The following is a 72,089-nucleotide window of genomic DNA, read 5'->3' on the forward strand; positions in this document are numbered from 1 at the left end:
GCAGATGACAAAACCATGAAAGGCTTTTTGCTCTCTGCCTATTTAAAAACTGCTGTAACCTTTTACTTCAGTAGATACATTACTCAGGCAGAGACTCTCTAACATAAGGGTATAGTTTCCAAAAGAGTGAAATGCTGACGAGCCAAAGGATACAGATACACAATGACCTCACTTAGGGACAAAGTGAGGGAGATGAGGGTAACCTAGATCCAACCATGGCCATCAAGCCAAACAGGGACAGTTCTGTCCACTCCTTCCCAACAGATGCTGGCTGAAGACAAATGATAAAAGCCTTTGAACTTCTGGACCACAGCACACACTGAGAGAATTGCTGGGAGGGAGCAATCAGCTCCGTATCTCAAATCCTAGATAAGACCTGTGACTCCTAAGATCAGTAACTTACAAGCTACTAAAAGGGAATTTAAGGGAACAGGTTTAAAACATGTAGAATACACAAAAACCCTAGGATTTGGACAACAGGCCTGGTAGCAGTCAACATTTTATTTCTACCTTTTCAGAATAAGCTGAGGCAGGTGTGCTGGGGTGTGCTATAACCCCACCCCCCACCAACCAGCAGACAGAGCTGGGATAAGGCCAAGGGCATCCCTGACTACACAGCAGGCTTGAAATCAGCCTGGACTAAATGAGACCTTGTCTCAAAACTAAGCAAGTAAAAAATGATAGCAACACTGAAGATGGACTTGTATGAGTCTCAGACTAAGCTGCTTAGTTAAAGGCTTGGCAGCCAGTTTCAGCAGGGGCAGTCCTCAATAGGCGTGTGCAGTTTTCTTCCTACGAGTGAAAGAACGCACTCTGCTCTCCAGACTACTCACACATTTGTCAAGTATGATGCACTGTAACACCACAGCTTAAAACAATTATTTAAAGGTAGTAAAATATTAACTATAAAATACATTCCCACTTCCCAGTCTTGGTACATGCTAGTTAAGTACACTGAGCTACGCCTCCAGCCTTGGGGTTTACACTCAGCAAAGACACACAGCGAAGTAGCTTTAAAACAAACAAACAAACAAACAAAAAAAAAACCACTTGATGTAGCAATGATTTATGTTTGCCATCCACACCTAAGATGAGGTGATTAAAAGAAAGCAAAACTTTAATTTCACAATGGAATTCTAAATGTCACTTTATGGTATATAGTCTACATTTATATTTAATTGGAAACAAAACAAAACAAAACCCTGAACTAACATTAAAAGCAAACAGCTGCTTAGGGACAGAAGAGGGAGCTCAGTAGGAGGTGCAGTGTTTGTCATGGCTGTGGTGGCTGAGTGTGATCCCGGTGCCTGGAGGCAGAGATAGGACCCAGACAAGGCAGCTAGACCAGCACAACCTGTAAGCTTTGGTTTCAGTTGAGAGATCTTGGCCTGATACATGAGGTGATTTTGGAAGACACCTGACACAAATCTCTGGCCTCCACACACACTGGAACATAGTGTATACAGTGTATCCACACATGCAAACGTGCATTACATACAACTCACACACATGCAAACAAGCAAAACCCACAAGTTTTCAACATTCTTAAAAAAAAAAAAAAAAGAAAAAGAAAAAAAAGTAGCCGGGTGTGGTGGCCAGCACTGGGTGAGGCAGAGGCTGGTAGATCTCTGTGAGTTTGAGGCCACCCTGGTCTACAAAGCAACTCCAGGACAGCTAGGGCTACACAGAGAAACCCTGTCTCAAAGAAAAACAAAAAACATCAAACCAAAAATATGTAAAGCAGTGTTGTGTCACATGCCCTCCCCCATCCCCGGCCAGTTTCTCTAGCTATTCTTTTTTTTTTTTTTTTTTAAAGCAGTCTCATTTATTTATTTTTTTTAAATGCTGGTTTGTGTTCTTTCTGCATGTACACCTGCTTGCCAGAAGAGGGCATCAGACCCCAGGATAGATGGTTGTGAGCCACCATGTGGTTGCTGGGAATTGAACTCAGGACCTGTGGAAGAGCAGACAATACTCTTAACCACTGAGCCATCTCTGCAGCCCGCCTCCAGCTATTTTTTTTTGTTTTTTAAAGGTTTATTTATTATTATGCATATAGTGTTCTGCCTGCATGTACACCTGCAGGCCAGAAGAGGGTATCAGATCACATTATAGAGGGTTGTGAGCCACCATGTGGTTGCTGGGAATTGAACTCATGACCTCTGGAAGAGCAGTCAGTGCTCTTAACCACAGAGCCGTCTCTGCAGCCCCCCTCCAGCTATTCTTAAGAACATTTAGAGGGACTCCTATGACTCCATTCAACCACCAGGGAAACCCACGTACAGGTTTTCACACCTTTGATGCAGCTTCTGCTGCTGTACTGGAGAATTGGTGCTTTAAAGACGGCGGAAGCAGCTCAGATGGCGGGGTGCTTGCCTAGAGCATGAGGTCTCGGGTTGCCTGGTAATGGGAGGGGGTGAGAGGAGGCCAGAAGCCCAGAAACCAGCTCCGGTTCTGATTCCATATTCTTTCTTACTATATTAGGGTGACCACACTGCACTCCAGATACTTGTCTGCAACTCAAGTGTTTTCTCTGTCAGATTTGCTCTTAACTAGGGTGATTTCTAGGCCAGCACAACCTAAGCACAGCTGATGTCTGGAGTCATTTTTATTCACCGTATCTTGAGAGTGGGAGGTTTTTATCAAATCTAGTTGGCAGATACCCAAGGGTGTTAGTTTAAAATTTTATGACGCATAGGAAAAGCCCCACAACACACTACCTAGCACAAAATGTCAATAGTATCAGGGCTAAGAACTCTTTCAGACATGGGTTCTAACAGGGAAGCATTTTAGTTGATCTTGGGTGCTGCACTTACTGCTGATCAGTGAATGGACAACGGTGTCATCAATGATGAACAGAACACAGAAAACTGAAATGATCTTAGTGTCCCAGTTCTGAGGGGGCCCCACATAATTATAAAGAAAACAAGCTTTGCCAAAACATGTCTCTCAAGGACAAAAAAAAAAATGAGAGCGTCTAGAAGAACTTTTACTTTAGCCCTTTCAGTGTCTGGAACTTTGTCATTCAAATACATAACAAGTAACACTGTCTTAAAATGAAAGCCTTTAATGTCCCATTTCAAACAGCATGTGTTGAGGATTGGCACACACCTGCAGATTAGACGGTACCACTAAGTAACTGCTCCAGCAACTGGTAAATACTATGAAAAAGTCTAAGAGCTTCTTTACAAATTTCAGAATTCAATCATAGCACACATAAGACAAAGATAAATCTATCTAAAAAGAAAAATAGCATGAGTCCACATCAAAAGGTTTATAACCATATTAATATTTTAAGCCTAGTGGTCAAAATTTCTGTGTATTAACTCCCCAAAGATTTGCATTCTGCAGGAAAAAAAATCGACAGTGGGGTACCCAAAGTATTTGAATCCCTCCTCCTTTTTCCAATCTCAAAGAGCTATTGAACTCTAGCCAAAGGTATTTGTTCATAAGTAATACTGCTTGATTTATAACATTCTTTCTCAAGGAAAAGTTCAAAGGGTGGTTTTATGTGGACAGTCAAACAATTATAGAAAAGAAAAAGAAAACAAAAACAAAACCCAAACCGAACCCAACATCTTTCACTCATCATCCTTGGAATAGAGCCTGGTTTACCATTATCTGTTATAAATTATGAAATCACACTGTGTAAAATAACACCTATTACATTTAAAAAGGTAAACCATATTTATTTACTAGCACTGTTAAAACATTACACAAAACACATTCAAGTGGCAAGTAATTATAATGCAAGCCCTTGCACGGCAATCCAAATTTATTGAACTACGGATGCTAAGTTATACAAAATTGCACCACTTTAATTAAGGCTTTAGTTTACATTTGGCCTCCTCAAAGTCGTTGTAGCATTAGGTTGGTCAACTTAAATACTGTGGCTCCCTGTTGGATGGACACACAATCTTTACACCCAAACGTTAATGCACACAAAACAAGGCATTGTTAAATAAAACAGCAATAGTTACTGCAAATTCGGCCTTGTGACCAATTACACATGATTAAAATTACTTCCCACATTCACATCCACAGTACTCGTCCACCATTTAACATCTCAGTCAAAACGTTACACATGTGAAAGAATCACTAACAGGCAGAGATACTAAACCTGTGTATTTGGTATTGCAGACACACGTATGCATGAGCAAGCAAGGGAGTCACAGTGAGAATCTACAGCTGCAGAAGCCTGAAAATGATTTACAAAAATTGTTAAATCATTAAAAAACTGTTTGAAAATATACACTTCTTGTTGTAGACCCCCACTGTACACAACTATAAACACTGTTCCCTATGTAAACAAAAAGGAAACATATAATAAGGAGATTTGAAAAGTCTGGACATTTCCTTCCCAACAGATATTAAAGGCAACGTCTTTAATCTAAGACATTATACTGAAAGGACTATCATATTTTAAAGACAAGATCACTGTCTCCACAGGTTTTTGAAAAATTAAAAAAAAACTATATAGCTGTGTTAATCAAAGCGCTTATTTTGTATAATACAATGATAATGACCTTGAATTTAAAAAAAATTACAATAAGCTACAAGTATCAAAGAAGCAAAGTTATCTGGAGTAGTCTATATAGGAGCTCTTTGGACTTTCTTTTATTTTGCTAAAATAGTGGTGCTTTTAGGATTTACATTATTGTACTCTGCAATACAAAGTACGGGGTGTGTTAAAGTACACAGCACACCATTCTCATACATGTACAACGTTGGTGGATGAAGAATGTCTCTTAGCAGTAATACTGGACGTAGCCTCTGGCTTTACCAGCTGCATACTCTAGAACTATTATATAAGTAAAAATCTCTCGTGATACTGGAAAGTGATTAGAATGTGCAAACTGATATAGTAGCTTTCATCCGCCTCTTAAAGGTACCACCACAGGAAAGTCCATTTAAGATGTTGGTAGGTTTAACAAAGTTGGAATGCTGGCACTGTTGAATTGGGCAACAGTTCTTCAGACCTGTAGAAGGGGGAAAAATAAATACATTAACTGAAACAGTATAATAAAGAATTAAAGGCATCAGTAAGATAAAGGTTCTTTTCCTAGTCATTGCATTAATGACAGCTATTTTTATCTTTATTCCAAAAAAGATGGTAGCCTGTATCACTGCCCTCCTGGAAGCCAGAACGATGAAAACTCTAGGGCAAAAGAAGGAAAACGACCTCTGCACAAGCCAGGCCAGTGGAGCATACCTTTAATCCCAGCGCTCAGGAGGCAGAGGCAGGCGGATGTGAGTTTGAGGCCAACCTGGTCTACAGAGTGAGTTCCAGGACAGTCAGGGCTATACAGTAAAACCAACCTAACTAAAGGCTCTGTGTAATTTCTGTATATTTCCAAATATTAAAGAGCAAAAGACATTGGAAGCTAGAGAGACAGCTTCACGGTAAAGAGCTCTGGCTGTTTTTCCAGAGAACCCTGGTTCCATTCCCAGCACCCACATGGCTGCTTATAGCTGCCTGTCAGTCCAACTCCAGGGGTTCCACACCCTCTTCTGGCCTCTTTGGACACCAGTCACACATGTGATACTCATGCATACATGCAGGCAAAGTATTTATATACAAAAAGGAAAGGAAATTTACATTAAAATTTATGGTTGATGCTGAGCATGGGCGTGCATGCCTTTAATACCAGCACTAGGGAGGCAGAGGCAGATGAATCTCTGAGTTTGAGGCCAACCTGGTCTACAAAGGGAGTCCAGGGATATATAGAGAAACCCTGTCTTGAAAAGCCAAAAATTTAAATAAAAAAATAAAAATTATGGCTGTCAATCTTACTACAATTAGGGTTAAGAGACAAATAAATATCAGTATTAACAAAACGACTTTTTTTCTTTTTGAGACAGGGTTTCTCCGTATAGCCTGGCCATCCTGGAATTCACTCTGTAGACCAAGGTGGCCTCAAACTCAGAGATCTATCTGCCTCTGCCTCTCTGAGTGCTGGGATGAAAAGTGTGTGCCACTGTGCCACCCAGCTTCAGTGCCTGTTTTCACAGTCTATGGAATTGGTAGTCCTTCTGTGCTGTGTGGGTCGTCTCTCTGCTGAGGACCGCTCCTCCAGCACTGCTGACTTGTTCTTGCTCTCCTTGTACCTCACACACCTCAACACGCCAGATTCTGACAGACTTTGCCTAAGGTCTTAATAACTGTACAGCACTGCGGTAAGCACGGACTCAGAGGCTCGGCAACCCACTGAGATTCTGGATTGGAACTGCTCAGAGTCCTAGCATTACATATAGACAGGGCACCTGCTCTTTGCCTGAGTCTCCTATTTCTAATGGGGGGACACTAAGAGTTCTTGCCTCAAAGGCTTCTTTTAAGTGTCCTCCCTCCTCCTGACTGAGAACCGGGATTACAAGCCTAAGTCCCTACACCATGCACATTTTAAAACTGTTTGTTTCTCTCTTCAATTGTCTCAATTATCTAAATATAACTAAGAGGGGATAAGAAAACTGAGTCTGTTCAGCAGCTTCAGGGTCCCCCCACGATAGAAGCACACACTGAACAAACACTTACAACACTCACTATGTGAAGTACCTGACTTCTGATGGGCAGTTACTAGGATTATCACACTAAGGCATCGTATCTGTTTTTAAGGATTACATCATTACTTGCTTTGGCGATGGTACTCAGAATGAAGTTAGCAGGAAGATAAATAGAACACACCTGGCTCAGAGCTACAATGCATTCAGTACATTAAAGCAGTTGACACGATGACTTTTTGCGGGCCTTCCCAGGCACTGGAGTTTTCCTGTTAATTTGCCGCACTAGGTCATAAAAGATCTGCAAACACATTATCATCATCATAATCATAATCATCACTATTATTGAGGAAAAACAAAACTCAATCCCCACCCCCCCAAATGAAGCAAAAACAACACAAAAGCTTCTGGAAATTCCCAAAGCCATAAAGGAATCCCCAGAACACAAACATTCTTTTGCAGAACGAGTGTGAAGTCAGTGTTCTTACAAGTACCACAGTCTTTTCCAGAAAATTAAAACTCTCTTTAAATAAGTACTTAGTTAGTTGAAATAGAGGCAGAATTCTACTTAATTGGGTTCGATCTCCTACAGAAAAAGAAAAGGCTCTTTACTGTCACAGAGCTTTCTTTCTGTATGCTTTTGCTCCACACAGCTTCACCCCTTCCAGAACCATGTGTGTGTCTTTTTGAGTTTTAGACTTTTATATAAACTCCCTCAAATACTCAGTGAAATTAGTGGTTTCCACTCTGGCCCTCTGCTGGCTTTCCCTCTGTCATTTCACTGTGTAAGCATTTCAACAGAAACAGTAGTACTTATTTTTACATGCATATACTAGACAAGATTTTTTTTAAACCTATAAAAGCACATATTAACAGAGTTCTAGTCCATTAATTATTCTTTAAAAATTTATAATTTTAAATGTGTGTTTGAGTTTTATGCATGATGTACACTCAGGAGCCCACAGATGTCAGAAGAGGGCACTGCATTCCCTGGAACAAGAGGTCCAGACAGCATGAGTCACCACGTGGGTGCTGGGAACTAAAGTTAGGGTTCTCGTAATAGTAAGCTCTTCAGTGCTGAGCCCTCTCCATTAATTTAAAATGCTCTACTTAGTATATATTCTAAGTATATATGAACGTACCTCATTAACATTTATTTTTGATTTTGCAGAGGACTCTAAGAATGCACAGTTGTTCCACTGTCTCGCTAGGTTCTGACCTTGTTCCTTTCCTACAACTCTCTCGTCTTCCAAGTCACACTTATTACCAACCAGAATCATTGGAACCTGCAAAGACATTCATGAGAGTAAAACAAGTAGATACAATGAAAAGCAACTATAAACTGCTTACACATGGGCAAACTATACCATAATGGACCTAATCACAGAAATCAAAACAACCTTTTTAAAAGGAAGTACAAAGGGTGTTGCCGTGAAAAGTCAGCATATTTCAACATTTCAAAATGGTCAAGGGTGTGGGCAAGCTTCACTTTTTTTTTTGTTTCTGACATTTAATGAATTGCACAATACAAAAAAGAGAAATTAAGAAGGCCCCTAAAGCAGAAACTTCAATTTTTCACGGCCTTGCCTGTAACTTCTCACTTTCCATATGTTAGGATGAAATACATCCAACTAATAAAGTCAATATATTTATTAATGGCATCTCATGTTTGATATATCCAATGTTTGTGATTTTGAAAGAACAGTATAGCAGCCAGGTGTGGTGGTGTGCGCCTTTAATCCCAGCATTCGGGAGGCAGAGGCAGGCAGATTGCTGTGAGTTCGAGGGCAACCTGGTCTACAAAGTGAGTCCAGGACAGCCAAGGCTACACAGAGAGACCCTGTCTTGGCGGGGTGGGGGGTGGGGGGAAGGAGAAGAGCAGTAAAAAGTAATGCTTATTTTACCAAACCACTAACAGCCATTTGAAAATCAGTTTTCTTTCTTTCCTTCTTTTTTGTTTTGTTTTGTTTGTTTTTTTTTTTTTTGTTTTTTTTTTTTTTTTTTGGAGACAGGGTTTCTCTTGCAGCCCTGGCTCTCTTGGACTCACTTTGTAGACCAGACTGGACTCCAACTCACAGAGATCTGACTGACTCTGCATCTCTGAGTTCTGGGATTAAAGGCATGCGCCACTACACTCAGAGAGGGGTGGGAAAGGGGGGGGGGGAATCAGTTTTCTAAAGCAGTTTTTGAAGAAAAAAAATTCAAATACGGAAAACAAGAATTTAAGCGTTTAAAAGATATTTAAAATTTTTATAAATACTTCTTAATGCGATTGATTGGAAAACAGCTCCTCCTCGACTCTTAGTTCCAGAAGTGTCGACAATGATGGCATCTAGCCTTCAGCTCTCTCAATATAAGCTTCAGTTAAACTAAATGACTGCTTCCTTCCTTTCTTTTTTGAGACTCTTGTCTCATTATTCAGCTCTGGCTGGCCTGGGACTTGCTCCTTAGATGGCCCTGGCTTTGACCTCAAAGAGATCTCTATGTCTTGCCTCTGCCTCTCAAGTGCTAGGATTAAGAGCACACCCACTTGGCCAGCACTCCAATGGTTATTGAAGTGTAGTGCTTGCTCTATTAACATTTCTCTCCCACATCCCATAAAAATGCATGGTCTGAAAATAGAAAAGGCAGGGCTAGAGAGATGGCTCAGAGGTTAAGAGTACTGGCTGCTCTTCTAAAGGTCCTGAGTTCAGTTCCCAGCAACACGTGATGGCTCATAACCACCTGTAATGAGATCTGGTGCCCTCTTCTGTCGTGCAAGAGCATATGAAGCAAAGCACTGTATACATAATAAGTAAATCTTAAAGGGAATCTCTCACTTTTCATAACGCCTAAGAAAAAAAGAAAAAGGCAAGCTGGAGCAGTGGTAGCAGACACCTTTAATCCCAACACTAGGGAGGCAGAGGCAGGAGGATTTCTGAGTTCGAGGCCAGCCTGGTCTATAAAGCAAGTTCCAGGACAGCCAGAGCTGCACAGAGAAACGCTGTCAGGAAAAACTAATGAAGTTGAGTGAATATTTAAAAATTAAAACTGAATATTAATTAAGGGGTTGGAATAAACGTAGGTGTTTATTACGAAGTCCACTTACATCATCAGTGTCTTTAACCCGAAGAATCTGTTCTCTCAGATCTTGTAAATCATTAAATGTGGACTGTGCTGTGATGGAGTAAACCAAAGCAAAGCCCTGTCCATTCTTCATGTACAAGTCTCTCATTGCTGTAAATTGTTCCTAAGTGAGAAGAGGAAAAGACAAGGATGTGTGCTGATACCACATTACACAATTTCAAAACCTATACTTAGCAGCTTAATGAAGAATATTGTAGTATTATATAATACTTCTTAAAACTAGAGATTACAGCAAGATACTGTTTGAAACACTGCATTAAAAGGAAGTTATTTTAAAAATTACATCACAGATGTACGTACAACAAATGTTCAACTGGAATAGAAATACCGTGTCTCAAAAACAACTTTTAATCTGTCATAGAGTGTTGAGCACCCTAGCTCTATCCCAGAGATAGGACAGGTCATAAAGCCATCCTTGTGTGGGGCTGTCTGCATGCAAACTTGCATCTTACCATTTTTGTACACTTCTTCACTAGAGTGTAAGTGTCTGTGAGGAAGAACCGTGTTTGGCATCTTTGTTCAAGCACTGGCTGGTGTCAACTGCACACCCAGAACCCTTCCCTTACATCTGGATGCCTACAAACCCAATTGGCTATTGTAGACTTGATGACTGAGTAGTCCCAAAGGCTTTATGTGCCAAAACTTAAGCCTCATTCTGAGGTATCCAGAGGCAGAAACTTAATTCCATGAACATAAGAGGTGAGGCCTTTGGAAAGCAATTAGGGATTAAAGTTGTTAGGTGCAACCAGCTTCTTACTGGAGGGGGAAAAGACACAGGCATTCGTGTCTCAGTGTCTTGCTACTTGTTGAGCACTGCCTTGGGGTTCTTTCAGGAACAAAGCCATCACCAGATTCAGTTCCTTGACTTTGTACCCCCTGAACAAACCAAACAAACCTTTATCTCTACAGTTATTTGGCCTAGGCATTTCATTACAGTACTAGAGTTAATAGTTACTTAAAACATTTCTTCATAACTGATATACTGTATTTAGGAAGTGAAACACTTAAAATCTGATACTATACACTGCATATCCTTTGATAATTGTACTGTACATACCGTTCCTGCAGTATCCAAGATTTCAAGCATACACTGCTGCGCATCTACTTCAACTTGCTGAAGAAAAAATTAAAATAATCTTTATTTTTATATACATATAAAACTACTTTAAAATATCCACAACAGTTAAAAGCAGAACAAAGACAAGTTATGGCAACCTTATAGGGTAACACCAAGCAATACTTAAAAACCAGTTAAGTCGATGTGTTGGTTTTAATAAGAATGGCCCCACGGGTTACAGTGTATGAGCTCATCGGTCCCACTTTGTGTTGCAGTTTTGGGCAGGTGTAGGAGTGGTGGAGGCACAATACTGAGGCCCTTGAAGTTTCAAGGACACATGCCTGCTCTCTGTTCCTGCTGTTTCTGCTGCCATGACTGACTCTGGAACTGTGAGCCCAATTAAACTTTCCCTTCTGTAAGCTGCCTGGGTCATGCTGTTCTTTCACAGCCACAGAGGAGTAAGTAATGCAGCCATCAGCCTTCAGAGCCCCCACACTCTAGTCAGGTGCAAACTCTATGTCCCGACAAGTCACTAAGATTCAGGCACAATGTGCTCACTCAATGCTCACTTTTGAAACAGAAATGCCTTCAAAATAGAAAAGTAGAAAAGCAATGCTTCTAACAGTGTTGGCATGATTTTGCCTGCCAGCCTTCCTATAATATTTTGGGTACTCCTTGACTTCCCTAGACACTATTTTCTCATCACACTGGAACACAACTTCTGATGGCAAGGAAACAGCGTCTTAATTATGAAATTAAGTGCATATCCCCGTTACTCCTTTCAATATTTTCTAGGAGTGAAATTTACTTAAACGCAGAAGGAAAAGAGTACTTCCACTTCACAACTGGGCTGTAGGGATGAGTTTTGTGGTAGGCAGATGGAAAAGTGGAAACACAGATCTTCCCATTTGGAGAGAGAAAGGTAGAGGCACAAGCCTCGAACTCTTAACACTGGCTGCACACTGCTTCCTATTTTTCACCTGTGGCCTCTCAGGGTGTTAAGCAGCCAGAGTGGACCTTGCTGTGGACTGTGTCTAGAATGGAGGCAGGCGCTGGGCCACGGTCTTCCCAGTGAAGGTGCGGCTGCCACTTGGAGTGACAGTGGAGCTACAGTTCTGGGCCAAAGTGTGTACAGGCGCCTATGAATCTCTGAAAGCAGTAGACAACCAACCCTAGAAATGTGCATGACCTTTCCAACTAGCCAGACCTTACTTTACATAAAACATTCAACAACTGCAAACTAGAAACAGTCTTTACACTTGTATTAAAACCAGGCTTTTAACAAATAACGTACCTTTCTATAAGAATCTTCTATTGTAGGATCATATTTTTCAACAAAAATTCCTTGAACAAACTGTACAGTCTGGAAAAAATTAACATAATTTACATTTCTAAAGAATAAGGCCAAATCTGAGACTGTAGATTTTATTTATTTTTATTTGTTTGAGACAAGGTCTCAGGACATACCACTGGACAGTCTGGAACTCAGTACATAGACCAGGCTGGCCTTAAACTCACAGTGACTCTCTGGCCTCTCCCACCCAAGTGTTGGATTACAGGCTGCACTACCATGCTCTGCTAAGTGTGCAGTTTTAAACTGCAGTTAACTATTTGCATCTGTGGGTCCCCTAACTCAGATTTAAGCAGCTATGGACCAGAAGTATTTAGGAATAAGGACAATGCAAATGTATACACTGAGCTTATCCAGACTCTGTCGCTGTTAACCACACAGCACAGCAATTGTTACTCCAGCATACAGTACAACAGCCACTCACTCGGCATTTATACAGTGTCGGTATTGTAAGTTTAATCCATCAATATTCAGCACACCTCTCCATACTGTACATACAAAGGAAAAGCAAGCGTCCTATTGTATATATACACACACTTTTCAGTTTCATCTACGTGTGGTTAAGTTCTGTGCTAGGTAGTCTTTTGCCTTTTTTTTTTTTTTGGTTTTTTCAAGACAGGGTTTCTCTGTGTAGCCTTGGCTATCCTGGACTCACTTTGTAGACCAGGCTGGTTGTTTTTGTTTTTTGAGACAGGGTTTCTCTATGTAGTCCTGGCTGTTCTGTAACCTGCTTTGTAGCCCAGGCTGGCCTTGAACTAATGAAGTTCCACCTGCCTCTGCCTTTGAATTGGCTGGAACTAAAGGCATGTGACACCACACAGTGGTGACCATTTTAGATGGCCAAGTAAGATGGTTTATCTTATTAGGGGTGAAGACAAAGTCAATCTGTGTTTGTTTTGAAACCCAGTCAGAAGTAGCCCAGGGTGGCCTTTAACTCTGGGTCTTACTTCAGCCTCAAGTGCTGGGAGCGCAGGCCTATGTCACCATTCTCATCTTGATCTGTGTTTTTTTTGATTCTTTGCTAAATTCTGAACTGTTTAAGAAGATTCTGTCTTCTCCATTCACTAAACCTCATCATATCAATTTTTTCTCACTTCTAAAACTAAATCCTTGGTAGTGAAAATATGCCCATTAAAATAATAATAGACAAAGATTTGATGGGGGGCTAGAGAGATGGCTCAGTGGTTAAGAGCACTGCCTGCTCTTCCAAAGGACCCGGGTTCAATTCCCAGCACCCCACATGGCAGCTCACAACTGTCTGTAACTCCAAGACCTGACACTTCCACACCAATGCACATAGATTAAAAAACTAAATAAAATATTAAAAAAAAAAAGATTTGAAAAAAGACTAATTGAAAATATATAACACACTCCTATTTATAAATTAAAAAACCCCTTAATTGAAATATATAGGCTGTTACTCTCTGGAAGGCCTAAGCTCCACTCTTACACACATTAAACACTACCCATCCGGATACAACTAACAACTGTTTAAAATAACAAGAGAGAGGCAGAGGCAGGAGGATCTCTGTGAGTTCCAGGCCAGCCTGGTCTACAGAGAGAGTTGCAGGACAGCTAGAGCTGTTACACAGAGAAACCCTGTCTTGAAAAACCAAAACACCAACCAACCCACCAAACAAAAAAACCCCAAGTACAATAACAAGAACAATCTCATATTGCTTGTAAACTTACAGGATTCCATTTTAATCAGATCAAGATAGAAAGTCAAAGGCTTATTTAAGAGAGCCAGCACAGTGAGCACTGTCACAGGTCAGGGCCAGCCTAGCCTACCCTGCAACAACTGTCTCAGGAAACAAAACCGTAAGAGCTGTAGTTCAGCAGCTGGAGTGCTCTGCCCCCTGGATGAAGCCATCACTACATGAAAAGGGCGTGGCTGTGTAAAGATGCAACCTCAGCATTCAAAGTCAAGATTTCCCCTGGCTACTAAATATGAGAACAAAATAAAAACTACCTCAATAAGAGAAAAAAACAAAACAAAACCAAACAAAACCTTGGGAGTAAAAAGCTTATATTGAGCAAGAGTGACTTACCAGAGCTGACTTCCCAACACCTCCTGAGCCAAGAACGACCAGCTTATATTCACGCATGATGCAAGCTTGTTACAGTTAGTACCTTGTTAAAGGAGAGGAAAAAAAAAAAGCCTTAGTCTTGGTATTCACAGGCTTTTTATAAGACAGCCCAACCAGCAGCTTACATAAAGTGATTACTAGCCTAGACAACCACGGGAGCACTGTACAAGTTTACAACAGAACTGAAGTTATGAGGAAGTGTGATGGCTCGGTATGGTACCTGCTGTGCACACCTGGCAACCTGAATCTGTCTCAGAATCCATGAAAAGGGAAGGTAACAGCCAACTCCGCAAAGCTGTCCTCTGACGTTCACACGTATCACACATGGTACGTGTACTCATCCATGCAGGTGTCACACACACACACACACACACACACACACACACACGTAAAACACAAAGAATCACAGACAATATTTTTAGCTCCATCTTAATAGCATATCAACTTGTTACAGCACTGTGTTTGGGCAATGCACACACCCTTTTTGACCCTCACCAGCAGGCAGCAGGTATACAAAACCCTCTTCTAATAATCCCAAACATCCCAAACTCCCACTGGCATCCAACTACTCCACCACAAACAATGGAGTAATTTCTAAATCCCCTCTAGCAACTCAAGAAACTTGTGGACAGTTTTTATTCTATTAGGATATATTAGGAATGGGAATGAGAGCAGATTTGGCCTGAATGCATGGGAAGGCAAACTGTGCTCAGTGAATTTTTAGAGAATTCCTATGTCTACCCATAACCAGGCACTGAATATGACTAAAATCAGCTATATCATGGGGAAGAACATGGGCAGTGAGCAAAACCTGTCAAGCAAAACAGGCACCACTCACAGCATTCCCCTTTGCAACCAAACTCCTCCTCTGCCAAACTGCATAGAGCAAGGCCAGAGACAACTGCCTGGAGCCCCGAGAGCTCCTAACTCAGAGCCCACTCATATCTTTGTAGCGCATCTGACCTCGTCTATTGCTTTGGTTTTGAAGCAATCCCTTGCTACTTCGCCAACTGTGTTTACTTCTTCAATTCATTGATTAGGACCCCCAAACCTGGAAACACTAATTAGCACCAATTTCAATTATAATATCCAAAGAAAAATGAAGGAAAAAAGGGGGGTGCACAGAGAAATATCCACTATCTACCATTTATAAGATAACATGACATATCTACCCATCTTTTCTCAGACCATCTTAAGAATAGGAAGCAAGGGGTCTGGAGAGATGGCTCAGGGGTTAAGAGCACTAGCTGCTTTACCAAAGGACTCCGGTTCAATTCCAGCACCCGCATGACAGCTCATAACTGTAACACCTATTCTAGGGGATCTGACACCCTCACACAGACATACATACAGTTAAAACACCAATGTACATTAAAAAAAAAAAAAAAAAAAAAAAAAGAATAGGAAGCAAACATCCCAAGCCACCCAGAACCACAAACTATAAACTGTAAGTATTTGAGAACAGGGATATACCCGGTGAACAAAATAGAGAAAAACCCATGTTCTCACCCAGACAGTGTTCTAGTAGTGAGTGGGAAAAATGAGGACTGAAAGCACAGCAGCCAGCTATGACAGTGCACCCCGACCACCTCAGCACTCAGAAAACACACAAACAAACAAAAAAAGCAAAAAGCTATGATCACAGCTTCATTTGTTACTGTCCTGGTTTCTTCCAGGCCACAGCAGCAGAGGCAAGTATGTATCACAGAGACAGGTGAATGCTAACTGTAACTAAGCCTGCAGAGGGGAGGGGACACTTTGTGGCAAACATCTGAAAGGCAATACATCAACAACTGCTTTACTTAGTCACAGGTTCTTCAGTACACTCTAGCGCCTGCCTCTGGAAGTCTGCCAAACTCTAAGTTTCATAATTCCCCTTAAATCATAAAATCAGCAGTTTGCTCTGCCCAGGGGAGGCAGTTTTCTAATATGGTCAGCTTTTTGCTTAAGTAACCAATAAGTGCATGTTTATATTTCCTGCCGTCTCATGCAGAAGACCTTTATATGGCATCATTTCAAAAGCCCCTCAGGTCATGTCATCTTCTGTCAGTCTGCAGCAGTGCTGCTGGAGGCTTCCATCTGACTCCGTGCTCACCTGTGAATTGCTACCTTAGGATTTGTAACCTGGTAGGCCTCCGCAGAAGGCAACTGGCTTTTTGATGTTCACTGTGAGTTGTACCCTTTGGTAAACACCGCCCTTAGCTTGATTCTTTAGCTACTGACTTGAACTTCTGTTGATTCATCTACTTGTTGTTTTGGCCTGGATCGTCTTGCTACCAGAGAATGGAGGGAGCCAGAGGCCCCATACAGCAGTATTAGTCATTCAAGCTGGCCCACAGCAGAGTGAAGCTGAGTAAAACCAACCATCACCTCAGGCAAATGTCAGGGGCTAGGCTCAAACTTCACCTCGGTCACCTACAAGACCCTGATGATGTAGTCAGTTTGTCTTCTAACATCTGCTTTGTTGGTGAACCTCACAATCTATTAGGAAACATTTTTCCTGTTTGCCTTTTAGTGGTAGGGTCTCATTCCAGGCCAGGATGGTCACGAACTCATGGTGACTCTCAGCTTCCTCAGTGCTGGGCAGGATTAGAGGTGTGCGTTACCAAACCTGGCTAAAGGAACTTTATTATTTACATTTAAGCGTTCAAAACATTTCAATTTATAGGAATATATTATATCCAGAGAAACATCTACTTAAGTATTAGCTATGTTTTGCTATATGACAAGATCCATGTAACCCATTAACCCATTAAGATTTAAAGCATTTATGTATTACAAGGCACTTCTTGACTGTAGTAATATTTTCATTTGTCATGAGTTCACCACCAAAGCTATAGTTCCCTGCCTCAGAAATGGGCTGCAGACTTTAGGGAATCTATCGAGACATGTTTTAGACCTCCAATAGCCATACCAACTTAACCACCCCTCAGATAAGAAAGCACTTAAAAGCACCAACATAGGGGATGTAAACCCAACACAATCTAAAAACTGAAACCTATTAAGAAATCTTCCTTAAGGGTACATTGGTCACAATTCAAAACTGCAAACAAAATGACCTTGCTATGTAGGCCAGGCTAGCCGTGAACTCATGATTCTACTGCCACAGTTGAGTGATAGGCATGAGCCACAACACTTCAATGATTCATCAATGTTTCTTGGGATAAATTAAGTTTTCCATATTATTGTGTCTATCAATAATCTGTTCATTATCTTTTTAAGAGTCCATAGGCTCAATGTTGTGGTACACATCACTTATCACTGCACTCAGGAGAGAGGCAGGAGAATCTCTTTGAGTTTGAGGCCAGAGAGCTCCAGGACAACTATGACTATATAAACCCACCCTGTTACCAAGAAAAAAAATGTGGCGGCGGGGGGGGGGTGGGGGGGAGGAAGAAGAGCCGGCCTCTGTGGGTATCTGCACTCAGACATACACATCACACACCAACAGACATAAGATTAAAATAAATGTCTTAAAAAAAAAAGAGGTTAGTTAGAAAGATGGCTCAGTGGTTGAGAACACCTGCTGCTTTGGCAGATAGCTTACATCTGCCTGTAATTCCATTTCCAGGGAATCTGACACCCTCTTTCGGCCTTTCAAAGCACGCAGGCAGGCAGGCTGGCTGGCGTGCAAGCTCTCTCTCTCTCTCTCTTTGCCCATGCATACACTAGGAAACCTACTAACACTATTATTGGGTACTCAACCAGAGGAAGATAGAAAGATCTACTTCTTTGTTTTCTTCCTTGTGGCTTGGTGGCCTACTAATCTCCAAGATGCTTCAAACAGTGAAGCCCTTTTCCAATTTCAAGTGCCTGGTATGTGCCTCCCGACACTGCACACCCCCAAATCCCGTGTATTACAGTACTCCTCTAGCTCTCCTCTAGAGTCTGGGGCAGGAGCATAGTGAATTTGAAGTCTGTCTGAGTTACAGAGCTAGATCCTGCTTCCGAACACCAATCTCAGTTGGGCCACCACTTGGGCTACATAGCAGTTTCAGTCCAGCTACGCAGTGAGCATGTCTCAAAATAAAGAATCAACCAACCAAAAAACCCAACCCAACCCAACCAAATGCAACTACACCAAAAATTCCTAAGAATGCATTTCCACAAAGAGAAGTATTTAGGTTCTGAGACACCCACCAGTTATTTACCTTTATAGTAGATAAACTCCCACTTAAGTTCACACCAACTATTAACAGAATCATGAATCCCAAATGAAGATGAACCACACAAATCTTGATGCTAAACACAAAGGTTTTTCACTTGTCCTCTAGGAATTAGTCTACAACAGGACAGTGTTAAAATCAACACTATGCCTTCTGCAGGTATGGGCACCCTTAGATTCAAATTTACTCTTTAGATTTTAATGGTAAATGCAAAATGGGCCAGGGTAAGAATTGAATCTGAAAAACCACAAAGCAGTAATTAAAAATATTTATTATTGATGATTGTTTATTTATTTATGTAAACATGTACATGTCTACATATAAGAAGGTCAGAGGATGTCAGCTCCTCTGGAACTTCTACCTCTAGTTTAGGAAGTTGTGAGCTTGTTGGGAACTAAATTCAGGTCCTCTGCAAGAACAGGATGTGTTTCTCTCTAGCTCCCTAAAACGGCATTTTAAAGGCCTGACATTTTTCCAGTAAATGCTATGCCAAAGAGTCTACACTAGCTATAGGCAAACTCCAGCCCCCCCGCCCCCCCATGTTGGTAACAAGCAGTTTTCTTATCCTCAAGTTGTTTAGTTTTAACTCTCCTCCCTCAATTGGAATTCTATGCTCTTAAATTACAAATGCTATGTAAAACCCCTTAACTACTAGTTCCCCAAGTCAAGTGACACCACTTCTCCCACTAGAGCTCTGAAAGTGAGATGCCTGACATCTCTTTTCCGCCTCCAACTCCCAAAGTAGTAGCATCTCAACAGTTTACAGATGATTACCAAGTTCTCGTCACGTCCAAACAACTTTGACTAATCCAACTCAGTCAGCACAGAGTCCTAATCCCACCCTGTTGGGCACAGTAACAGAATTCAGAACTGAGCAGATTTTTAAATTGTCTTTCAAGGAAAAAAAAGAGGGCCAAATTCCTGTCAAAAATAAAAATCTTAGCCAGGTGTAGTGGCTTACACATGGCACCTCAGCCCTGGGGAGGCTGAGGCAGGAGGACTGCTGAGTTTGAGGCTGGGCTGCAGTGTGAGACCAGCTCACAAAACACATCAAAGAGAAGAAACCTGTATGAAGCTGTTGGCAGCATTCTGTCTATTCTGACCATACAGGAAGAGTCTCCCTGCTGTTTTCCAGGGTTAGGAGTAACAGTTCCAGTAAATAAAGCTTATTCTAGTCAACCCTGCCAAATCTCTCACCGAAATGCTTAGTAACAAAGCCTGACCTGCAGCCTAAGGTCATGCTGTCCAGCTGTATTGGAACTGCCACCTTCCTGTTCAGTACTTGGTCCTAAGAGAACACATTGACTAGAGTACAGCAATTAGCAGCAGCCTGATAAATAAAAAAAGACCAGCTTCTTAATAGATTTCTCAGATGAGTGACTAGACAAACAAGTTAGTGAACCAACCAACCAACCAATCACCACAACAAAACACGACCCCCCCTTTCTTATTAGACTCAGCTGTAAATTTTACAGGCAAGCACACTCACTCAAAGGCATGCAATCTGCAGAGTAAAACTTAGATAACCAGAACATGGACATTAATTTACTATCTGGCATAGACATTAGAATATGACAAGAAAGGGGTTCGTTAATTGTATGATAAACAAAAAAGATGCTGCAGCAGTTAGGATTCGATTGTCTGAACTAGGCATGACCTTTGGCATGTTATTTGACCTTTCTTTGTGTGTCATTCCTTATCTAAAAATGGCAATAACAGAATCTCCTCAGAGTTTTTAAGACTCAAATGAAATAACTTGCACTGCACAAAATGTTAAGTGAATGAGCAATGCAGTAAGTAGTTGGTAAATATTATTCTGTTCTTTTTAGAGATTCTATCTATCCAGCTGTGCTAAGGCAGTGCTGGGGAGGCGGCTCATGGGTAAAGCACATGCCAGTTAGGTGTGACACCTGAGTCTGATTCCCAGCACTCATGCTGAGGCTGACACTGCAGCTACAACCTGTAACTCAGTGCAAGATGGAAGGCACACAGTGTCTCCAAAGGCTGGCAGGCCAGTTAGGCCGGCACAGGCAAACAACAAAGGCCCTCGTCTCAAACAAGATGGAAGGTGAGGACTGATAACATTGTTCTCTAACCTCCACGTGCCATGTGCGCTACGCTCATGCCTGCACTCACACACACATGGATTTTACAAATATACTATTTTAGCTATGACAGATGTGGTGGCATGCTGGTAATTCCAATACCCAGGAGGCATAGACAGGAGGATCTTGGGTTTAAGGCCAGTATGAACTAGACTATGTATCTCAGAAAACAAAACAGAAAACATACAATTGTAAAGGGAACAGTCTATCAGGAGGTAAACATCACTGACTTTTTTTTCCTGTTGCTCCATTATTCTACCTCAATATCTTCCATTTCTCCACTGCCTTATTTGATGTATGAAAAGGAAGATGAAATAAATACACAAGTCTGTTATACACTTGAATTTCCACGATCGCAGGAAGGTATTAAAGGTTTTGTGTGAGACAAAGCCTCACATAACTAACCTGCCCTGGAACAGTCTGTGCTCTCTACCCTCCTGCCTCAGCCTCTCAAGTTCTGGGATGACAAGCATGCATATCTGACTCTTTTTCCTTTCCTCTTCCTTTCTTTTGGGCCTCATGCCTAGCCTGGCTTTAAATCCTGATCCTCACTCACACTGGAGTTCTGAGACTATAGGTGCAATCAGTATACTTAACTACCAAATCCGCATCTAGGAATGCCACCAGGTGTAAGAACAGTTATGTTGTCCATAGTCTTTTTCTTTGTTACGATTCATTATTTTGTTTTATGTGTATGAGTGTTTGCTTGCATGAGGATATGTATGTCCCACAGGTTTCTGCTGCCCCTGGAACAGGGGTTCAGACAGTTGTGAGATTCCATGTGGGTGCTGGGAGCCGAACCCAGGTCCTTTGCAAGATGAGCAAGTGCTTTTAACTAGTGAGCTCTGTCTAGCCCCAACTTTGCCTTATCTGCTGATACACTCTGCAAACGTTTTAGTAGCTAATTTACTTATCTGCTATTACAGAGAGAAATTAACTTTGGCATTTTATGATTTATAAAACAAAAACACATGCAAAAACCCAATCTAAGGAATGAGTAGGAGCAGATTCTCCTATGCTCTCACTTACAGTCTCTATGTGCCTGTGGCCAATGGTTAAACCACTGGGAAAAGACAGAAGTGCAACTTTCAGGCTGTGTCATAATTAATGTTACCCCGTGACAGACTTCATAGTTTCCTACTAAAAGGTGTATAGCAACATCTTCTAGTAATAAAGGCACCAGAACATGCCATATGCAAACCAATCACTAAGTGGGGCAGTAATCAAAGAACCCAAAATACTACATTAGACTTTTACAAGCCAGAGTGCCCCAGTGCCCCTACAATCAACAACTACTTACTAGGTATTATATTTCCTTGGAAAGTGCACTAACAAATGTCATGTGGAAAAAAATGGCTACAGAATAAGATGAAGTAAATCTTGATAAGCACTTGCTTCGTCTTACACTCCTTACTTATAAAGGGAAACAGCGCACTTGCTCTCAAGCTTTGTAGGAAAAGATGAGGAACATAGAGAACAGATTAGGGATATGGCTCAGTGCTTGATTTTAAGCCAGCATTAGGGTGTGGGTTCAAACTGTAGTGCCAAAGTGGGAGAGGCATAGGTTATGAGACACAGTGATTAGAGTTCACACAGAAATAAGGTGTCAATGGAAGTGTAGCCTGGAGTCAGAACTCTTCAGAGCACAGCCCACTATTCCCAGAGCACACAGGAAGAGGAAACAAACAGCAGCATGTAATTCCAGGAAGACAGGAAAGCTCTGATCTGAAAACCACTCAGGGTTCTTGACTCAGTAAGCAACATACTAGACAACCTGAGAGTATGTTATATTGAGAAAACCAACAAAAGAAGTTCTAACAGTAGTAGCTAGTAGTAGGCAATATAAGGACACAGCTAGATTACTGTTCATTTTTTATTAAGATTAATATATGGCCCACTTTTAAAACACTTGAGTCCTGGTTTGCAACAAAAACCCATTTTATAATGATGAAAACCAAAATAAGAGTGTCAGAAATAATATACCACATAGAAGAAACTAAGAAACTGACCTAAGGACTGTTAAGAAAACTGGGGTTTCCACTTTACTCAACAGCACTCTTTGGATATTAAGTTCCTATAGTGGGCAGTGAGCATTCATACCAGACATACACATTTGGGCTATTTTCCTAACAGGACGCTAATGGCTAACTGGTAACACAGTATCTTACAGCCAAAGCACACTGACGCTGCGGTTAGTTATGCAGCTACAGAACACCTTCAACTGTCACACGCAGAACCTGCTTACTCACTTGTATAATCACTGGGTTAACAATGCAGGATGGATGGAGAACTAGCTCAGTGGAAGAGCTCTTGCTGAACGTGAGTAGACCGGGTTCATTTCCCAGCACCTAACATGACGGCTTACTAACTCCCTTTCCAGACCGAGGCTCTGATCCCCTCCTGGCCTCTGAGGGCACTAGGCACATACACTATACACATACATGCAGGTAGGCAAACACACATACAGTAAACATAGATGACCTTTTTAAATCTATTCACTCCCAAATCACATGGATGCATGTCACCTCTTGTTTGTTGTTTGTTTCGTTTTTTGAGACAGGGTCTCTCTGTGTTAGCCGTGGCTGTCCAGGACTCACTTTGTAGATCAGGCTGGCCTCAAACGCACAGCTATCCACCTGCCTCTGCCTCCCAAGTGCTGGGATTAAAGACGAGCACCACCACACCAGGCCTGCATGTCACCATTTTTAAACATTAGCACACACTGAGTTTAAGGCTGGATGTTAGTTAGTCTGTTATAATCAGAGAGCACACTGAGACAACAGAAGCAGGCAGACACTTCCTGCTAACAAGGCTGAATCTCAAACTCAGCTATTCACTTCTTGTCACTATACAAGGTGGGTTCATCAGGGATTTTAAAAATCCCTGAGCCGGGTGCGGTGGCACATGCCTTTAATCCCAGCACTCAGGAGGCAGAGGCATGAGTCCAGGACAGCCAAAGCTAACACAAAGAGAGACCCTATCTTGAAAAACCAAAAAACCGAAACCTTTTTTATATTTACTTATTTTATGGTCACGAGTGTTTACCTCTATAATGTACTGTACCACCTGCATGCCTGGTGCCCAAGGATATCGGAAAAGGGTGTCCGATGCTTAACGGTTCTGAGGGACCATGTGGGTGCTGGGAGTTGAACTGAGTCCTCTATAAGAGCATCAAGTGCTCTTAACTCCCAAGTTATTTCTCCAGCCCTACATTAGGGATTTAAGAAAAACTCTTTTACTACATTTACTTTGTGTGAGAGCACACGTATGTGCACACTGAAGCGCATATATAGCAAAGGTGCATGTGGAGGCCAGAGGACAACGTTAGGGAACAAGTTCTCTCCTTCCAGCACACGGGCCCTCCTGGGGACTGACTGTCCTGACAGCCCTCCACTGTAGATTCTTAAACAGAAATTATGTTCGTCTATTATCTTACAATATTCTTATTCTAAATGCATTTTATAATCCTTGACATGACTTGTAAGGGAAACAAAGGACATAATATGGTAGTTTCTAAGACTCAACTGTTAAGATATTAGCTTTCAATTTTAAACTTTAAAATGCAATTGACAGGCACCAACACACACAGGTTAGCCTTAATTATTTCCAGAAAGTTAAATGGACTCTTATAACTATGGCATCGGGAGGTTCTTCTGTATTCAGAACCCTGGAGACTCACTGACACCAGCAGTGCCTTCCATCCTATGACAGCTTCAAATATTCCTTGGGAGTACTGGGGAAACGGTTAGCCAACAAACTGGGGTGAGCACAGGGACCCGAGTTTGCTCTCCAGCATTCGTGAAAAAGCATGTGTGCGCCTGTAATGTCAGCATGGAGCAGGCGGGGGAAGACAGGGGCATCCCTGTGGCTCTCTGGCCAGTCAGGTTAACAGAGTGGGCAAGCTCGAGCTTCAGTGAACCCTCTCCCTGAAAACTTACGGTGGAGAGGACCTGAGGAGCATAGCCAATGCTGACTTCTGGCCAGCCTGTGGGCTTCTAGAAGACTGTTTTCCTAAACAACCTCAATAATACTGAGCTTTATATCTGATTCAGCAGCAAAACCTGCTCTGCTATAAATTGCTCACACTTTGCTTGAACACTGATGTGAGTCTATTTCTGCGCTTTACTCATCCTATTTAGTGTGACTACTCATGTTTCCTATGGACAGTGCTTTATCATCCTCACTACCAACAAGGGTTGCAGGTAAAGGACTGCTCTGCTTCCGCAATCCACTTCACACACATCTATTAGCATAGAGCAGTACTCTGCTCACTTTATCTTGTTCTGGTGTCGGTGTGTAAAGGTCAGAGTTAGATGGTCTTGTTGGATCCTACAGTCCATTTCACAAACACCTCCTGTACGAAGTCCGTTCTTGGGCGTATTCTGCATTGTTGCTTGCTATGGCTCACTATTCTATTAACCTAAAACTTACTGCCTTCTCATACTGTGCACAAATTCCATTTCATTTTTACCATCTTCTCTAATTGTAACAGCTAAGAGCTGTCAATTCTGGCTTCAAAAACACTTGTATTACTAACTGGGCATTTATTACCGTTCATGATAAAATCCTATCTTTGCTAAAAAAACCTTTTGTATAGAATTATTTAATTCAACCCTAACTTGCAAAAACCAAGGAGCTCTGAGTAACAGTAGTCAGATGTTTGGGCATGGTAGTGCACACTCCAACGAATCTGGGGAGGTGGGTGCTCTGAGTTTAAGGCCAGCCTAGTCTACATAGTGAGCTCCGGGCCAACCAAGGTTACAAAGTGAGAAACCCCATTTCAGGGAAAAAAAAAAAAAAAAAAAAAAAAAAAAAAACCATAAAAGCACAGTTGCACACAGTCAGACATAGTATTGTCAAAAGGGAGTACAAGTAGCTGCTTATGATGGTCCTCAGTAAAGACAACTATTCAATACTTTATATACATTTAAATTAAACTTTAATTTTCAATTAAAAATTAAAAAATGGAGGGCTGGAAAGATGGCTTAGCAGTTAAAAGGTTGTATGAGTCTAGCAAAGGGCTCATCTGTTAGCACCCACGCCTGTAGCGCACAATTTCTTGTAATTCCAGCTCCAGGGCTCTGCCCCTTTCAGACATCCTCAGACACCTGCAGGCACATGGTTCATACACATGCAACCAGGCACATACATACACAGTAAAACAAAATCAGGTATGACTGACATAAAAAGTGCATCATAAAAACCTTTGAGAGGGGCCGGTGAGATGGCTCAGTGGTTAAGAACACTGCTTGGGGCTGGAGAGATGGCTCAGAGGCTAAGAGCACTGGCTGTTCTTCCAGAGGTTCAGAGTTCAATTCCCAGCAACCACATGGTGGCTCACAACCATCTATAATGTGATCTGATGGCCTTTTCTGGTGTGCAAGTGTATATGCAGGAAGGGTACTGTATACATAATAATAAATAAATAAATCTTAAAAAAACAAAACACAAAAATTGCTGCTCTTCCAGAGGTCATGAGTTCAATTCTCAGCAACCACATGGTGGCTCACGGCCATCTATAAAGGGATCTTCTGACATGTAGGTATACATGCAGGCAGAGAACTCCTACATTAAAACAAAAACAAAAAATCAAAATACAACCCCATTGAGACCCTCCCAAAAGGCCTCAGCCATTCAAGCCAAACTTTTTCCATAGGAAGATAAGCTCCTAAAGAAGAGTCAACAAAGTTCAAAGACATTGCCAGAGAGAGAACTGAAACTAAAGACAGTATCACTAAACCACAGTTAATCAAGACCTCAGGATTGTACAAGGCAGGAAAGGTGCCTCAGGCTGATGGGCAGCCTGGGCTACACAGTATGTTCTAGAGCATGCTGAGCTATAAAACAGAGCTTTATCTCAAGCCAAAACATGAGATCATCTAAACCTCCAAAACTGTAACAATGAAAACAAACAAAAGTGTCTAAAACAGAAACCAAAGGTTAACTATATTTAAAACACCTAGCATTTTTGTAATGTCAGCTCAGGGGGCTCAGAGGTAGGAGGATGACAAGTTGGAGATCAGCCCGGGCTTTGGCTACTCTTCGAGACATAGTCTTAAAAATCAAAACCAGTTGGGCGTGGTGGCACACGCCTTTAATACCAGCACTCAGGAGGCAGAGGCAGGTGGATTGCTGTGAGTTCTAGGCCAGCCTGGTCTACGAATCGAGTCCAGGACTGCCAGGGCTACACAGAGAAACCTTGTCTCAAAAAACAAAGCAAAGCAAAGCAAAACAAAACACAAAAACAAAAGCAAAACAAACAAAAACAAAACAAAAAAAACACACAAAACACACACACACAAAAACCCCCAAACCAGTAAGTATTTGATTCTCGGATTTACCCTTATACTCCATGGATGTCTAATGTGAACACCAGGTGTTTATTGTACAGTAGGCTCTGTTGGGGAACAAAAGCATTGTCAATTCCACAGTGAGTGACAAAGCTTCAATACCAGACTTTAAGGTGGCAGAGAGTGCCGAGTTATTCTTTGCATAGGATCCTCGATGGAAAAATCAATCACTTTCTTCTAAGCAACAGAAATAGGCGCTGGTGACACAGCCTGTAACCTCAGCACTCAGGATACCGAGGCAGGGCTGCCACAGACTCAAGGTCAGGAAAGGCTCTAACTCACCATCTCAAAACAAAAACCCACCAGCAAACAGAGACATTTCACACCCCTCAGAAATGTTATCAATTCTTTTTTGTTACTAAAAGCTTGCAAAAGGCCTGCCATGGTGTACACACCTGGAATCCCATCAGGAAGCTGAGGCCGAAGGATTCTCAGTTTGGTGCTAGCCTCTGCTACACAAGGAAGCTCCAAAACCTCAAAAACAAAGCCAACACCACAGACACACACACACACACACACACACACACACACACAAAACCAGGCTCTCTCTCTCTCTATGACCCATACAAAAACATAAACCAATACAGAACCCAACCCCAAAACAAACAAAAACAAACCAGTAAAACCTATGTTTCAAGAGACAGGGCTCACTGGAAGAAAGAAAGAAAGAAAGCACAATGTATAAAAGCTAGCTAATATGGAAGAAATTTTAGTAACTAGGACTGCATAAACAGTATCAGCGGCAGCCTATGACAAATTTGGATGTCCTGGACATAAAATATGATTTCAGTATGTTCCTTAATTCAGAACCATTAGAACAACTGAGCAATCAATTACCTAATACAAGAAGCATCAGAGTGTCTCTTTAACTTTCTTCCCTGGCTGGGATCAGCTCATGTAGGCAGAAGTTCTTCAGCACTTAATCCCCGAAGTGGGCACTGCACATCCACTCCTTTTCTCAATCAACCCCCATCTGGCTCTCCAGGGTTAACACCTTTAAAGAGTGCTGTTCAATGGCCTCTTCAGATCACAGGAATCTCTCTCTGCCTTTTACTAATGGCTTTAGAGGAATGGAGTAAGTCTGGGCTTTTAACCCATTTTTTAAAAGTTTTAATTACGTGTCCGTGTGTACATAGGTATGTGCATGTGAGTGGCAAGGTAAGAGGCCAAATCATCAGATCCCTAAAGCTGGAGCCACATACAGCTGCTATGAACTGAACCCAGATCCTTTGCAAGAGGATCCTAACAGCTGAGCACCTTCAGCTAAGTTTTAAAGTGCATGTGTGTGTGTGTGTACACAATGGTGTGCATGGGAAAGTCAGAGACAGTTTGTAGGACTCAGCTCTCCCTTTCACCACATGGGTTCTAAGCATCTTACTGAGGCTAGGTGAAAGGTGCCTTTAACCTACTGAAACATCTTGCTGGCCCTTTTTAACCATTTCCCCTCAGGTCTTGCTTTGGCAAGGCTAGTGATGTGGAAAAAAAAAAAAGATACCATTTTCTATAGAAGTATTGTAGAACAGGCCAACCTCTTCCTTTGAAAATAGAGTGCAGCTGGAAGTGGTGGCGCATGCCTTTAATCCCAGCAGTTGGAAGGCAGAGGCAGGTGGATCACTGCAAGTTCGAGGCCAGTCTGGTCTACAAAGTGAGTCCAGGACAGCCAAGACTACACAAAGAAACCCTGTCTCGAAAAACCAAACCAAACCAAACCCACAGAAAACAAAAAACAAAACAAAAACAAAAAACAAATTAAAAAAAAAAAAAAAGAGAGAGAGAGAGAGAAAATAGATTGCAAGAGGTATATATGTCAGGATCTTTTTCTATCAGTAACTTTCCCAGGTAGCCTGCTTTGCGAGTTAGTAGTGGGCTGGCTACAATTCAGGGACATTCTCTCTCCTTCCATGCTAAAATGAGAGCTAAAGACCCAGGAAGTCTTAGAATCCTCTTACCTCAGACCCTTGGTTTGACCCCAGAACTAAAAGGTGAACATTGCGCCCAGTATTTACTCATCCACCTTTCACAATCTGAAACTAGTTAAAACTAGTTAATAGACCTAGTCTAGGATATTCTAAAAATCTTTTAAAACTTTTCACTGTTTAACGAGATGGATACAATTGTTCCTAAGTAAACACTGAAAAGAAACAGCAAGTTTTTTTGAGACGTAAAATATGACAATTCTGGAAGCCTCTTTGAAAAACATCTGCTTAATGTAGACATACCAAATTTTCTTATGCCAAAGAAGCAAGATGAAAACCAAATACAAAGTTGGTACAGTGGACACTTGTCAGCAACCATGGCTACTTGGGGGGGGGGTGGGGTGGGGTAGGGTAAAGGAGTGGGGTTAACAACCCTGACAACAGAGAGCCCAGGATTTTGAGGCCAGAGGCAAAAGAAAAATGACAAGCCAAACCAAAACTAAACGTAAAGAAGTAATTATCTAAATTTATGTGACCAAGGATGTGATGGGCTGCCCAGAGAAGACTGCAAAGGAACTCCATCTAACCCAATGATATGTTAGTAAGGATCCCAAAACAAAGCAACAGCATGCAAGATTCCTGATACGATCTTGTGCTGGTCATTTCACACAAATCTTCATGAAACGGCTTATCTCATTGTGAACTTTTTTCAAATGTTCCTTAGTTTCACAGAAAAATTTCCCCTCAACACCAAGGCTCAAGTATCGAGGGCCCAGTGCTCAGAAAAGCTTTCCAAAAAACCCCAATTCTTGCTTAAGAGCTATTTACAATCATCCATAGATACTGTTATTTTTTTGCCTTAAGACAACACTCAGGCTTGCTGTTTTCAATATGTCAGGGGGTTGGAGTAACAGCTCAGTGGCCAAGAGCACTGGCTGCCCTTCCAGAGGCCCAGGGTTCCATTCCCAGCTAACAACAGGTTCTGACACAGTCCGAGGGAATCTGCCCTCTTCTGGCATCCATGGGCACTGCACACATGTGGTACACAGACATTCCAACACTCATACATACACGGGTGGTTCAGGGAACAGGAGAGAAGGCTCAGTAGTTCAAAATACTTGCTGCTCTTGCAGAGGACCCAGTTTGATTCATAGCATGCAGGTGGTGGCTCACAACCACCCACTACAAGTCCAGTTACAAAGATTCAACACCCTCTTCTGACCTCTGAGGATGTTGCACACACAAACACGCAGGTAAAACACCCACAGGCATAAAATAAAAGTTAACCCAAAAGCAAGTGGCCGGCTCAGCTGAGACTTGATCCTTTTTCTTGGAGACAATCGCCACTTGTATTAAAAAGACCTGTAAACAGGGAGAGACCTCATTCTTTTTATTTTATTTTATTTATTGTTTTTTGGTTTTTTTTTTTTTTTTTGAGACAGGGTTTCTCTGTGTAGCCTTGACTATCCTGAACTTGCTTTGTAGACCAGGCTGGCCTCGAACTCACAGCGACCTGCCTCCCAGGTGCTGGGATTAAAGGTGTGCACCACCACCGCCCGGCGTGACCTCATTCATTTTTAAAACATCCAAGAGCATTTAGCTGGGACTGTTTTCCCTCTTAAACAGTCAGGGCAGTGAAGGATGTACCAGAGCTCTAATTCAACTCACTCCAAGGGGCCATGAGTTGTGCTTGCCACTGGCCTTGCCCATAGGAACAAATGTAAATATGGTAAAAAGGGCAAAATATATCTTAGCATTAAAAAAATATTAATATTATAAACAGCTCCCTACTTGCAAATTCCTCAAAAATGTCTATGTGATGTAAAGGCTTCCTTGGGCCATACTTTGAAAATCAATGAACAAAATGATTCATAGTTAAACCTCCTTAAGTGTGGGGGTGCACATGTTATGTCAGTCCAGTCAAAGCTGAAGCAGGAGGATGGCAGGTTTGAAGTTAGCTTGGGCAATACAGCAAGACCTTTTTTCACAAGCAAATCAACTGCTCCAAAATAACAACTCACAAGCCACTGTTTATTCATGCTTCTGGGGAATCCTAAGTAGCGCTGGGGAATAGATGCTCAGGGTGGGTATTAGAGGACTATGTCTGACTATTTGTAACAATATTTACAAACGTGACCTTATTAGTTCTCAAGCCTAACATCTCCATGTCATCTTGCCAGAGGAAAGCAAGGGAGAAGAAAGCTCCAGAGAGGGAAGGCCATGGTTCCACAAAGGACCTACTTACTCAGTGCAGAGATTAGAGACGCCTGTTGTCTCCTTACCTTCTGTGCTGCAAATATTGTAACAAAAATGGCAAAGCCCAACATTATCTCAGAGCATTAAGAACTAATAGGGAAACACAGTTTGTCCTTGTCCCTTTTGTTTGTTTTTTGAGACAGGGTCTCTCTGTGCAGCCGTGGCTGTCCTGGACTTGCTTTGTAGACCAGGCTGACCTCAAACTCAGAGATCTGTGTGCCTCTGCCTCCCAAGTGCTGGGATTGCAACCTTGTGCCACCAAGCCCGGTCCTTGTTCCTTTTTTCCTCGGTACAGTACAGAATTTAAGGCTTCAGGAGAGCTGGAGTTGTATTACTGAGAAGTTAATTTGTTACCTAAAAAGAATCACAGGTTGCATGTGTAACTAACACATTAGTGTACTGTGTCCCATTAGCACACCACACCCACAGTAACTTAAAACACAGGGTGATGAAATGAACTGAATCTACAGGCTATGTGCTGACTAAAACTACGAACTAAATGAAAACAGTCTGCACTTGTAACATTCCTTTTTTGCTGAAACCTCTAGTTTCATTATGAGAACTTAGAAAGTCCCCCAATTTACACTACAAAGTGATTCTGAAGGCCTGGGATGTAGCTCAGTAGTTCACTTCGCATTGAAAGGGCAAAGCCGTAGGTCTGAGTCCTCTGCACTGCAAATCCTCGTCATCATGATTATGAATGCACATGATTACATTGTAATGTAAGGATAAACTTCAGAAGACAGGCAACTACAGCTCAACTTTAGCTAAAACTTTCTACTTCCTCCCCAAGCTCCACTTGAAACTGCTCCTGAGTGGACAGAACACTGCTTTCATCTGTTTTCCTATCACACAATGCAAAGAGGAAAGCCATAGGAGGCAGAGACAACCCACCAATGAGGCAATCAAGTCCTCTTTTATTGCCAAAATAGTTATGGTTTAAGTAAAGGGAGAAATGCATATAGAAACAGTCTCACGTAGCCCTGGTTGGCCTGGAACATGCAGTGCAGCAAATGCTGGGGTTACAGGTATAGACCACACAGAGCTGGAAAACAATTATATAGTTGCTGAATAAATCTTAGATTTTTGTACTTTTGCTCTGCGATGCTTTTTAACAGCCACTCTCTTCCTCTAATGTCTCACTAGCTATCTGGTGAGACACAATCCTCACCCAGCAAGTTACCTCCTAAGGCCTGACCTAGCTTCTGCTGACGGCCTCATTGATATAACAATAAAATATGAAGCGGTAGCTAACACCTAAGACTTAGCAATCAGCTCAGTGTGTAAAAATTCAGACTCTGACTGTAGTTAGAGAATGGTACTCTTTAGCTAAAAATGAGTGGGTGTCTACTCAAGCACCTCAAGTATAACCTCTCTTAAACGCAATGATATTCCAGAGTATTATCCCTCTGTATAATAAAACTATATGGAAATGTTGTAATCCATGTTGCAAATATTTTTATAGAATTTAAGTGTAGTTTTAAAATCTTGTAGCATACTCCCAAATTTTCATTTCTTTCTTTGTAAGTTTTAGGGCTCTCTAGAAACGTAATTGACTGCTGTGTACCCTCAACTTGAACATTAGGAGTACCCACAGCAGTGTTTATAAAGTATGGAAAATAAGTAAAACTCTTTTTCTTGGTGAATTCTAAAATTGTGCTATTTTAATGTGACAAAAATTTCTGGTTAACTTTTTACAAAATAGAAATCCTGTTGCTAAATTCTATTGCTAAAGGGATCAATCTAGTCAAACAGGTTCAAACAAAGGACAATAGATTATATAGCAAGTCAAACTTTTAGTATAAATGGATACATTCCGTCTATTTCCTTTCTTACTTATACGTACCTGAGTGTATCTGTGTGTGAGTGAGTGCACCTGCACGTGGGTACCTGAGAAGGCCAGAAGGGAGACTGCTGGGTGCCCTACAGCTAGAGCTAAAGGCGGTTGTGAGGCAACTGGCATAGGTTCTGTGGAACAGCAGCATGTACTCTTAGCTCCTGAGCCATCTTCAGCCATTCATTCTATCGGTGGTTAGTGCTTCCACTATATTCTTGAGATTTCTAAGCAATTAATTTAAAGATTTCAGCCCTTAAATTGTAATCAGAACCTTTCAGCACTACTGCAAAGACTAGCTTTCAGTGTAAGATGGCAGCACAGTGCTGCTTACACACAGCCGAATAAAAACTGTATGTAGCGTTACGATGCACCAACCCTCGCTTTAGACACTGGTCTTGTTCAAAAAAAGCTCAGTTTGAAAAGACCAACAGGCCAGGCATGGTGGCACACACCTTAATCCCAGCACTCGGGAGGCAGAGGCAGGCAGGTCGCTCTGAGTTTGAGGCCAGCCTGGTCTACAAAGTGAGTCTAGGACAGCCAAGACTACACAGAGAAACCCTGTCTCACAAAACAAAACAAAAAGACAAAAGAAACTTCAGTCTCATCTATGAATAAGGATCCACAAAAATGAGAAAAAAGGAAAACAAACAGAAAAAAGACTGCACCTACACCCTTCACATATAAACCAAACCAAACACATAAAAGTGTATGTATTTAGCCACAACTAAATGCCTTAGAAAATTGAAGATGGTTTTTTTTCCCCTTTCTTCCAGTGAAGAGACTGAACCCAGAAATGTAAGACAAGGAGGCAAACACATCTGAGGCCAGAAAGATGAGTCTTTATGGACTCTTTCTATAAAAAGAGTGACTACATGACATCATTGCTAAGGAGAAGTAGGCTTTGACTAGTTTGTTCATAAGCACTAAACTAACCTAGTGGCAATTCAAATCTAAACACTCATCCCTTAAGTTTTATTTTCTGGGAATGACACATGTAAATCAATAAGATTTCCTTGACATTCAATAATAAAAAGCCAAAAGCAAACTACACTGTAGGGATGGGTGGGCACAAAAACAGCTAAGCTCTCTCAGATCTAGTTTCACTGGTTAGTTCCATTCAATAAGTACCCAAAGAAAAAGCCAAGCTGAACATGAGTGTTCTGTGCCAATCTTAAGACTCATGTTTAAAACAGCATGCACAGTTACATGCTGCCAATCCCTGCATAAGCATTAAGTATTTCAAAGACCTTCATATAGGTCGTATTATTTATGTATTTATTTATAAAAAGGGTTCCACTAGCCCAGGCTGGCCTTGAACCTATGGCCATCATCCTGCCCCAATCTTTTAACTGCTGGGATTATAGCTGCAAAATACCATGCCTGGCATCACTTTAAAAAAAAAAAAAAAAAGATTCATTACTTCAACCTGGTAGTCCTTACAGGCTCTTTGGTGGGAGAGGTCACTTACCCTGTATAGATCAGAAGAAAATACTGGAATCATTATAAATGGACAATGAAAAAAATGATGATCAACTTGTAAAGAAAGAGATCCTAAGGAAAATATGTAATTCTTTTTTGAAAGATCATGCTGTTTTCTTTAGGTAGTCTCTTTGACTTTTCCATTGATCTCTAAATCCCAAACATCACTATGTGTCCAGGTAGAATGCTAGGAACTAAGAATAAAATAGAATTCTCATGGTGTTTTCATTTAACTCCATTTAACTTTCATTCACCAAGAGTCTATGCGGCAACAACATGCTAGTCATTTGAGGCATACAAAAGAAATATTTCCTGACCTTGGACCTTACAATTTAGTAGAACAGATAAAAACACACAACAGTAACAGAATACAGGAAGTGATACAAGCCACTGAAAGGAAGGGAGACAAGGCCATCATCTCTGTGCCCGGGACCACATACTAAAATTAAATAAGCCAATTTAGCACTGGGCTCTTCCGCTGTTATTCTGATACCAAGCACATTAAAACCCCAACAGCGATATGTCCTTCAGCAATTTACTTTGCAGCTTCCCCAGATAAGGTCATAAAACTACTGTGAATATTCACAAGAAAGTACAAGGGAATATAATGTACTAGAGAGATTAAAACTATGGATAAGCTTAAAAAAAAAAAAAAGTCATTTGGGATTCTGTGTCTGTAAGTAAAATTATTTCCTCCCCACATCTAACCAAAACCTGGGGATGACAGTACCCAAGTGGGTACTCCACACCGTTTAGCTAACTAAGGCACCCTATCTTGGAGAAGAGACCACAGTGGGACCAATAATCTTTGCAAGATGTAATTCACCATAAAAAGTCAGTTTTTCCTGTGGCTTGTCTTCTATGGGAAGACCACTGCCTTAAAAGTCAGCGGATTCAGGTAACTGGTTATCTTATCTATTCAAGGCCTCAGTTTCCTCCTCCATAAAATGACAGGGTGGGACTAGATGATTTAAATAGTCCCTTTCCGGCCTTTAAAAAGCCCCATGATTCTACCATGACTAAATACACAGATTTCAAGACTGATATGAGCTTTAAATTAAAAGAATTTCTCCATTCAATTAAGTTCTTGCTAAGATAAACTCCTTTTTAGGCAAGTCTCGACAACGTTCTAATTATACAAAAGAAAACTGGAAAAAATGAATTTACAAGTTAGGAGCACTCGATATATATTAATACCCACTGCCAGCAAAGCAAACATTCTACAAGATTCAATTGATTTTTAAAATATTAAAAGTCCAGTCTTCATTGTAATGTCAACTTTTCACTGGAGTTTTTTAAAAGAAAAAAGTGATTTCCTTTTACTGTAATAAAGAAGTGCTTGTATTCACACGAGTCAGCAGTCGCAGGGCAAAAATGTCTTTCTAAAGTATTGGAGGGTGGGAGGGGGCAAACGGAAGGAAAGCAAACTCATCTGCTCAAACTCTGAAGGGAAGAAATTTCTTCCGAAAGGAATTCCCCCCTCCACCCCAAGGAAAATCCGGAGGGCCTAGTTCCCAAATTCAGGGCGCTGATAAGTCAGTTTCAGAATCAGACGTAGCGAGGTGGCGAAAAAGGAGAAGAGGACAAACTTCCTGGATTTTCTCTCTGCTAGAGAAAAAGAGATTTCCTCTTGCTGACGAAGGGAAAGGCCCCTTTAACATTTTTTTTTCCCTCTGCTCCGTGGCGGCTGCCAGACTAGGTGGGGCTCCCTCCGCTGCCTTCCTCCTGCCACTTCCCGCAACAAATGAAGCAAGCCAGCCCCGATCCAGGCAAACTTTTTCCCTGTCAGGCTCGAGCCCGCGGGGCGCCGGGGAGTGGTCCACCCCCCCCCATCAACGCTACTCCGCCCGGCCCCGGGGCCCGGAGGAGCTGGGGTGTCCGTAAAGGACAACTTTCTGGTTTCCGCTCTAACTTCCACCCACCCCGCGACCGGCGCCGAGGCGGGGAGCGGGGCGCGGCGGGGAAGGCTGCGGTGCCGCGGGAGGCGGGTGGGGGTTCCTCGGGCGCTCACTTCCTCCGCCATATTTCAGACATTTGACCCCTTCCGCAAAGCGCGCTGCTCCCCGCCGCGGCCGCCGTTCCTCCCCCGCCGCTCGGAGGCGGGCGCGTCCGCTGAAGCCAGGGGAGCGGGAGGGTCCCCGCAGCCACCTGCCGCGTGTCCGGGCCACCATCGCCGCCGTGGGGGGGGGGATCCCTCGGCTGCCCCGCCCGGCCCGCGCCGCACCCCACCGCTCCCCTCAAGCCGGCGCCCGGCCCCCGCTAGCCTCGCAGCCACGCACGCACGCACCCCGCGCCAACCTCTCGCGCTGTCACCGGGTCCCCGTCGTCGCCGTCGCCCCGAGTTCCCTTCGGGTCGCTGCTCCCGGCGCCACGGCGGTCTCTGCCGCTGCCGCCGCCGTCGCCGCCGCCGCTCAGGCTGCTTTCCACGCCTGACTCTGGGCGAGGTTTGGCGGTGTCGCCTTGACGTCAGGCGTTCAGCCTCGCTCTCGCTTCCGCCCGCGGGCGGGGCGCGCAGGAGCGCAGCCCGGGAAGGGGCGGGGCCGGGGCGGGCCCGTGCAGCGGGGGCGGGGCCTTAGTGAGCTTGTCCTCGCCTTGGGCCTCGCCCGGCCTCTCCTTGGCTAGCCCTAGTCGTGGCGTCCCCCACATCCCCTCCTGCCTGCTCCCCGGGGGGCTCCGGTAAAGCTTTGCCTCCGCCGGCGGGGCTGTCCGACAGAATCGGGAGTCAGCCTCAGCGGAGCGCATCCTTCTCGACCCCAGCGGATAATGGGGAGCTCAGGGCTTAAGAAACCTCTGAAGCCTTCGCGGGGCCTCCGAGTGCACGCTGGAATTCAGTCGCCAACGCCCCCAGACTGTCGGTGTTCGCGTGGTCCTTTGTGCTGGGCAAAGTAACTGCAGAAGAAACTGAGAGCGGCAGTTCCCACTCCCGGAGCGCAATGAAAGAGCCTGCGCGAGGGCAGCTTTTCATTTTTCAAATGGCCTTTTCTTTGGGTTTGACAAGTATTTCAGCCTTCGGTGACTTAACCAAGGCGAGCTGTCCAAATTACCCTGCCAGATGCAGTTCACAAATGGATGGTTCCCAAGCATGCTTCTGCCCTGTACCTAAATTAACACTGTTTATAGAATTAAAATAAGTGGTTCATTGAAGTGCACGCCTGGGGCCCCTTTGTGACTTCCAGATTACTCAAAGGTGTAAGGCTATGATGTGACTCCGAAAAGCACTGTCAAAAAAACAACAAAACAAAACAAAACAAAAAACATAGGCTCACCAGCATCTTTAGTACCAGAACTGGCCCTATCAGAGCTTTGTTTTGAAGACTTTGTTTCTATTCTTTGTTTTTGAAACTGGCATTAAAGGCATGGGCCACCACTGCCAGCTTTTGAAAAGGTTTTGATGGGCAAAAAGGCTCAAGAGAGGAAAGCATGGAGGGAAGTAGGTGACTTAGCAAATCCTTCTGGAAATTTTATGAACTAGGGAAGAGAAATAGAGGGTGTAATTCCTATCGTTTTAAAGAAGTGACAACTAAGCTATCCTGAGTTGAGTGGCTAAGAATGAAGGACAGCTAGGCCCCAGGACACAGGCCTTGCAAGAGCTCACCTCTTCCGCAGGCTGAGCGAGAGGGAGGAGGTCCGTAGCAAATTCTAGTCTGGCTGAGGCCAGATTAAGTTAAAGGCGACCTAGACAGGAATGCAGCGCATGTCCAGCAAGAGGGTAGTGGGTGCAGCCTTTAGTACAACGAGAAGGAAAAAGACATAATTGACAGTTGGGTGTGTGCTCCCGCGCTCGTGTGTGGGCACATAGAAGGCAGAGGTGAACACCAATTATCTTCTATCTCTCCACTTCTTTTTTTTTTTTGAACCAGAGTCTCACTGAACTTCAGGCTTGAGTGACTAGCCAGCAATCTCTAGGGATTCACTCCCGTCCCCATTCCCCTAATGTTGGGGTGACAGGCATGAACCATCACTCTGGCTTCTTATGTGACTTCTGGGGATGGAGCTCAGGTTCTCAGCCTGCCTAACAAGCACTTTGCCCCACTGAGCCATCCTACTCCCGCAACAATTTTTGATAACAGTGTTTTCTAACTGCTTTACACTTATGTAGACACGTTACCTATTTCAATAATTGTTATTTTCTTAGAATAACTTCTTTTTTTTTTAGTGGACGTTCAGAGGCAAATCTCAGAACAACCTGTTGGAATTATTATCGACTATGAATGAATAAATTGCAAATTCGATTTTGCTCTCATCAATTATTGAATGAAAACTTGACAAATCTGAAAGCCTGAAAATTTGAGCATGAGCACTGAATAACCTGAGAGGTGTCCCCCCCCCCCTTTGTTTTTAAACACTTTGACATCTGGATAATCACTTCTTTTTCCCCTTTTTATTCAGAAAGAAGTGTGGAGCCAGAGTTTGCAGAATTGTTTATTTTAAGTTAACATACTTTTATCATCTCATTGGGCTTAGTAACCACTGCAACTGGCATTGAATTGTGGTCGGTTTATAGAGAACAGCAAACCTCTGTGTTTTGTAGCCCTGGACTCACTTTTGAATTTGAGCCCCTTGTCCCACTTACCCAACGGACCGGATATCCTTCAAGGGGCAACTTCACTGTAACTTGTGTGCAAACCAATCTCATTACCATTGTCACCAAACCAGTTTTCTCTCCCTTTCCTTTGCTGGCTGTACCACTGTCCCTTGAATTACGCACTCTTCAAGCCCTTCACCCTCTTCTGTCCTCCCTTGACTAGTCCATCCGCTGGTTCATCGATTAGCAGCCCTTGGACCAAATATTCCAGGCTGCTCTTGTCCATTTCAACTACGACCAGACATGTTAAACTTGACACAACTTGACTGCTGAACTTTTGCAGCCCAGAAGCTTCTAGCTGCCTCCTGTGACCCACTTTACACATTGTTGCTAGATAAATTATCTTAAAGCATCCTCAGTAAGTCACTCCCTTCTCCAAGAAGCCTTCAGGCACTCTCCTCCACAAAAAACCAAAACAAAATAAAACAAAAACCAAAAGCCCAAGTTATGCCACACTTTCCCCTTTCACTTAAAACGGCCTTGTCCTCAGAATGGACATGTCATCTTGCTCAAATGCATGACTTCCCCATTCCTCTGTTGGGTATAGGTGATTCCCTGTGTTTGGAATGCCCCCGCCCATCCCATCTCCTTACTTGAGGTCCATCTATTTTCTCTAAGAAATAACATTTTCTTCTTGGTTTTTTTATTTTATTTATGTTTTTTTTTTTTTTTTTTTTTTTTTTTTTTGAGACAGGGTTTCTCTGGGTATCCTTGGCTAGCCTGGACTCACTTTGTAGACTAGGCTGGCCTCGAACTCACAGCGATCCACCTGCCTCTGCCTCCCGAGTACTGGGATTAAAGGAGTGTGCCACCACGCCCGGCTTCATTTTCTTGTTGTTAAGTCAACTTAAATGTGTTCCTGTCTATTTGGAATCTCATGAATCCCATGATGCAGAATTGCTTTTCTTTTGTCAGCCGTGACCAGCCTTCTAAAACAGGGCCAGGTAGTAAATATTTCAGTCTTTAGAACAGAGTGTCTGTGTTGTAGCTGCTAAAGTGAACAGCTATTCAGTTTTTCAACAATAACACAAAAGCAGCCATAAACAGGGCCAGGGAAGTGACTCACTGATTAAAAGAGTTTCTTGCCAAACCTGATAAGTTAGGGCCCACATAGTGGAAGAAGAGAACTGACCCACATAACAGTTTACTCTTTGGCCTCCACACTCACAGTGCACACACACACACACACACACACACACACACACACACACACACACACCAAATTAATGTAAATACATGCAAATTATGGATGTAATAGTTCAATGAAACTTTACTCGTGGGTGAGGGCTGGAGAGATGGCTCAGCCATTGAGAGAGCTTGTTGCTCTTGTAGAGGACCAACATTCAATTCCCAGCAGCCACATGGTGGCTCACAAGCATCTATAACTCCAGCTTTAATCTTTTCTGACTCCTATAGACATCAGGCAAGCATGTGGTGTGCACATGCACATTCAGGGAAAACAGTCACACACAATTCATACACATAAACTAAATCTAATAAAACAAACAAAAAACTTTACTCGTGGGCCTTAGAATGTGACTTTCATTTAACTTTTATTGTCACAAAGTAATGTTCTTTTTTTACCCACTGCTGAGCTCTGTGCCGAGCTAGGCTCTTGGGTATGAAACTTAAGTAATAGCCCTTTGCACTTAAAAGGAGCCCATGGCTGCTTAAACAATGTAATGTTACTATGTTGACAATTTAAAGATTTCATTTTAATTAATTATTTATTTTGGTCTTTGAGAAAGGGATTCTCTTTGTGTAACTCCCACTGTCCTCGCACGTGCTCTGTAGCCCAGGCTGGCCTTGAACTTACAGAGGTCCACCTGCCTCTGCCTCCCAAGTGCTGGGATTAAAGGCGTGTGCCACCACGCCTGGCGATAAGATTTCTAATCTTTTATGCTTTTTGATTCCTTAAAATTTTACTTTCACATCTATACTTACTATAGTTTTATTTTAAAAGCACACGAAAGTATGAGAATGGATTTTTTTTTTTTTTTTTCTTTTCTGAGACTGGGTCTTGCTATGTAGCTCAGGCTGGTCTCTAACTCACAGCACTCCTACAAGCTTTAGCCTTCCAAGTGTTGGGATGACAGACGTGCTATCACCACACCTGGCTCAAATAAGTATATTTAAAAATAGGAAATCTCAGCCAGATGTGGTGGTATCAGCATTCCAGGCTGTGGCAGAAGGATATTGAGTTCCAGGTTAACCAGAGCTATAAAGCAAGCTCCTGACTCTAAGAAAGGAATAGAAAATGAAAACTCTAAATGCATTATTTTCTTAACAGTCAATGATCATCAGCTTAAACAAGGCTCATACTATTTAGCTTCCAACCAAACTTGTTTTTAAGGACCATTAGCGTGTATTGACCTTAGATATTATTATATTATTCATTCACAAATGGAACTACTGAGAAGCGAGCCGTTCAAGGCTGTGGTTGTTTGTGGTTCCCTTGGTGTGTGTGTGAAAATGAGTTTTAGACATATGCTTCTACGCCTTTGCAACCACCCTCCTGGGCAGGAGTTGGGAGTTGAGAAGAAGTAGATTGCTTATTCAATGTAAAAGTGAAAAAAAAATTGTCTTAAGTCCCCAGTCAGTTTCACACTGGGTCCCTGGTTAAAGGTTGCATTCCAAAGTCTATGTGATTATTTTATAAATTCTGTCATCAGGTAATTACACAGGGGAGCAGGTAAGGGCAGATAAGGGACTGCTACTGTAGGAAAACAACTCTGAACTTAGACTCTCCTAGGGTGCTTTGTTGTGTTTCTAATATTTCTGTTTGGGGGAAACCATGTACTTATATGAAAGAAAAATGAAGCTTGGCACATTCCACTCTGTGTAATAACTATAATAACTGCTTATTTGTCTTCAGATATGTTTCAAATTGTGCCTGAGCTCTATGGCAGCAGTTGTGGGTTTGGCCAACAAATCTGCCTATACCACATTAAATAAATCTAACAGTTCTGTAATTTTTGTCATTGTTAATGTCTATGATATAAAGCACAGATTACACCTAAAATTTCCTCTGCTCAAGCCTTAGCGGAGAGAAGCCATAAAAATGAAAATGACATTCTGAGAGCCATCAGAAAACCACTGCAGAAACCAACTTCGTGAAATACACGCCGTCATGAAAATTTCATAAGTGATTTAAAGAGCTGAGCATGTAGCTCCAAGGAAAACTGTTTGCATCCCATGTGTGTGAGGCCCCGTGTTTCATCCTCAGAACATAAGGGGCAGGGCAGGGCGGGGGGTGGGGTGGGGAGGAAAGTAGTTTAAATGAAGAGACATCCAAAAGCCATCTGTAAGCCTTGCATGAATCTAGGCTGTCCCTGACTCAAACAGGGCAAAAGATTCTTAAGACAAAGATGTATCTGGAACTTTATCATCAGCAGCATAGTAATTACTTCCTAGTCCCCGTTTTCTCCAAATCCTGTGGACAGGTTTTGATGACCCATCATACAGATGAAAAACCACAACTTAATCATCCAAAGCCTTATAGAAATACGTGGCAGGGCTGGGCGGTGGTGGCACTTTAATCCCAGCACTCGGAAGACAGAGGCAGGTGGATCGCTGTGAGTTCGAGGCCAGCCTGGTCTACAAAGTGAGTTCAGGACAGCCAAGGCTACACAGAGAAACCCTGTCTCAAAAAAACAAAAACAAACAACAACAATAAAAAAAAAAGAAAAAAGAAAAAAAGAAAGAAAGAAGAAAAAGAAAAGAAATACGTGGCAGAAGTCCGCTGCTTTCTGACATCGGGCAGCCCTATGTGTTCCTTCATGAATACCATTTTTCAGCCAGAGAAAAATATTTATGTCTATTTGATACTCCTTCTTCAAGGTACAGTGTTCTCTTCTTTGAGTTTCTTTAATTACTCGTTTGGTGCTGACTATTCACTGCCTGCTCTGTTGCTTCTGTGTCCCTAACCCTGTAATTCTTGAGACCAGAGACCATATCTCAGGCTTGTTTGTGTGCGTCATGTCACTGGGGCCATAAATAAGAAGTTAATGCCATTTCAGAAGACTTGCCATTTCAAAAGACTTGCCAATTCTGGTTATGGGCCATGGTGGACCTGTGAGGTTATTTAACTCTGCTCGTTCTTTCCTTCCTTCCCTCCCTTCTTCTTCTTCTTCTTCTTTTTTTTTTTCTGAGACAAGGTTTTTCTTGTAGTCCTAGCTATCTTGGACTCGCTTTGTAGACCTGGCTGGCCTCGAACTCACAGAGATCCACCTACCTCTGCCTCTCAAGTGCTGGGATTAAAGGCATGCGCCACCATGCCTGACTCTTCCCTTTTCCTTCCTTTCTTCCTTTTAATTATTAATCTTTAAAATGTAGGACTTTAAATAAGTATTTAAAATAGGGGCATTAAATATGAAAAATAAAATGCCAGGCAACAGATATGCTATAGAAAAGTTTATTATAGAAGCGGGGAAGGGGGAAGAGGTACCCCAGAGAGAAAGAAAGAGAGAATGAGAGAGAGAGAGACAGACAGAGTGCAAGAGAGAGGAAGAAAAGGGAAGCGAGAGGAAGAGGAAGAGAGGAGCAAGAGGTAAGACAGAGAGATGACCGGGTGTGGTGGCGCAGGCCTTTAATCCCAGCACTTGGGAGGTAGAAGCAGGGAAGTGAGTTCAAGGCCAGCCAGACCTATAAAGCAAGTCCAGGACAGCCAGGACTACATAAGAAACCCTGTCATAGGTTGCTAGGCAGACTGGGGCCAGGTATGCTAACAAGGGGGTCAGTATAAATTGGAAGTACGGTATAACCCAGTGATAGAAGACAGGCCTACTATTGGTGAGGCCCTGGGATTACTCCAGCCCTGCGATAAGTAAATGAATAAATACATTAAAGGAAGGAAGGAAGTAGGATACAGTAGAAGCTGGGCGGACTGGTTTCCGCAGTCACTGCAAATGCTGGCATATGGACTCCGCCCACCTCAGGGAATTTGCTCGTGGTTCCTTATTTCTGAGATAAGTAACAACCATAGGAGCAGTGTTACAGGGGTACACCACAGCTATTAGCCACCGTCGTGTGAAAGGTCTCAGAAAAACGTAGCTTCCTCCTGCCTCCTCTGGCACAGCATTCACTTCGTGCAAGCTGTAGGAGTCCAACAAATGCTTGTTAATCATTCACTTTCTGGTTTTTTTTGTTTTTTGTTTTTTTTTTTTTTTTTTTTTGGTCAGTCCTCAATTAAGGATTGCTTGTATTCTGTAGTTTATTTTGTGTGTGTGTGTGTGTGTGTGTGTGTGTGTGTGTGTGTGTGTGTGTGTGTGTGTGTGCGTGCTAAGGATGTAAACTCAGCTGGCCTGAAACTAGAGACCTCATTCCCAGCCTCTGAGATGAGAGTCATACACCACCTACCCATCATTGGCAGCAGTACCTTTTCTTGTTCGAGACAGGGTCTCACGATATACCTTTGGCTGACCTCAAGCTCCTTGTCAGGGTGGCCTTGAACTCCACCTTTCTCTCTGCCTCCTTACCGCTAGGATTAAAGGCATGTGCCACCATGCCTGGATCAATGTGATTTTCATGGAAGCTCAAAAGTGAGACCTATTTTGATCCGTTAATACAGAAAGCACAGTTTTAAGAGTTCTTGCCCTCACCACCGTGCAGTGTTGATGTCACTGTTCTCGCCATCAGGACCATGCAGCGGTGATATCACCGATGTCTAGGCTTTTCACGGTGCGTCCTTCTGCATCCCTCCTTTTGCTGGCTGGTCTACTATTGTTTTTAAAAATTACGTGTATTACCCGTAGGCCCGGCTAGCAATCAATTAAGACACAGACACTTGTTATATTTTAAAATAGCCTTAGTTAACCTGGGGCAGGGCAGATATCAATCCTCTAAACTACCTCTCATAGTGAGGCAGGCATGGGATTCCTGTCTCAGTCCCATGCCATCTGCTTCTAATAACTTCTATCAAGCTGGGGGCTGGAGAGATGGCTCAGAGGTTAAGAGCGCTGGCTGTTCTTCCAGGGGTCCTGAGTTCAATTCCCAGCAACCACATGGTGGCTCACAACCATCTATAATGAGATCTGGTGCCCTCTTCTGACATGCAGGCACATATGGGGGCAGAATACTGTATAAATAATAAATAAATAAAATCTTAAAAAAAAATTCTATCAAGCTACCTCTCATCCGTAATCCCAAATACTTGCTAATGTTCTTCATCTGGGCTGGATTCTCCATCCATGTCACCGGCCATCTGCTTCTCCTCCAGCTAACCCATGTGGTTTTTCTCTCTGCCCTTCAGGTCTCTCTCCTCTCTCCTTTTGACAGCTCTTCCTTCTTCCCAGAATTCCTCTCTCCCCTAGCCGCACCTATCTCCTGCCCTGCCTGGGTGGGATGGCTTTATATTAAGCAAAATGTGGGTCAGACTGCAAGCAGTAATTAGCATCAAAATACATCAGATTATCCCCCCACCCCAACAGTCTACCTCAGTCTCACTTTGGGTGATGCCTTCCTCAATGCTTGTCCCTGGGCCCATTTCTTGGCTTTTTTTCCCTTTCCTGGGCAACTTTGTAACTCTATCCTGACTTTCTATGTCGTTTAAAACCCAGTGACTGATTCACCTCCAGATGCAGTGCCAGTTGCCTCCTGAAAAGCTTACTCTGGCTGACCTCTCCAAAGCTGCCTCCTACCAGGAATCCTTCTACAGCTAAACAGCGTCAGTTCCGGAAGCTTCCTTCTACTTTGCCCACAAGTCAAATCTGTCAAATCCCTGCTGATCGGCCCTCTGAGCTCAAGCAAACCTGAGCCCTTGTTGTCCTCTCTATGGATGATTTTGTTTATGTGTGTTTACTTTTGTCACCCTTTCCATCCTTTCTCTAGTTGTAATTTTGTTGTTGTTGTGTTTGTGCTGAATGCATGTACATATGTTTTATTTGTTTGTGTGGTTTTTCAAGACAGGGTTTCTCTGTGTGTATCCACGGCTGTCCAGGAGCTCACTCTGTAGACCAGGCTGGCCTTGAACTCAGAGATCTACCTGCTTCTGCCTCCCAAGTGCTGGGATTAAAGGTGTGCATCACCACAATGCAGCTCGAATGTACATATGTGTTTATGTGTATGCACATATATAGGTGCATATGTGTGGAGTTCAGGGGTCTACATCAGGTGTCCTTTTCTGGTACTCTCTGTCTTTCTTCTGGAGACAAGATTTCCTCAGTGAACCCATAGCTCACTGATTGCCTAGACTAGGGAACAGTAGTGCTCCTGTTTCCACCCTACCCAAAGCTCTGGAGTTACAGTGTGCATGGCCACACTAAGCCTTTTACTTCCCTTCTGGAGATTTGAACTCAGGTCTCAAGCAAATCCTTGACTCAGTGAGTCATCTCTCTAGACCCCTCTAGTCACAATTCTAAAAATAATGCTATATTGTAGAAATCTGCCAAAATCCATAAACAGAAAAAGCTAACGAACCTGTGATTGTTGTCAGTCCATTTCAATATTTAATCTATTCTTGTTGACCTCTAAGGAAAGAACATTCAAGGCATTATTTCATTTCATGTGTAAGCAGCTCAGCATTCAGCTCTCACAGGTAGGAACAGTTAGACACATAAACACAAGCTGGGCATGGTGCTATGTTGCAGTTATTTTACCAGTATGGCCTAATAATAAACATTATTAGGCCTATAATTGTTATTATGACAGTATTTTCTAACCCACTAGCCATTAATCAAGACACAGACACCTGTTATATTTTAAAATAGCCTTAGTTGACCTGGGGCAGGGCAGATATTAATCCCCTAAACTACTTCTCATAGTGGGGCAGGAATCCCATGCCATCTGCTTCTAATAATTTCTATCAAGCTACCTCCCATCCATAATCCCAAATACTTAGTAATTATCATCATCTGGGCCAAGTCTCCATCCATGCCGGCCATGTGCTTCTCCTCCATCTAACCCATGGCACAGCTTTCTTTTTCCTCCTTTTCTCTGGTCTCTCTTCCTCTCAAGACTCTCTCTGTCTCCCCAAGCCCTGGGACCTTAGCAGCCCTATCCCATTTGGCCTGTCCAGGTGTGACCTTTTATTGGTCAAACAGGTTAGGTTCTAGGTAAGGTACAGGTGGAGCACAGAGACAGCAAGCAGTAATTAGCATAAAAATACATCAGACCAACCTCCAACAGTGGTACATGCCTGTGATCTGAGCTCCTTGGGAGGCAGAGGCAGGGTGGACTGTGGGTTTGAGGACAGCCTGTGTATGTACTGGGACAGCAATGGCACCTCCCAGTGAACAAACAGACACCATACAATGCCGCCACCATGATAGCTAAAAAAAATTAAAAATGATTTTTGAACACAGTCTAATATCTAATCCATATTAAAAATGTCCTGATTGCGTCAAAGATGACTTTGATTTTTAACCCATAATCCAAACAAGATGAAATATTTCACATAATTGTTGTGCCTCTTAGTTTTTAATCTCTCTACCCCCTCTGTTGTATAGCTGTTAGTGTGTGTGTGTGTTATACATCTTCCCATATTTTCTAGATTTTATACAGATGGCAGCACTTCAGGACAATATCTTCATGAGCATTCTGTGATAAAAAGCTGGTAGCAGCCAGGCGCGGTGGCACATGCCTTTAATCTCAGCACTCATGGAGGCAGAGGCAGGCAGATCTCTGTGAGTTTGAGGACAGCCTGGTCTACAAAGCGACAGCCAGAGCTGTTACACAGAGAAACCTTGTCTGGAAAATCCAAAAAACTCATTGAAGTCAAGAGTAAGACAGTAAACTCCCTGACCCTCACATACACACATATCCTATGTAGTTTTCTATAGCCATTTTAAGTCCAGACAAGCTAGTTATTAACCATTGCTACATGAGACCATTCCTTTAAAAAACCCTTCAAGTGGGGGTTTATACACTTGTTTTCAGACTATGAAATAAGTTGAGGGAAGCCAAGTTAGAAACATGAGGCAGAAGCCGGAGAGAGACTCCTGGTCTTTCCATCTGGTGGGGATGCGGTAGAAATGAATATTATGGTGACTAATAAAAGATGATTTAAGTAGGAAAAAAAAAAAAAGCCTACTAAAGCTGGGCGTGGTGGCGCATGCCTTTAATCCCAGCACTCGGGAGGCAGAGGCAGGCGGATCGTTGTGAGTTCGAGGCCAGCCTGGTCTACAAAGCGAGTCCAGGACAGCCAAGGCTACACAGAGAAACCCTGTCTCAAAAAACAAAAACAAAAACAAACAAACAAACAAACAAAAGCCTACTAAAATATACTTCTGAGAGACACCTTTCCAGATTAAAAAAGAGTTCTGCCCTCAAGTGTTGTGAGGAGGAGGCTATTTTGTCTTAAGACAATGCCATTAAGGAAACAGTCACTCAGTAAAGTTCTGATAAAAGTTTAACGATTTTAATAGTGGCAAACAAAACAAAACAAAAAAACCCAAATAAACAAAACAGCCCCAGCCATATAAGGAAACATATCCCCCTGCCCTCTCTAGCGGTTGCGGTCCTCTTTTTTGTTTTAAAAATTACAACCTTTTGCTTTTCTTTTCTTTTTAAGACTGTCATGAATATCACCAGTGTGTCTGTACATTTCCTTCCTGCTTTGCAGCAGACCTCAGAACCACAGCTTTTTTTTTTTTTTTTCTTTTCCTCTAAGATCCTTTTTCTCTTGTTACTGACTTTATCTAAATTCTTTAGTGGTTGTTACACTCTTAAGTTTGTTAAAAAAAAAAAAAAAAAAAAAGTCAAAAGGAACCATGGGAAGGAAATTATGTTTAAAATATATTAAGCCAGGAAAAGTCTGTTTCAAGAGTCTGTCCTGCATGTGGCTACACTACCCAAGCTGTGAGCCACCCCAACCTCCTGAGGCTTTCCAGGTATTTGGCTTAAGATGACTGATAAGAATCCCCTCCCCACCCAGATATTTGCAGGGTCACAATTGCTTCATCAATGGAACATTTCCCAACAAGTACGGAGGAGGGTGGCAATCTTCGTAGAGCAATATGAATGTATTTAATGTCACATCCAACTGTACATTAAAAATGGCCAAATTAGTTGCTTTGGTTATGTATATCTTATCAAAATTAAAAAAAAAAAAAAAAAAAAAAAAAAAGATGTCTTTGTTACAGCTTTGGCCTCCAGAGCTGGGAGGGCATTCACACCCAAACATCGCAGTCTCATTCCTAATAAAGGACTTGCTAATACTGTTTGGGAAGGATTAGGAGGTTTGGTCTTCTTGACTGGGAGTGGGGTGGGGGGGTGGCGAGGAGGGCGGTGTGTCTCAGTGGGACCAGGCTTTGAGCGTTCTCTGCCTCCTGCTTGCAGTTTGAGATAAGAGCTCTCAGCTGTTCCTGCAGTTCTGTCATTGCGGACCCTAACGGTCTGAAACTGGAACCCAATTAAAGCCTTTCTCGAATATGTTGTCTTGGTCCTGGCGTCTTTCCCCAGTGGTAGAAACATAACCAAGACACAGACAGAAGCGCCAGGACCTCGACCGTGGTGTTCTGGTAGTTAGCTATGCATTTGAAGGACTAAATTTGGAGTCCTGAGCCAGGTACAGAAGGCTGCCTTAAAATAACTGTAAGGACAGGAGCCACCACTGTGGAAATGCCACTGCAGCCAGCTGTCACATTGTGTGGTAATGGATGGATGGCGGTAATAAATGGCTCGAGGACAGCACATCTAGAGGATTTTAATCTTCACATTGACCAAAATCTTTACCGAGTGAGACTAAATACTTGAACCATGGAGAATCCAAGGCATCATCTGAATTCTGTGACTTTCGAGGAAAAAAAAAAAAAGAGTAAAATGTTACTACCATTTTAAGACTTGTAATAAACACTTATAATATTAAAGATTCATGGCTTTATTCTAAGCATGGGACTTTTTATTTTATTGAAGGATGTGTAAACTGTACGTTTCATCAGTAAAAAAAAATACCCAATACTCAGGAGGCAGAAGCAGGCTGGCCTCTGTGATCTGTGAGTTCTATGGTAGCCACAGTTACACAATGATATACTGTCCAAAAAACCCAACTAACCATCCCCCCCACCCTACCCCCACAAATGTGAGTGTGGGGTAGCAAGGAGAACAAGAATAAGACCCACTGGATGAGCTCGCGAATATTAAATAAAGCAGTCCATTGATAGTTTTGCCCACAGTCATAGCCAAGGAATGCTAGCTGCTATGGTTTTATTATAATTTACTTCTGTGAGTTTAAAAAAAAAATTCAGTCCATGTTTAGATTCCTTTTTTTTTTTAAATATTGATTTTTGTTATTTTTAATGACGTGTATGTGTATGTGTGTTTGAGCAAATGAGTGCAGATCTGGAATTATGTTGGGTGGTTGAGCTGGCTGATAAAGGTGCTGGGAATCAAATTCTGGCCTTCTGCAAGGGCAGGGCTTGTTCTTAACCATTGAGTCCCAATGGCATCCAGACCCGCATTTATGTTTCTCCTTTCTTTTTTCTTTTTCCATACAGGGTTTCTCTGCATAGCCTTGTAGCCCTGGCTGGCCTCAAACTGACAGAGAACCACCTGCCTCTGCCTCCCAGAGGGCTGAGATTACAGAGTGCCACTGTGCCTGGGTACATTTATATTTCTTTGTTATTTGTGTTTGTTTTTCGAGACAAGGTTTCTCTGTGTAGCCCAGGCTGTCCTAGACTCACTTTGTAGACCAGGCTGGCTTCGAACTCTCAACAATTTGCCTGCCTCTGCCTCCCGAGTGCTGACGTTGTTGAGGGTGACTTCTGAGTCCAGTGCAGCGCTGAAGGTGTCTGCTGCAGAGGTTACTGATGAACGTGACAGTCTAATGAGTCGATGGAGTTTGATGGAAAAAGTAAATATATTAGAATAATTGTAAAAGCACCCTGCTTTGCTTAGGAAACAAACCGCTCAAAGAGAAATAGCGAGACAAACAGTGATGATTTTGAATACTTGCAAGGTTCTGGCTGTTTTTCAGTTGCGTGATACTATTTGCTGTGTAATCTAAGTCGCGCAGCTACCCGAGCGTTTCCTCTCGTCTAGATCATGGTTTTCAGTAGAAAGCAAGTGGTAAGTACGTATCTGCTGACTCGAGTTCTTTCAGAAGAGTAATTGAGTAACATCTCAGTTGAGTCCTCAGAAGTACAATCCCCTTGACAATCCTTTGTGTGCCTGAGAGAGAAATGCTAGAAAGAATTGCAGAGCTGCTGCCTCTTGGAAAAAGCTAAGGCAGTGAACCCGACGGCAGGTGGGGGGTGGAGGTGGGGGTGGGGGCAGTCTGTGTGCCCGCCATCTTACAAATGAACCTCCTACCCCAAGGTTGCTGCGACCAGTGGGTCTGTTCTCAGACTGGACAGCCTTGCAGATTGATCGCCAGTTCCCACCCTAAGCCAGAGCCCGGAAAGAAGCGGACTCAGCTCTTCTTTTCTCAGGACCGCGGATCCCAAGCCAGAACCCGCTGCCACATTTGCTCCTGGCACCTTTCATGGCTGCTGAGTGTTCTGAAGTCACCCTTTGGAATGACTCTTGTCACTGATGGGGATCTAGCAGTGGCTCTTTGCTCCTGGCTAAGGGGAAGTCAATCACAGTGGCAGAAGAAGTTCTCCAACGCCCAGCAAAAATTCCTTCCTCTCTCTTGGCTAACCTGAAATGGCACTGTTGAAGCCGGTCCAGGTTAGGAAAACAAAAGTGCCGTTGTCATAAAACAAAAACAAAAACAAAAACAAAAACCCAACAAAAACAAAACCCTGTTACAGAACACCCTCTCTACCTGAGCAAGAGGAGGAACCAAGCTTCCTCCAGCTCTCTCATTAGCACAGGTTAGTGTGTCAGATATGGCAATTGTCCCAGGGAAAGCCCAGAGAGACACTTGAGCAAGTGCCACCAAGGCTTGTGGGAAAGGCTCAATAAGGTCTGAGGGGGTCCTGAAGTTCAAGTAGGTGCTGGAGGCAAGGCTGTGCTTGGACACAGGGTGAGCCTCTGCCATGCTTCCTACATGTAGTAGTGATGGTTTGTTGCAAGGAACAGATCAGCTAGGGGTATCTTAAGCAGAACAGGCATGTGCTAGAAGGATGCAGAGGTGTCTTAGGGAACCATGGAATTAGCACACGGCTAGGCATCAGGAAGGAAAAAGTCAAGACAAATCCTGGGACTGTGGCCATAGGTCATGGGGGGGGGGTCCCAGCTGTGGCCATGCAGTGACCCGACTTGCTGTTTCAGAACTCAAGTGACAGTGAGAATAGGACGTATCTATCGAGTTTATAGTGTGCTGTGAGCTTCCTCAGCAGGGGCACTGTATGAGGAGGTGAGGGAGGTCCAGGGGAGGTTGACGCAGCAACAGAAATCAAAACCTCCCTGTATTCTGAGAGTCGCTGGAGTGGCTCTGTACTAGACAGCTACCATGTACCCCATGGAAATTGATCTTATCTGGCTGTCCTTCTTGGGGGAAATCGCCCAGATGTAACACGTGTCTAGGACTGCATCCTTTGAAAAGCTGGATTGCCTGAGCTCAGATCCCAGCTCTGCCACTTTCTGGGCAACTTAAGTAGGGCGTGTGCTTGCTTGCTTACTTGTTGGGGTGTTGATGATCATAGCACCTGCCACATGAGACCCTTAATATGAAATGAATTAATACCAGGAAAGAGGTTAAAGCAATGCCTGTCTGGTGGCACGGCCTTTGATCAATAACTATTACTATCTGGCTTTTGGAATATCAGACTATGTATCGCTCTCATCAGAAAGAACAGCACCAGGCCTTGATAACATGGAGCTTTAAAAGGAAGAGGGAATCCAGCAAACATTGTGCACTGAGATGTCTGTTTCATTAACAAGTATCAACGTGACGCATTTTTTTGTTCTGTTTTCTTTTGTTTTTTGAGGTAGAGTCTCTCTGTGTTAGCCTTGGCTGTCCTGAACTTGCTTTGTAGACCAGGCTGGCCTCGAACTCACAGCGATCTACCTGCCTCTGCCTCCCGAGTGCTGAGATTAAAGGCGTGCGCCACCACGCCCAGCAACGTGATACATTTTAAAAGGTATGTGAAGATCTACTAAGAAGCAAGAAGAACAGAAGAGGAAAATTAACATAACCCAAAAGGAACAAGCAACCCACAAAAGAAACCATCGATACACACAACTACAGCGGAGTTTAAAGCGTTTGTTCTTCAAAAGGCACAATTAAAGGAGAGAAAATACATGTCACAGATTAGAAGAAAGTATTTGCTGGGCTTAACGAGATGGCCCAGTGGATAAAGGCACTTGCCACTAAGGCTGAGGACTTAAATTCAAGCCCCAGAGCATGAGGGATGAAAGGAAAGAACCAGTTCCTGTAAATTGTCCTCTGACGTGTGCACATGAGCTCCAGGACATGTGTGTGTCACACATCATAAATAAAGAAGTGTAATAAAGATGCCAAAAAGGAGGTGTTTGTAAATCACATATATGAGTAAAGACTTGTATTCAGAAGAAAAAAAAAAAAAAAAAAAAAAAAAGGAAACTCATCACAACTCAATAAAACCAAAACAAAAAAAAAAAAAACCAAAAAAACAAAAACAAAAACAAAACAAAACAAAAAAACGGGCACACACACATGAGCACAGAGCTGGGGTATGGCTCTGTGGTAGAGTGCTTACTCACCATGTATATGGTCCTAGGTTGAATCTCAGTATCATAAACATGATAAGAAAAGGGGAAAATATGAGCAGAAGATTTGAAAAGACATCTACCATAGAAACTCTGTGAATGGCTATACACGAAAAGATCATGACCTTGATATAGGAAATGCAAATTAAAGCTCATAAGGAAATATCATTCATTCACTAGACCCTCAGTAGAACAGCTGTGATTCCCCACACTATAAGTGCAGGGAGTGCACACGCACATTTGTGGGGAGAATGCAAATTGGGGCGGCCACTTTGCACTGGCCTACTAATAGTTTATTGAGGCATTTATTTACTTGTTAGAATATTCTTTATTTATTCATTGGCAAGTTAATATATATGTGTATATGTGTGTGTATGTATGTATGTATGTATGTATGTATGTATGTATGTATGTGTGTGTAGTATCTTGGTCAAATCCAACAGAAACCCCTTCCCACCTCCCGAAGGGTCCCCTAATTCTTCCACCCCCTACTTTTCAGGCCCCCCTTTTCCTCTCCTCTTTTCATAGCTCATCTAGTCAATTAATGAGGCCTTCATGGGCATAGGGGTGTGGCCATCCACTGAAGCACAGGTAACCTACTGCAGCCACACCCTTCTCAGCAACCATCAGTTGCCAACTGCTCCTCAGCTAGAGGTGGGGCCTTGTGAGGGCAAATCCGGTGCAAACAGGAATGCTACCTGGCTTGATCTTCTGTGGGCAGCCATAGCCGCTGTGGTCTTGAGTGCAACAGCCATGTAATGTGCAGAAGATGGCATTTCACTGTACTCTTCCCCGTCCCCTGGCTCCTCTCCTGTGCTCTTCCCGAGCCTTGGAGGTATGCCTGTGTGCGCCCAGGGTTTACTACAAATGCCCCACTTAGAGCCGAGCACTCAGTCCTTATCCATTCTCTGAACTCAAACTATTATGAGTTTCTATATTAACTGCTGCCTGCTGGAAAAAAAAATTTCCCTTTCCAAGATTGCAAATGCCAATAATCTATGTGTATAGACATAAATATTTAGAGGGCAGTTTGACAACATGTCCATTTAAGCAAAATGACAGTAGTAGGTTCCTTCCTGGGTGTCAAGATCTTTAAAAGTTCATTATAAACTGGGAATAATGCAGTGGTTCTCAACCTTCCTAAGACCGCGGCCCTTTAATACAGATGCTCATAAATTATGTTTCCTCATAACTGTAATTTTGTCGCTGTTGTGCGTTGTCATGGAACTATCTGATGTGCAGCATATCTGATATGGGAGCCTGTGAAAGGGTCGTCTGGTCACCAAAGGGGGTCTCAAGCCACAGGTTGAGAGCTGTTGATATGGCAGTTCATGCCTGCCAATCCTAGCACTTCGGAAGCTAAGACGGGAGAATGTTGAGGTGAAGGCTCGGCTGAATACAGAGAATTCCAAGGCAGCCTAAACCACACAAGCAAGATCTTGTCTAAATTACACAAACAAAACCAAGCCAACACACCAAAAAGCTGGGCTTGTAGCTCAGTAGTGGAGTACCGGGGTTTGAGAGCCTGTTTCTTTAAAAAATTTAGACATAAATTTAGCATATGAGGCAGAGATTCATTACTAGATAACCCTCCCCCCAAGAAACATGAAAATATATGCTGATGTGAATATTTGCATAAAATGCTTATAAAACACACTATCTATAATGGCTGGAAGGGGACATAATCTTTTGTCTTTCGGTCTTCCTTTTTTTTTTTTTTGAGACAGGGTTTCTCTGTGTAGCCTTGGCTGTCCTGGACTCACTTTGTAGACCAGGCTGTCCTTGAAGTCACAGAGATCCTCCTGCCTCTGCTTCCCAGAGTGCTGGGATTACAGATGTGCCCCACTGTGCCCAGTTTGGTGGACATAATCTTAATGCTTGTTGATTAAACACAGTGTGATTTTACATAATGGCAAGTTATGTAAAGAAATCTCTCTCTCTCTCTCTCTCTCTCTCTCTCTCTCTCTCTCTCTGTCTCTGTCTCTCTCTCACAGAGAGAGAGTGAGAGAGAGAGAATGCAAAGGCAAATCGCAAAAATTGTCCGCCCCCCCCCCGCACCCCTCCCTACCCCCGTGCAACAAAGATAGGCACAGAAGACTGCCTTGCATGACCCTATGTATATAACATTTCTAGAAAAGGAAAATCTACAGATGTAGGAAGTAGAAGTGTGTCTGCTCAGGGCTGGGGATAAGAGTGGGGAGTGGCTGCAAATTCTAACCCGGAAACTGGGAAGGGGGTGACGGAAGTGCTTAAGAATTGGATTGTGTATTGCAAAGGGGCTAGGTGCTGTGCTACATGCCTGAAGTCTCAGCACTGGCAAGCAGAGGCAAGGCTGACTTTGTTTTTTAGTGTCAGCCTTGGCTACATGAGATCCTGTGTCAAAAGACAAACAACAAACACAAGACCAAACCAACCAACCAACAGAAGAAAAACCCCAACCCAACCCAACCAACCAACCAACCAAACAAACAAACAAAAAAACCCTAAATAAAACAAAACCCCCGAATTGCAGTGATGCTTGCTAACTACCCAAGCCATGGAAATACACAGTTAATATTCAAAACTTAGAGTATGTAGATTAGACTTTTTTTTATATGATATGGAGAAGTTTATTATATGAGCATGGGGGAGTGGGAGAAGTGGGAGGAGCACCCCAGAGAGAAAGAAAGACAGAGACAGAGAGAGAGAGACAGAGAGATAGAGACAGCAAGAGAGGACGAGGAGAAAGAGAGGAGGGAGAGACGCGAGAGAGCTGTAGATTGTGCTTCAACACAACTGTTATCCTGTGTCAAGCAGTTTGGTTCAGGTACCATACCAGAAATAATTGAGAAGGAAAAAAATATTAGTTCAACACTATAAAACCATTTTTAGGTGGGATTTCATAGATTCTTTGTCTCTGTCTCTGTCTCTGTCTCTGTCTCTGTCTCTCTCTCTCTCTGTATGTTTGAGACAGGATCTCACTACATAGTCCAAGATAGCCTCAAACTCTGAAGCCTCTTGCCTTAGCTTTGCAAGTACTTCAGGTGTCCACATCACACACAGCCTTCATTATTTTCTGCCTAACAGATTTATCTCCATTTCTCTTGATGACTCCCCCTAGAGAGGAACTCCAGGCCCCCCACACTAGGGATCGAGGCTAGGGCCTTGCTTTTGCTCTGCAGCACACTGCTGACCTCAGCTATGTGCTGGAGCATCACTTGTTGGGGTTGATAAGTAACTCGTAGTCCTAATACCTACCCAGACCGGATTAAAATGGTCACGAGCTATATCTATTGTTACCTGCTCCTGTTCTTGTTTGATATTGCACAGATCCCAGCACTGCTGGAGGAGGAAAAGCCACTTTCCAAAGACATTTCATCAGGTTGAATTTCTGTGGCTGCTTGTTAACACCTGGGAATTCGGAAGTCCCTTTCCACTTTTAGGGAGATCCACGGTCCTCACCCTGACAGGAAGAAAACAACTTTCAGGCGGAGAACCACTTCAAAAAAGTCTTCACGTGGTGGTTTAGGCTTCCTGTCAAGACTATCAAACATTCCGAAACTGTAGCCATTTGGGGGTTTGGCTTATACCCACTCATCAGCAGAGGCTGGCTGGAAGGAGTAACACTGGACCATTTACATATCCACGCAGGCACCCCACATTCCACACATACAACAGGGTGCTCTTGAGTTCCCTTCTCTGAACCACACGCTAATCTAGGTACTTAAGGAGCAGCCATGGGGGCTGGAGAGATGGCTCATGGTTAAGAGTACTTGTGGCTCTTTACAGATGACGGGAATTCCTTTTCTAGAACTCATGTCAGGTGGCTTACAATAGTCTGTAATTCTAGTTGTGGAGATCTGAAACCCCTGGCCTCTGTAGGCTCTTGTGCTCACATGCACACACACACACACACACACACACACACACACACACACACACACACACGAAAAGACTTAGCAGTGATGGGATAGGGCCTCCACTCTCACCAAGCAGTCTTTTTGCAATGACACAACAGGTCAGGTCAGGTATTGAAGAACAGTTTTTTGTTTTCTAGGTTTTCTCCTTTTGGCCTTGATTCATCTTGCGCCTGGGTAGCTGATAGGATGATCTCATGATGGAGACCTGGGCGTTCACTGTGTAGACTAGGCTGGCCTTGAACTCACAGAGATCCACCTGTCTCAGCTTTCCGAGTGCTGGGATTAAAGGTGTGTGTTATATCCAGGTGTATATGCTGGGGTCTCTGAGGAAGCCAGAGGAAGGCATCCTGTCCCTGAGAGGGAGAGCTACAGTTGATTGTGAGCTTGCCTGACAAGGGTTCTGGGAACCGAACTCAGGTCTTCTGGAAGAGCAAGCACTCTCAAGCCTTGAACCATCTCTCCAGCCCTAGGGACAATCTCTTTTAAAGTTACTATTATTAATACAAAAATTAAATTTAAGTATAATTATAATCATGTTCCCCCTTCCTTTTCTTTCCCCCAATGTCTTCCATGTACTCCCCCTCCCTATCAAGATCAAGGCCTGTTTTAGTGTTACACACACACACACACACACACACACACACACACACACACACACACAGCCTGCCTACTCTGTTTACATATATGCATTTGATTTCAGGGCTGACCACTCGGTATTGGATGGCCAATTAGGAAACTCTTCCCTGGGGAAGACTGTTTCTCTAACTCTCAGTATTGCCTGTGGTTCTTTGTCTATGGGTGGTGCCCAGTGAGATGCCCCTCCCCCCCAGCTTAGCTTGTCTATTGCTTCTGTCCTTCTTCAGACTTTGTTTATGCAGACTGCCTGACTGTTCATGTGTCACGTGTCAAGCTGCCCTGTCATTTCTAGGAGACACAATCTCACAGCAGATTTCCTGGTTCTCCGGTTTCTTAGAATTCAACCCCCCCCCCCCTCCAAGATGCTCGAGGTGCCTTAGATGCAGGAGCTGGGCTGTAGATGGATCCAATGGCACCGGACATACCCTTTCATGGCAAGTGTAAAAGTCCCAGCGGAGACCGCAGTGGCAGTAGTGGCTGTGCCGTTGTCAGTGGGGCCTCCATTCCCTCGGCAGATGAAACAGAAGTGAACAGCAAGTTACAAGTGTTTTCATGGAAAAGAGTGGCCCGCGTGTATTTATACACACGTCCATTCTGTAATGTGGGATACTTTTGGTACCATAATTTCCCTCAAGAAACAAGAATTGTTTCTTAAATTTTCCCTGTTTCTGTGATTACATAGTAAAGCAAGAGTTCTTTTCAACTCTTGTAGATCATCAGTGTGGTAAGTACTTGGTAGGCAGTCAACAGCGTTTTTCAGAAAAAGAAATGAAAAATATTGTGTCTAGTCGGAGACTCTGCAGAGCAAAGAAGACAGTGAGCAGTTAGTCAATTTCTAATTAGGACCAAAAGATACAGCTCCAAACCTTTACTTTGGAACAAAATGGGAACAGTAACTTAGCTAACCCAGAGTTGATCGCCCCAGGACACCATCTTCACTGTAGAACGTGTATAGTCTAGACTCACCCAGCACAGGAAGGAGCCCGGAGAGTCTTGGAACACAGTTGCCGGGAGACTACATAATGCGATGCAGCCTGTGTGTCTACCAGGAAGTGCTAACGTGGTTGTTCCTTTCCTCCTGCCTGTCAGGAGAATTGGGAGAATTGTACTCCTCAAAGAATTTCCTGTGAGGCGAGGGATGACAAATACCAGGTAGCCACGCCTGTATCTGGAGCACAACTTACCAATTCCACCTCGGAGCCCAGCGGTGGCCTCAAGACCTTTATTAGCTCTGCAGCCCAGGCGCATCAGCTGGAATGAACAAAAGTCAGAACCTTTTTAATATTACTGGATGAGAGAACTAAGGCGAGCCATGAACTTTAAAGACTGGGGTAAGAGGTAAACACGATACCTGGGAAGTAAGATCCGGCCAATAGCAAGAGCCCTTTTTTACTTTTATTTATTTTATTTAATTATTATTTTGGCTTTTTGAGGCAGGATTTCTCTGTGTAGCTTTGTAGATCAGGCTGGCCTCGGACTCGGAGATCTGCCTGCCTCTGCCTCTTGAGTGCTGGGATTAACACTCGTCTTATTGTTTATTTTAAATCTAGTTAATGCCTCAACCCTGAGGATTAGAATGGAGTCTGAGTTGGAGGAAGGTAAGAATAATATGTATTAACTGGGCCTGGAATCTGCAAAGCATGACCGGGCCCAGGGGAAGTGAGAGATGAGAAGAGGCAGCCCTGGCTGGCTTCACAATTCTTTGGTGTCACGATCGTTTTCTTCTTGGATATTTTCTTATTAATACCCTGAAGGGTTCGGAGGAGATTGACTCAGAATGAGGGCTCCTAACAAGCAGTGAGTCAGTCACTGACCACTTCCGGCATTACGTGGACTTTTCTGGAAGTCCTTCACTGGCTAAGGAAGCCCCGCCCCGCCCTCCTTGACACAATTGGCAATGTATCTTCTTGTGGAAATCTAAGTAGTGTCCAGCAATCTTGTCCTTATCACTTCAAATAAAAACGGAAAGGAGGCTTTCAGTGGCCACAGAGGCTGTGAGGTTTGTGGTTTTACAACCAATGTCCTGAAGCCACGTGAGCAGCCAGGCAAATCTGGGCCTTCCCAGTGTAAGTTCTTGGCTAAATCATTGGCCCATTTCCTAGACAGACAAAGACTGTAACTTGGCAACCTTTCAGATTGGTTTTTATTTTCATTTACAATGTGATTTTTGTGGCAAATCTTATTTTTCTACTGTATTGTTTGTAAGGAGGGATACTTGTTTTTTTTGAGGGATACTTTTTTTAAAAATGTATTTTATGGTATATATTAATTATACAAAATAATAGGTTTCAGAAATATCAGGGACATTCAGGATGGTATGAACATAGAAAAAAAAATAATGGGTTTCACTGTGATAATTTGTTTATTTATTTTTAAAGATTGTGTGTGTGTGTGCTGCATGGTATGCTCACGCAGAAAGATGCACATGCCCTCAGATTCCCTGGAGCTGATGTTATCGGGGTTTGTGGGCCACCTGACATGTGTGCTGGGAAGCAAACTAGGACTCTTTGCAAGAGCAGCTGAGGCATCTTTCCAGCTCTGTGAGAATGATTCTTAACAACAGCAACAAAAAATAACAAAAAAGGAAAGCAAGGGTTGGGGGGGGGGTATGGCCTAGTGACAGAGTATACAGCAAGGATGAAGCCGTGTGTGTTTAGTCACCAGCACTGGAAGATGACAACAGCCGCCGCCACCATCAGACAAGAGAAGGAAAATGGTAGAAACCCAGTAAGACGCTAGCAGTCAACTCTAGGGAGCAGCCAAAGATGCACTCATTGAACATAGACTCCCGTTCTTCCACCGAGGGACACCATTTTTAAAAAATGGGGAGGCACGATTAGGGCGATGACTGAGTGGGTGAAATGATTGCTGGCCAAGCACGAAGGCCGGAGTCCAAATTCTTAGTAACTTCATAAAGCAGGCTGAGGCAGCAAGTGTCTGTTAATACTGGCACTGGGGGCATAGAAATGGGAGTGGGGTGAGCTCCGGAGACTTGCTGGAGGGTCAGGCGAACCCAGACAGCAAGCTCCAGGTCCAGTGAGAGACTCAGATTCAAAAAATAAGGTGGCAAATGATAGAGGAGGACGCAAGGTTTTCATTTTCGGTCTCTGTGCACCTTCACAGGTGAGCACGCACACACGCACGCACGCACGCACGCGTCTCTCCTCCTGCATGCACACACACTTGAAGAAGAAAAGAAAACGAGGCTGTTGAGAGTATAACTTAGTGACAGAGCCCTTGCCCAACATTAGAGGGACACTGGGTTTAAATATGAGCCGGGGGTGGGGTGGAGTGGGGGTGGGGGTGTTAATGGGGGGGGGGACAAACAAAACAAAGCAGAGAAGTTCGTTGACTATATACAGCGTATAAGACATTAAAGGTTGATCCTGGGGAGAATCAAACATGGCATGAAACAGTGTTCCCACAGAGCTTCTAATTTAACAATGGAGCCTAGAATCAGGATGAAGGATAAAAGACAGACAAAAAGGATGGCTTTTATGGGAAATGTGTTGGAGGGGTTAACCCTGACCCTCACACCAGGTCTCTCATCTACTCCCGACTGGAAAGGTGTTTAGTGGAGGCTGGCACAGATGTTTTTATTTTCGTCAATGGAGAAATGTGAAACCGGCCCAGGAATTTAACTACCTTATGCATTATTCATGGAGAGGAGACCAATGAGCCTGATAGGGTAGATCCCAGCCGGTGAGCACTTCCTGCCAGGCTCAGGGCCCCCAGTTTGATCTTCCACACTACAAAATAACTGAAACAGTGAACTGGTAAATAGTTTGAAATAAATATATGTATCTTGGGCTGGAGAGATGGCTGAAAGGTTTAAGAGCACTGCCTGCTCTTCTGAAGGTCCCGAGTTCAATTCCCAGCAACCACGTGGTGGCTTACAACCGCCTGTAATGAGATCTGGTGCCTTCTTGTGGTGGGCAGGCACACGTGTGGGCAAAATACTGTATAAATAACAAATAAATCTTAAAAAAAAAAAAAAGACCCTGGTCTATGTTTTAAAATTATAAAGAGGTCAGTCACAGGTGAACAAATAGAGGCCTTGGGTAGCAGTCAATAGCTCTAGAAAGAGGGGCAAGATTTGTGTGTGCTGTTGTCAAATCAAGCTGCTCCTGAGAGCTGAGATACCAGGGTACGGTTAGCCTTTGGGAAACCTTTCCTCTTCTTTTCACTTGGAACTGTGGGAAGCACTGGACTGACAAAGCTAAAAATACTCTGATCATCTGTAGTTCTCTTTCCTGAAACTTCATTGTTGAACCAGTAACAAACCTGTTTAAATGAAAATACAATTGTGACAGGCTCTAGTTGCCTTCTCTTCCTCCCCGAGCTTGGATCTCACTGTGATTTAGCACTTGAATTAATTAGTAATTAATTTGGAGACAGGATCTCATTCTGTATGGGCCAGGCTGGTCTGGAAGTTATTTTGTAACTCAAATTGCCCTTTAGCTCATGAGGAGCCTACTGCTTCTGCCTCCTAAGTGCTGAAAACACAGGTGTGCATTGGCACACCTGGCAGCATTTTATTTATTTATTTATTTATTTATTTATTTATTTATTTATTATATACACACACACAGACACACAGACACAGACACACAGACACACACACACACACACACACACACACAGACACACACACACACACACACACACACACACACTTGGTTTTTTGAGGCAGAATTTCTCTGTGTAGCCTTAGCTGTCCTGGACTCGCATTGTAGACCAGGCTGGCCTTGAACTCACAGAGATCCACCTGGGTCTGCCTCCCCAGTGGTGGGATCAAAGGCGTGCATGAAGCATTTTTATTTTTTAATCCTGACTTTGGTCAAGAAAAGAAAATTTGCACACCTTTAATCCCAGCACTCAGGATGCAGAGGCAAGTCCAGGACAGCCAAGGCTACACAGAGAAATTCTGTCTCAAAAAACAAACAAACAAACAAAAACAGAAAAGCAAAAAAGAAAGAAAGAAAGAAAAGAAAATTGAGATGTGCAGTACAGTGATGCACGCCCATAGTCTCGGTACTCTGTAGGGTGAGGCAGGAGGATCATGAGTTCATAGCCTGATCTAAATTAAAGATACAGGCTGTGTACCTTACCGGAATGTCTCTTTTATTCTGGGCTTTCTTTGCTCCTCTGAGGTACTAGGAACAGAACCTAGGCCCTCACACATGCTAGGCAAGTGCTCTGTCAGCAAAGTCATAATATTATCTAGTTTATTCTTTCCTAATACCGACAAACTTAAACACTAAATTTGCTAGAGCAGTGGTTCTCAACCTTCCTAATGCTGAGGCCCTTTAATACAGTTCCTTGAGTTGTGGTGACCCCGAACCATAAAGCTATTTTTGTTGCTACTTCATGACTGTAATTTTGCTACTGTTATGGGTTGTAATGTACGTATCTGATGTGCAGGAGATCTGACATGTGTGTCTCCTGAGACAGGGGTCTGGACCCACAGGTTGAAAACTGCTCTTCTGGACCAGGAAGATTGGCTGTAAGAGACGATACCGATGAACAAGGGCATCTCTGCCTGTATCTGTTATTTCCCTCAAACACTGAGCAAACCACTGTATCCGAGATGCATGTTAAGTCTTAAATCACCTGAAACACACTGATAGCAAAGTAAATTAAGTAGAAATGTCACTGCTATTTCATTTAAATTGCTTAAAAAAAAAAAAAAAAAAACAAAAAACAGAAGCTTTAAGCACATGGGTTGGGCTAGTTGGCAGGATGAAGGTGGGATTTGTCGGTTATACATCAAGTTCAAGGCCAGCTTGGAGTATAAAGCAAGATTGTGCCAAAACCAAACCAAACCAAACCAAACCAAAAAATTGAAATATACAACATAGCCTATTGCAGTATAATATATATTTTTAACTTTATGGAAACTCTTGAAACAAAATCTCACACAACCCAGGCTAGCCTCCAATGTGCTATATAGTCAAAAGCAACTTTGAGCTGTTGGTCTCCCTGCTCTGTGTCTGAGTGAGGAGGGGATTACAGAGGCCTGCATCACCACCTGGTTCTGATGCAGTACTAGGGAGCAAGGCAAGGCTTCCTGCATCCAAGCAAGCAGCCTACCATCTGAGCAAGTATTCTCCAGCCCGAGTCTTCGTTATAAGACAATCTAGTTCAAGGGAGAAAAAACAGACATAACCCTAAGAGATAGCCTGGATGGGAGGGTGGAACAGCCAAGTGGCTTATGGTCAGCAATGACATCACTATAGATTCTGTCTGGTTGCTCTGCAGCTGGGTGGCAGAGAACCTGAAAGTGGGAGCGGCGCTTCCATCTTGGGGGTTAGCTCACTAAAGCAGCAAAGAGCTGACTTGACACAGTAAGTTAAACAGGCTGAAACTAAGCCCAGAACTGACCATCTCCCCCGCACCCCCCACTATGGGGCAGCCCTGCCTCACCATGTATGCCGTTCCAACGCCCTCCTTGTCTGGTTTTCCATATCCACAAGCTTGCAGACTCCCTCTCTGCTTCCTCCTCAGGAGACGCATTTTATTTCCAGTGGAGTCACTCATCTCCCACTGTCGTACATAGAACTAGACAGATTCATTCTTTCATCTGAGAGCTGTCTGAGCACACCCCCCTGAGACTTGATATCTCTAGCAAACACATGAACTGTGTAGTCTTCCCGCCGTAAGGTGTTTCATGTCTCTTTATCTGCCCCCATTTGTGGAGGCAGAGTCTTGCTCTGTCGCTCAGGCTGGTCTTAAACTTGAGATCTTTCTATGTCAGTCTTCTGAGTGCTGGGATTACGGGCATGTGCCATCACAGGAGAAAAATAAGTTTTTAACAGCAGTTAGTCTCTTAGAAACTTGATGTAAGGGCTCAACCCTTTGATTTAGATTGAAGCCTTCTTTTTTCCCCCCTCCTTCCCTTCCCGTGGTCATCTCTTCCTCTACCTCACCTTTCCCCTCCTTCCTTTTCTTCCTTCTTTCTTTCCTTTTCCTTCTTATTTTTCCCCTTTCCTTTGTTAGATTAACATCTTTTGATAAAAATCAAATGACGAAGAAACTCAGCCAGCGTCTCAGATGCCTGAAACTTTCCCGTAAAAATGTGACTAACCTGGATTCAGAGTCCTCTCTGGCTCCAGTAGGCAGGTTTACAGAAAACTGTTTGATGCTGAAGATGAGGGCATCTGCCATAGCCTATTTACCAAAGGTCAAAAGAACAGACTCGCAGGTGAGATGCTCCTCCTCACACTCACAGCTCACTTGACAAATGGTTAGCAATTTTTGTGGCAAATACTCTTGGGCCATGCTATTTAAAACAGACCTTATTTAAAGCTGCTCAGCGTGAAATGGGTCATTGTTCACTCCCCAGCGTTGGCATACAGTGTTCTGTATAACATTTATGACTTTAAAAGTTGAAAGTGAAATCCACCCCAGCAAGCAACAGTGTTGAGCATTATTGCGTCTTATTACAAATCTCTTAAAAGGTTTATAGAGGTGGAGGAAATGTGTCTTTATTGAGTTTGGCTTCTCTGGTGGCACTGTTGCTTTGAGACTACATCTGGAAGCTAGACTGCACAGGCACTCGCAACCTGAAGGGCCTGGCCAGTCACTAAAGCTACTCTATCTAGGTCTGTCATCTGTAAAATGGGAGTAATGCCCAGGCCTTGGTTCCCTTCTGAGGACTAGGCAGATAGTGTGATAGAGTGTTTAGTGTACTTCCTGATTCTGAATCAGCAGTTTATAAAGGTCACCTCTTACCCATAGGCTCTCCTCATATACCTTAGCCCTGCCCTCCACATTTGAAATGATTTATCTATTTTTATTTTTATATGAATTGCTGTTTTCCCTGCATGTCATGCACCCTGCATGAGGGTGTTGGATCTCTTGGAGCTGGAGTTACAGACAGTTGTGGGCTGCCATGTGGGTGCTGGGAACCGAACCTGGGTCCCTGAGAAGAACAGCCAGGGCTCTTACCTACGGTGCTATCTCTCTAGCATCAACTCTTCTTCTTCTTTTTCTTCTCCTCCTCCTCCTCCTTCTTCTTCTTCCTCGAGACAGGATCTCACTATGTAGCTCTGGCTGTCCTGGATCTCACTCTGTAGACCAGCTAGCTTCCTGAACTCACAGTGATCCGCCTTCCTCTGCCTCCTGAGTGCTGGCATTAAAGGTGTAGGCCACTGTGCCTGGCTCTTCGGCTCTTTTTATTTTACCCTTTGAAGCAGTGTCGTTGCCTCTGTTTTACCTGACAAGCAGCAGCACGAGGAAGGAGAGGCCACATTTGTTCCTGGGGTGGCTGTCACAAACTGGCCTGCAGAGGGAAAGCAGAGAGAGGAGTCCACTTGTTCCTTTTTCTTCAGCCCAGGACCCCGGTCCATGGAATAATGCAGTCCACATTCAAAGTGGGTCTTTCCTCCTCAGTTAAGCCACTCTGGAAACCCTCCTAGTCACACCCAGAGATGTGTTTCCATGGTGATTCTAAATCTACTCAAGGCTGTGAGGCAGAGGAGCCTTCTTTGGTTGGGGAGACGGCTCAGCTGGTAGAGTGTTTGGCACCCAAGAATAAGAGCCAGACTTCCATCTCCCGAACTCACATAGAAAGCCAGGTGCTGTGGTGCATGCCAACCTGCTAAGGGTGAGCTTTGCTGACTGATCTCTCTCCTCTCAGAGCTTCCAGCAGCGGCTGAAGGATGACACTGTCTGCTCGGATCCCAAAGCCCACACACCACACTACACTGCACTGACACCTCTACATGGAGCTGAGAAATCATTCCAGGATAGTTCTATTAAGATCTTTGACTCTTAGAATAAACCAGAACACTCCAATTTATCAGGTATCAAAAATAGCCAATTAATTTTGGTAACAGAAATATTGGTAAGCATTTACATTTTTATTTTATGAGAGATTATTTTAAAAACATCACTTGATAAAGAAGCTTAGTTGAAAGAGGAAGAATTGGAGAGAGAAAAACGAAGAGGAACCTAAAGATGAAATACACACGTACCTCCATACACACACATTCTCATACACACACCCTTATACATACACCCTCATATACAACCCTTGTATATACACACTCATACACACACTCATACACACAGACACACCCTCAGCTAGATACCACATATGCACACAGACACAGCCTCATTGCACACACCCTCATACAGAACACATGCACACACCCTGATGCACACACACACACACACACACACTTACCCTCATACAGAACACATGCACACACCCTGATGCACACACACACACACACACACGCACACACACACACTTACCCTCATACAGAACACATGCACACACCCTGATGCACACACACACACACATGCACACACACACACACTTACCCTCATACAGAACACATGCACACACCCTGATGCACACACACACACACACACGCACACACACACACTTACCCTCATACAGAACACATGCACACACCCTGATGCACACACACACACACACACGCACACACACACACACTTACCCTCATACAGAACACATGCACACACCCTGATGCACACACACACACACACACACACACACACACACACTTACCCTCATACAGAACACATGCACACACCCTGATGCACACACACACACACACACACACTTACCCTCATACAGAACACATGCACACACCCTGATGCACACACACACACACACACACACACTTACCCTCATACAGAACACATGCACACACCCTGATGCACACACACACACATTTACCCTCATACAGAACACATGCACACACCCTGATGCGCGCGCGCGCACACACACACACACACACACACTTACCCTCATACAGAACACATGCACACACCCTGATGCACACACACACACACACACACACACTTACCCTCATACAGAACACATGCACACACCTTCATACACACACCTCCTCACATACACACATACACTACACACACTGCACACATATACTACACACACCACGCACACACATAATTAAGAATAATAAAAATAAATATACATTTGAAATTAGAGAACACAAACAGTGGAACTGAATGGGGCCCAGCTATTAGAATTCCAGCTCTGCTGAGCAGGAGCCCTAAGCCTCAGTTTCCTCATGTGGAATACTAAGGTAGCATTATCTACGTTAGCGATGCTCCTCTTGCTCAGAAGATGAAAGCATACCATGATTGTGAAATGCTTAGGCTGTGTGTGGAGTCTGGTGCAAGAGAGGCTAACATAACGAACTTCTGTAACAATTTTTTGAGGTTGTGTAAGTTTTCAAGGGTCTTTTTAATAATGCTGAAGAGCCCTCAGCATCAGCATCACCGTGACACTCTGGATTTTTTTTAGAGATGAAGGATAAACTAGACAGCTTTCTAGTTCAATGATGTCACCTTATATTTGAGGGAACTGAGAAAAGAGGCTGAGGGAATTGACTAACAACACAATAAGAGTTCGGACTAGAGCGTAGCCTGCTAACAATTTCCCGACTTTTTAAAAAGTTGCACATGACCAGGCAGCTTCAACAACAAAGAGCGGAGTGAGTACTTCTGAGCAGAGTTCAGGCTTCCAGCCACATGGCATTTATTGTAAAACCAGACACATACTTGATGGTCTCTATACTCAGTGTGCTGCACTGAGGAGGTATGCACTGTAAGCCGTTCAGGGGACAAGCGAGTGTCACTGGGATGACTTTTATGACAAAGTCAAGACAAGGAAAAATGAATGGAAGAAGAGCAGGAAATGCCTCTGAAGGCTTGTTTTAAGTCTCTCCAACCTGTTATGTTGTGTATGTGCATGGTGTGCATGTGTGTGTATATGTGTGTATGTATGTATATATGTAAATGTATGTGTGTGTTCATGTGTGTATGTGTGCATATGTATGTGCATGTTATGTATGTGTGTGTGTATGGTGGGGGAGATATGTTTTTCTACAAAAATTAAAAGGCTGAGAAGTGGTTTTTGTGGGGGGAAGGTGATCACTGCTCACCTCCTCTCCTTCAAAAGGAGGAGTCATGTAAGTGCATCCAATTCTTCCCTGGACCAAGCAATTTCAGCAGCTAGAACCCAGTCCTGAGCAGGTGATGCCAGAGGCAACACCCAGCGCAGAGTGAGCATGGCTTTGCGGTTAGGACAATGCACTCTTGTCTGCCAGGGTCACTGTGTCATCTGATTTCTAATACTTCTTGGTCATTGCCCTGGTACAGGAGAGTGGAGAACAGCTGGTCCCAGTGCCCCTCCTCACTCCAGGCAGTGCAGAGATGGGCCATGTAACTGTACCTTTTGTCTTTGGTCTTCGGAGAAAATCCTAGGTTTCCAGGTTCTTCCTTTTTTCCTCCTCCCAGCAGGAGAGAGTAGGCGTTCTTTTATTATTAATTTATTTATTGAGAATTCTTTTTTTTTTTTTTTTTTGAGAATTCTTTAGGAACAGCTCAAATGTGTGATGGAGGGAGATACTGGCTCAGAGATTTTTACTTTCCCATAACACACGGTTCTTACTGGATTTTCATCCGGTGTGTTCCCAGAAGGAGAAAACCTTTCATTTATAATCGGTACAGTTCAGTTTAGTCAGATTGCTTTTTAAATACTTAAGTTGAAGAAAAGGGACTTCTGATGAGGAAGAGGCGAGACGCATAAACAGGTGTGTCACTAGCGGTGCAGTTCTAGAGGTCCCTGTTGCAGAGCTTTCCATTAGCCAGATAGGAGGAGAAACTACTACGAGGAGCTGAGGCAAAACAGAAGAGGAGGTAAGTCAGTCTTTCTCTCCTTCCCTCCCTCCCTCCCTCCCTCCCTCCCTCCCTCTCTCCCTCCCTCCCTCCCTCCCTCCCTCCCTGTCTCTGTCCCTCCCTCCTTCCCTCTGTCTCCCTCCCTCCCTCCTTCCCTGTCCCTCCCTCCCTCTCTCTCTCTCTCTCTCTCTCTCTCTCTCTCTCTCTCTCTCTCTCATCTCTCCACCCACCTCTCTCTCCCTCTGTGTTTCCTGAGATGACCTAGTTTTGTGTCTTCCAGGCTGGCCTCCAATTCACTTTGTGGCCAATAATGACTTTGAACTTCTGATCCTCTTGCCTCCATCTCCAAGAGCTTGAATTACAGGCATGAACCTTACCGGCTTCATGTGGTGCTGAGAATTGAACCTAGAGGCAAGCACTCTACCTAAAAAGCTCTATCTTCAGCCCTAAGAGGAGACAAGATTTCCATGTCAAACTTCACGGGTACCATAACTCTTTCTTGGATCTAGACCTCTCTGTCATTTCTTTGTCTTTTTTCCCTATTGTAGCTTAATAAAAGTTGATATTTAAATGTGTTGAAGTCTTGGGCATGCTTCTTTCCTGGATGGGAGACTGTACAGCTGGCTCACCTGTAGATGATCCATTCAGATGTCTTTACAGAACGGGCCCAGTTACCTTGGGGGCAGAGGGCACACTTCATAAAGTGTGCGTGTACACTGCCTGTGCCTGGAACAGTTGAGCTGGTGCTTGGCCACCAGTGATGTTAACTCTGTTCCTTGATGCTTGGTCTAATTGGCAGTTCCATTCACCAATAGATTGGTGGTCTTTATCCAGGTCACTTGTTAATGTGTGTGCCTAAGAAGGAGAGTGCACCATGAGGACTTAGGAGTTGGCATCTGTTCTGGGCTACCCCTTGGTCTGCTACTCCAGGGGCAAGCACAGCTTTCCCACAGTTCTCCTTACCCTCTTACCCTCCCAACTATCCAGATTTTTTCAGTTGCGTGGGTGGCCATCTTTTTTGTTTGTTTGTTTTGCTTTGTTTTTTGAGACAGGGTTTCTCTGTGTAGTCTTGGCTGTCCTGTACTCACTTTGTAGACCATGCTGGCCTCAAACTCACAGTGATTTGCCTGCCTCTGCCCCTCCCCCTCCCCGAGTGCTGGGATTTCAGTCTGGCACTTCGGGTGGCCATCTTTTATTGTTTGTGTTTTATTCCTCTTTTTCTTGCCACCACCACCAGCTCTACTATGCATGGGTAATGTGTGTGTGTGTGTGTGTGTGTGTGTGTGTGTGTGTGTGTGTGTGTGTGTGTGTGTGTATTAGGAATCAAACCCAGGGGCTTGCACATGCAAAGCACTTTGTGAGGAAGCCAGGGTTTAGCCAGGGTTTAAGTGGTTTGGAGTCCAGAAGACTTGAATTTGACTCCTAGCCTTTCTACTTAGTCACCTGCTGACTTTGGGCGCGTTTACTTAAAATTCCGTGTCTGTTGACTCACAAGCTAAAGATTAAAATGCCTTCTTTTCATGATTGTCATAAGACATAGTGATAGTTTGTGACAGACACCTGCATGTAGTTAGTGTTTAGTGATGACTGAGTTCACTGTTTATATGGCTTTTGGTCACAGTGAGATAGCCAACTCAGAGTTTCTTAGGTGGATTGTGTGGAAACTAGAGCACTTCCCATGACCACCTTCTCCTCCTCCTCCTCCTCCTCCTCCTCCTCCTCCTTCTTCTTCTTCTTCTTTTTTTCTTTCTTTCTGAAACAGGGTTTCTCTGTATTAGCCTTGGCTGCCCTGGACTTGCTCTGTAGACCAAACTGGCCTCAACCTCACAGAGATCCACCTGTCTCTGCCTCCTGAGTGCTGGGATTACAGGCGTGCACCACCATACCTGGCTCCCCATGACCTTTTTATAGTTGGCTGGTGAGTTGTGAGTGGCTTATGGGATACTAGGATACTCTCTGTTCCTGGAGAATATAGCAAGTTGGAGGTTTCATCCCTGGCATCCTACATAATGGACTTCGTGGAAAAGTTTCTTCATGATAAATTGCTGAACCGTTGATTTATTTTTAAAAAGTGTTTTATTTTAATGCATATGTATGTGTGTCTCTTTAAGTTTCTGCTCCCTGTGGAAAGGGGCATATGGAAGCTGGAACAGGGTATCAGATCTCTCAAAGCTGGAGTTACAAGTGGTTATGAGCTGCCAGACGCGGTGCTGAGAACAGAAGTTCAAGTCCTCTGGTAGGACAGAAAGCACTCTTAGCTACTGAGCCATCTCCTTAGCTCCCCCTTGAATCTTTTCTAGGGAATTTATCATAGGGGCAGAAGTACTTGTTTTTCTATTCTCTTATTACAGGAATTCATTCTGGTGGCATGGACCAAAGAAAGGCTGTGTGACTTCCAGGTAAACATTTGAATTGTCAGTAGGTAAGGCCGTGGATGTTGAAGAATGGCACTGTGTCTGTGGCCATGACTACCCAGCCATGCAAA

The 72,089-nt window shown here is 43.3% G+C and overlaps 1 protein-coding gene across 1 annotated transcript; it reads right to left on the bottom strand.

Annotated features, from left to right (window-relative positions):
- Positions 1-4,218: 4,218 nt before the first annotated feature.
- On the bottom strand, positions 4,219-14,167 carry Rap1b (RAP1B, member of RAS oncogene family). Its single transcript, XM_051170856.1, has 7 exons — positions 14,084-14,167; positions 11,976-12,044; positions 10,682-10,738; positions 9,587-9,727; positions 7,641-7,784; positions 6,683-6,799; positions 4,219-4,979 (listed from the first exon to the last, which is right to left on the bottom strand). Exons 1-6 carry the CDS (start codon positions 14,138-14,140, stop codon positions 6,713-6,715), a joined length of 555 nt encoding a protein of 184 aa, XP_051026813.1. The 5' UTR covers positions 14,141-14,167; the 3' UTR covers positions 4,219-4,979; positions 6,683-6,712.
- Positions 14,168-72,089: the final 57,922 nt, after the last annotated feature.

This window comes from Acomys russatus, chromosome 28 (assembly GCF_903995435.1).
Source record: "Acomys russatus chromosome 28, mAcoRus1.1, whole genome shotgun sequence".
In the NCBI taxonomy this organism is placed as follows: domain Eukaryota; kingdom Metazoa; phylum Chordata; class Mammalia; order Rodentia; family Muridae; genus Acomys; species Acomys russatus.

Excerpts from the sequence above, each read along its gene's own strand:
- Rap1b (XM_051170856.1), bottom strand. The coding sequence starts at position 14,140 with ATGCGTGAATATAAGCTGGTCGTTCTTGGCTCAGGAGGTGTTGGGAAG. Across the intron at positions 9,728-10,681 it reads TCTTGGATACTGCAGGAACG|GAACAATTTACAGCAATGAG; the intron begins GTATGTACAGTA and ends CTTCTCACTTAG. Across the intron at positions 7,785-9,586 it reads GGGTTAAAGACACTGATGAT|GTTCCAATGATTCTGGTTGG; the intron begins GTAAGTGGACTT and ends ATGTCTTTGCAG.